General features: G+C 49.6%; 1 protein-coding gene and 1 long non-coding RNA gene across 2 annotated transcripts; both read left to right on the forward strand.

Annotated features, from left to right (window-relative positions):
• Positions 1 to 14,214: 14,214 nt before the first annotated feature.
• Positions 14,215 to 20,591, forward strand: LOC128332912 (uncharacterized). Its single transcript, XM_053267733.1, has 14 exons — positions 14,215 to 14,277; positions 14,688 to 14,779; positions 15,303 to 15,372; positions 15,673 to 15,842; positions 16,237 to 16,359; positions 16,479 to 16,599; positions 16,689 to 16,826; positions 17,168 to 17,341; positions 17,519 to 17,668; positions 17,893 to 18,012; positions 18,114 to 18,222; positions 18,546 to 18,608; positions 18,876 to 19,067; positions 19,362 to 20,591. The coding sequence occupies exons 1-13, from the start codon at positions 14,233 to 14,235 to the stop codon at positions 19,058 to 19,060; spliced, it is 1,560 nt and encodes a 519-aa protein (XP_053123708.1). The 5' UTR covers positions 14,215 to 14,232; the 3' UTR covers positions 19,061 to 19,067; positions 19,362 to 20,591.
• A 30,343-nt stretch (positions 20,592 to 50,934) lies between these two features.
• On the forward strand, positions 50,935 to 52,354 carry LOC128332626 (uncharacterized). The gene is made up of 4 exons (XR_008310711.1): positions 50,935 to 50,966; positions 51,104 to 51,187; positions 51,849 to 51,953; positions 52,316 to 52,354. It is a non-coding gene; the product is annotated as an uncharacterized LOC128332626 (long non-coding RNA).
• Positions 52,355 to 70,694: the final 18,340 nt, after the last annotated feature.

Consider the following 70,694-nt stretch of genomic DNA (forward strand, 5'->3'; position numbering starts at 1 on the left):
TGACTCCTGGTGACCACAGAGCCCTGTGGTTGTCTTGGGTAGAATACAGGAGGGGTTGACCAAGTATGAGATGATGCCTTTCAGCATCTTCCTCTATTGGGAAAACATACCTGCGGGGATTTGAACCGCCAACATCTGGCTTGATAATCAAGTCATTTCTCTGCTGCACAATTAAGTGGCTTCCTCATCACTGTATCTCCTCACAAACTAATTTTCTTTCTTTCTTTCTTTCTTTCTTTCTTTCTTTCTTTCTTTCTTTCTTTCTTTCTTTCTTTCTCATATTTCATATTTTGTAATTTTCATATGTTTAATATAAATATTACATACATATTTATTTATTTTAGCACATTTATATACTATACTGCTGCTGCTGCTACTACAACTACTACAAATATTTATATTCAGGGGGTCATACATGCTGCTGATCACAGAAGTGCTGGCCATCATGGGGATGGTGTTTCCTTGTGCAGACAATTGCCACTGTAACTGTGAGCAGCCAGATCACAGTTCTAAAGCTCTCCATGGCTTCCTTTTTGGCCATGACAGACTCTAGAGGACACTGAGGGGGGTGGGAGTTGATGATTTACACCACTTTCTTATATTACTTTCTTGTAGTGACTATGTGCTATCATTATGTTGAAAACCTTGCTATCTCCTGTGCTGTAAGGACATGGACCTCACATGCTTGCTCTCCGGTCATTTCCCAGAGCATTTACCTGCAAGTCTGCACCTATCCCCAAGTTACTGGTCCCTTTGTGCTCTAAGACATTAAGCTAGCCCAAGATTTACCTGCTAAGTTTGTAGACACTTGTATTTAAGCAAAGTGATTGTTCATGACTTGTCATTGCTATCGCTTTCCACAAACTGATAATCCATTAATCACCATAAGCACCTGGTTCCACAATGGAAGACTGTTATTGATACTTTATTTGGGATAAAAACAATGTTGCTTGCTATAAGTTATATGATCTTTATATGTAAACCTTGCTGCTATGTCTAAAACTTTTTATCTATATCAAATCAGAATTATACTAATTATGTTTGTAGCTCTAGGATATTATATGCTATGTATCTGGTTTTATTGCCATATGTACAGCCCATTCAGCACCTATATGTCCCAAATCCTTTAGCTACACAAAACACAGAACTATATTTCCAAGATTAGGAGTTTATGTGTTAGAAAGAGCTATTATTAATATTTCCAAACAGTTAGGACTTTCATTTAACTCATATGGAGAGCCTATTGAGTTATGGGCAAAGAAGATAATTCTAATTATAGTATGTATTTTCCTTTTATTGATAATCACATGTTGCTGCTTATAATGCATTCTAGCTTGAATCCAAATGTTTATGAGAACCTTTCAACCTTGCCATAATGTAAGACCCATACATACAGCTGTACCTTTACAAGCCCATATATCCTGAAGATTCAGGATGATCCAGTGTTTCAGGGGGGAATTGATGTCTTTTAGAAAACCAAAGTAACTCCATTTTACTTAGAAAACCTCAGTCTGACTAAAAGTAACCCCAGCCCAGCTCAGGCCCATCACGGCCTCTCATGATCAACGTCGTTATCTCTCTCCACTAAATTGTATCTAAGGAAACTTGGTTCTCACAGGATTCTCACTGTTCTTTGCTTACAATTAAGAAAACAGGATGTAACCAAATAAGGAGTAATCACCAGATGAAGAATGAATCATTCGCATGCGTACTAGATACTTAGCCCACCATTTTATTGCCACGTATACTATGTCTAGGGTTTCAGCATCATTCAGATTGTTTGTATAAATGTAAGATGCACCTATAACCAATTTGTATTCAGTGCAGAGCCAAAGCCCACTGGATACCTTGCTAATCTGCAGTAGCAATAAACACCTCAAAAGAGATTCCCACTGTGTCTGTTTGATTGGCTAAAAGGCGGACCCAGGGACGAACCAAATTCACATCACTGTTGTCCCCCTCCATGTGTGATCAGGGATGGACTTCAGTCTTTATCCTGCAGGGTTGCCAACCTTTTTGCTAGCCTGGCTCCTGTGCCTTGAAAAAGAGCTTGACAGTCCAAAATTAAGCAGATGAAGCTTTTGCTGCAATGGAAATGAAGAGATGGCGAAATCTTCATCGGTTTAATTTCTATATGCCAGGTTTCCTCTAAAAGCATAAGAGCAGGAGCAGGTAGAGAGTTGGCAACCCTGCTTGCTGGTGCCTCGTGGCCAGCATTGGGCATGGGAGTTCCGCCATCCTTGTGTACATTCAAACATGGCGGTTGCTGGGGGGGGGTCCAAGCCGGGAGTGTTTACCGGTCATGACGGATCCTGATGGGGCTGGAGGTTCCGCTGCTGCCTTCAGTCTCTCTGGACTCGACCATTGGCAGGAAGACTTTCTGGCCTCTCCTGCTGCTAACAGCAAATTTCCATCCAATTTGGATCGTGAAGGGAGCGCAGAACATGGCCTCAGGCAAGGAGTCCAGAGTGAGTGTCCACCGCCCTGCCCCAAATGGTTTCAATGTTTTTTGGGCGGGGGAGACCCCCAGGGGTTGGATTTGGGTCCAGGTGGAGACATTTAGGAAGCGACACTGTCCTGGCCCCTCTGGGCTGACCTTGTAGGGCAGGACGGGAGTGGCCCAGTTCACCTTCACGGTGTCCTCATGGAGCAGCAGCCCTCCATGGATGGCTCAGAGCTCCATCAGCCCCCTCCCTCCTCCAGGACCTCATCCAGCAAGGAACGTGCAGAGTGGAGCCACCTGCACAGTGGAAGGGAAGGGGTTCCTGGCCTCTCTGAGCTCTCTGCAGTTCCCCCCTTCAGAGGGGCAGGATGGCCATATTAGGGAGTGAAGAAAACAACACTGGTCTTTCTTGGCTAAAAGATATGAAATGTTGAGGTGGGCTGGGGTGGGGGGAAGATAGAAATGGCAGGATCTGCCAAGTGGCACTTATGTGGAGGATGAGAATTGCCCCCTCTTGATGTAGCCTGGCTCCTCTGCTTTGAGCAAAAGCTTGAGCAGATTGAGCAGGTGAAGCCATTCCTAGCCCAAAGAAATGGGAAACTGCTTCACCAGCTTAAGACCTGCATGTCAGGCGTCTGCTGAAGTCACAGGAGCAGGACCAGGTAAAGAGTTGGCAACCCAGCCTACTGGTGCCTTGTGCCAACCACTGGGCCTGGGAGTTCCACCATCCTTGTGTACATTCAAACATGGCGGTTGCTGGAGGGGGGAGTCCCTGGCTGGGTGTGTTTACCGGTTGCAACGGATCCTGATGGGGCTGGGGGTTCCACTGTTGCCATCAAACTCTCTGGACTCGACCGTTGAAAGGAAGACTTTCTGGCCTCTCCTGCTGCTCACGGCCAATTTCCGTCCCATTTTGGCCGTGAGGGAGTGCAGAAAATGGCCTCGGGCAAGGAGTCCAGAGTGAGTGTCCACTGTCCTGCCCCAAATAGGTTCAATGTTTGGTGGGGGTAGGTGAGACCCAGAGGGGTTGGATTTGGGTCCAGGTGGAGACATTTAGGAAGCAACACTGTCCTGGCCCCTTTGGGCTGAACAAGGTGGGCGTGAACGAACTGGCCCAGCGCACCTTCACAAGGTCTTCATGGAGCACCAGCCCCCCCATGGATGGCTCAGAGCTCCGCCAGCCCCCTCCCTCCTCCAGGACCTCTTCCAGCGAGAAAGCACAAAGTGGAGCCACCCGCACAGAACAGGGGAAAGAGTTCCTGGCCTCTCCGTGCTCCCTGCAGCTTCCCCCTTCAGAGGGGCAGGATGGCCATATGAGGGACTTGAAGAACATAACACTGGTCATTCTTGGTATTTGAGCATGACTGGAATGGATGGTGAAAAGAGCCCAAACTCGGGAGCACTTTCAGCATCCAGCAACACCCCTGCAGCGAGGCTCCCCCTCTCTCTTCCTCTTTGGATAGATGGTGATGACCTCCATTTTTGGAAGGCTTCTTCTTCTGTAGCTTTGCATGAGATTATATGAGTTCTATTGTTTGTTAGCCACTTCATTATTTTTAAATTAAAAGGAAGATATCAATTTAATGGAATGTGGGGGGGGGTCCTGAGTAAGGAGGATAGAAATGGCGAATTCTGCCAAGTGGGAGTTGCAGGTTCTGTGGAGGATGGGAATTGCCCCCTCTTGTTGAAGGGGGTGGGGGGAGACCCCCAGGGGTTGGATTTGGGTCAAGGTGGAGACATTTAGGAAGTGAGACTGTCCTGGCCCCTTTGGGCTGACCCTGGTGGGCAGGAAGGGACTGGCCCAGCCCATCTTCACAGGGTCTTTATGGAGCAGCAGCCCCCCTTCGATGGGTCAGAGCTTTGTCAGCCCCCTCCCTCCTCCAGGACCTCATCCAGCGAGGAAGTGCAGAGTGGAGCCACCTGCACAGAGGAAGGGAAGGAGCTCCTGGCCTCTCCGAGATCCCTGCAGCTTCCCCCTTCAGTGGGGCAGGATGGCCATATTAAAGGAGAGGAAAGATTGTGCTGTTGGTCAGTGTCGACTCCTGGTGCCCACAGAGCCCTGTGGTTATCTTTGCTAGAATACAGGAGGGGTTGACCATTGCCATCTCCTGTGCAGTCTGAGATGAGGCCTTTCAGCACCTTCCTTGATTGCTGCTGCCCGATATAGGAGTTTACCATTGTTTGGGAAACACACCAGAAGGGATTCGAACCAATAGCCTCTTGCTCTCTAGGCAAGTTGCTTCCCTGCTTCGCCATTAGGTGGCTTTAAAAAAATATTTGTCATTCTTGGGAGCTGGAGATGCCTGGATTGGATGCTCAAAAGCCTGTTTTAAAACAGTTACACTGGCTGCCAATTTTTTTCCGGGCAAAATACAAAGTTCTGGTTATTACCTTTAAAGCTCTGAACGGCTTGGGTCCAAGATCTTTTAGAGAGCGCCTTCTTTTATATGATCCCCACCGCACATTAAGGTCATCTGGGGAGGTCCATCTCCAGTTGTCACCGGTTCGTTTGGTGACGACTCAAAGGCGGGCCTTCTCTGTAGCTGCTCCTGGACTGTGGAATGCACTCCCAGCGGAAATTCGTAATCTTGATTCTTTACTGTCCTTCAAGAGAGCCTGGCCTTTCAGGGTTTTTAATCAGTTTTAATTGTTTTAACACCTGGTTTTCAGGGTTTTAATTGTTTTGATAGTTTAATTGTTTTTTAAGTTGTTTTAAATTGGTATTTATATTTGTATCTCTGTTTTAATTGTTTTTAATGTTTTCTGTTTTAATTGTAAACCGCCCTGAGCCATTTCGGAAGGGCGGTATATAAATGAAATAAATAAATAAATAAATAAATAAAAGGGGTCAGGCTCGGGAAAATTTTAAGTCTCCAGCAACACCCCTGCAGAGAGGCGCTCTCCCTCCCTCCCTCCCTCCCTCCCTCCCTCCCTCCCTCTTTGGATTGATGGTGATGATGACCTTGTTTTGAAAGGCTTCTTCCTCAGTAGCTTAGAATGAAATAATACGAGTTTTATTGCTTGTAAGCCTCTTTGATATTTTTAAACTAAAAGTAGGATATAAAAGAAATGAAATGTTGTGGAGGAGGATGGAGGGAAGATAGAAATGGCAAGATCTGCCAAGTGGCACTTATGTGGAGGATGGGAATTGCCCCCTCTCGATGAAGGGGGTGGGGATGGGGAGACCCCCAGGGGTTGGATTTGGGTCAAGGTGGAGACATTTAGGAAGTGAGACTGTCCTGGCCCCTCTGGGCTGACCTTGTAGGGCAGGAAGGGACTGGCCCAGACCATCTTCACGGGGTCTTCATGGAGTAGCAGTCCCCCATCGATGGGTCAGAGTCCCATCAGCCCCCTCCCTCCTCCAGGACCTCATCCAGCGAGGAACTGCAGAGTGGAGCCACCTGCACAGAGGAAGGGAAGAGGTTCCTGGTCTCTCCGAGATCCCTGCAGCTTCCCCCTTCAGAGGGGTAGGATGGCCATATGAGGGAGTGAAGAAAACAACACTGGTCATTCTTCAGTAAAAGAAATGAAATGTTGAGGAGGGGGATGGAAGGAGGACCGAAAGGGCCATTTCTGCCAAGGGGGAGTTGCAGGTTCTATGGAAGATGGGAATTGCCCCCTCTTGATGTGGCCTGGCTCCTCTGCTCTGAGCAAAAGCTTGACCAGCTTAGCCCAAAGAGATGGGAAATGCATCACCAGCTTGATATCTGCATGCCAGCCTTCTGCTGAAGTCACAGGAGCAGGATTAGTGAGAGAGTTGGCAACCCTGCCTGCTGGTGGTGCCCCATGCCAACCACGGGGCCCAGGGAGTTCAGCTAACTGAGCCAAGAGACCCCTTCAAAGTGGTCATACTCTGATATTTAGCAGGGGGAGAGCAACCTGTCTCCCCTGCGGCTCATGCCAAATTTGGTCCATTTGGGGCCATGTGGGAGCGCTGAACATGGCCTCCGGCAGGGGGTTTAGAGGGAGGGTTCACCACCCTGCCCCAAAGAGGTCCAATGTGGGGGAAAGACCACCCAAGTTCTCAAAGCGGTTTGATGAGAAATCTAGGGTGGGAGTCCCCACTGGCTGCTTAGGAATGACCCCAGTGGGTGTGAGCTGGCCCAGCCCATCCTCACTCCTGCTCTCCTCTCTCCTTGACAGGACATGGGAGAAGGATGCCCCTCACTCCGCGGCGTGGGCAGCCTTGATGAGGCAACTCCTGTGGCTCCTCTCAGGTACGTCCTCCTGTTCCTCCTGGGTTATCTGGGCCCATTCTTGATTTATGGCACCTTGGATTTCAGGACCACTTGGGATCCTCTCAAGAAACATGGCCCCTGCCAGGGTTTCATTGTTGGAGATCCAGCTCCAGATGCCATCGGCCTTTGGCACCAGTAACCCTGATGACCACGACAGGTCTCTCTCTGACGAACACGTAGCCAGAAGTCAGATAGAGGTCTTTTCCTCTCAGCATCTTCTTCTGAATAAAGCAGATTAGTTTAACCTTGTGTGAATCTCCCTGCTTATCATGGACAAGCTGTTGCCCCGGAGACCCTGTTGACTTCTGCTGTAATGGGAGTGAATTAGCTCCTGAATACTCTGCCATAGAAGTCATGACCCCCAACATTAATAAGCCCAACCCCGCAAGAGGTCCCAGTTTGCAAGGGGCACCCAGTCTAAGTTCTGACTATTGGAATGTGGGAAAGACAGAAAGGAATGAGAGCAGGGGCAGGCAAAGGGATTTCCAAAGGAGAAGAGCCGATCCGTCTGAGCTAGCTGGGTTCTGGGAGAGGATCCAGGGGTTCAGGCACAGGAGGCCAGGGAGGGTTCTCGTGCACATTTTGCTCCCTAGGGTTTCAAAGGAGGATGGGTGGGGTGGGGGGATCGGTCCCCTAGTCTGCTCTCTGAGGACTGAAGGGCTGTGGGGCTCCATGGGCTGGTGTGCCTGGCCCACTATTTCTCAGGCCCTGGATTCCAGGTGAGCCCTGCAGCACCCAGAGCGTGAGGCTGGAGCCAGGGTGTGGCTGGCTGCTCCTTCAGGGCTGGATCTGCTGGTGCCTCCTTGAGTGGTTGCAGGGCAAAGGGAGCAGTTGAGATGGGGAGTGATGGAAGCCCCTCTGGGGGGCAGAGGAGGGGGTCATGGCAGCCCCTCGGAACAGGTGATGCTGAGTCAGACCATTGCTCTACTCTGACCAGTAGCCGCTCTCCAAACCCCAACCAAGGGAGCTGAGCTGTTTTAGAGGTTTTTAAATTAGGCAGTATATAAATATATATAAATCCAATGAATGAATGAATCAGGAAAGAAAGAAAGAAAGAAAGAAAGAAAGAAAGAAAGAAAGAAAGAAAGAAAGAAAGAAAGAAAGAAAGCCCTTTATGTTGTGGAGAGCGGGGAGGGTATATAAATAAAAAAATAAAATAAAATAAAATAAAATAAAATAAAATAAAGTAAGTAACCCTTATGTTGCAGGGAGCTTGGAGGGTTCTTGCCTTCACCCCTGCCCACTGCTGGAAACTGGCTACTCTGGGTTCCTTTGACACACTCACTCACTCACTTGTGTCTTTTGTCCTTTTTCCCTCTCAGTGACTTCCAGCCACAGGAGATATATGAAGAGTGCTCCGTGGCCAAAACAAGCAAATGGTCACTGGTAAGGGATGAAAACCCAGTCTGTACATGGCAGCGCTGGGAGGGGGTGGGAGAGACCCCATTTCGAGCTAGAATAGAGGGCGTGTGGTAGAGATCCAGTCTTAGCAGGTTGAAGGGATGCTTTGAGAACTTGTCTGGAAAAGCCATATGCCTTGATATTAGCAGTGGTAGTAGCAGTGAATTGGGTGGGTGGGATGAGTGACAATCCGGGCTCAACTACAAGTGACTCAGGCAAAGGTTGGAGACCCTCGCTATGGAGGAAGCATCATGGGAACTTTTGGGATGGGAAGTGCTGAGAGGGAAGAGGGGTGTGTCTACCTATCTTCCAACCTCGCTTCTTCATTCCGCTCTCCTGCCCCAAATCACTCCCTCCCCCAGGGTTCTTGACTTTGATTTTGTTCTGGACTACCAAGCAGAAAACACATCCAGGAAGGGAGCAGTCTGGAGGGGAGCTAGAGTGGGAAAGTCTTCTTTAGGGTAGATGGTGCATTCTTCCCCCACTGCCACTTCTTGGCTCCTCATGGCCCACTTTCTGGTGTCATTGAAAAGGGCCTCAAAACACGGGTCTGCAGCATCAAGTGGCCAATAGCTCTGCCCAGCAAAGAGAAGAACTTAGCTAGGCTTTCCTTAATTAAAGGTACCATTAAAGAAACCATAGTGTCCCATGTAGCAGGAGGCCTGACTCTTCTTCGGGATCCTGACACTCCAAATGTTGTGTAATACCCATGATCTCACCCGACTGCCCAGGAATAAGCGGAAAGCTGGTTTCTGAGGTTCAGTAGATTCTTGGGTTTGGTTTCCTCTCTGAGCCCAGTTACACCTTGGTAGACATGGTTTTGAGGTGCTAAGGAGCCACCTCCTGCTTTAAGCTCCTCTGTTAAGAAGGACCTCTTGAAGGAGGGTTGATGTTTGGACCCCAGATGCCCTGCAAAGGTCAAGTGGGCACCAGAGCACCCATTCCTCTCTCCATTCTCATCCACAGAAGTCATTCTCGGATGGCTCCAGGATTCAGACCGTCAACACTGGGAACGAGATCCTGGAAGACGCACATGCCATCAGTTCCCCCAGGAGGTAGAGTTTCTTCTTGAACTTTTGTGTAGGGAAGGTTTTCTGTCCCCCTGCCAGCCTGGATCTGGGATGGATCCAGTGCTGCTGACTGGCAAGAGGTGCAGGGCAGACAAAAACGATGTCTTCATACATTGTGTAGAAGCAGGGGCGTAACTAGGTTGGAGTGGGCCCTGAGACAAGATTCTTAAATGGGCCCCCCCGCCCAGAAATTTTTAATAATAATAATAATAATAATTCGATTTCTATACCGCCCTTCCAAAAATGCCTCAGGGCGGTTTACAAAGAGAAAAAGGTGCCTCTTTGCCCCGTAAGCAGGGGGCTTTTATTCTCACATTTCTGTCCTCATTCAAAACATACAAAAAACAGATGTACAAAATTGAGCAAATGAGGAGAGAAGAATTATATGGGAGTAAAACCTTTTTTTAAAGGAGTCAGGAAGTGCATCTTTGGAGGCTCAAATGGATACCTTTCAGGCACAACTATTTCCAAGTCAAAAATTCCTTTTTCATGTGGTGTATTTGCAAAACCAAGGATTTGAGCTTGAAGTTCATCTAAGCGACTTCCAGTCTGCCAGCAAGTAATACCCGGTGGTGGCTCTGTGGACAGCAGATGCAGCTCCCTTTTCAATCATGAAGCTCTCTGCATTGTGCTCCGTTTTCGAAGTAGAGCTCTAAGAACGGAGCCAAATTCGCTCAGGGGCGTAGCAAGGTTGGAGTGGGCCCTGAGAAGAGATTTTAAAATGCCCCCCCCCCCAAAGTCCAGGGCTTCCACACACCCCAGGCTTCCAAGGATTTAAGTCTGATATTTCAAAATATGTATGCTGCCAAGAAATACATTTCACTGAATACACACACACTTCACAATATATAGTGATATACATTGAATACTATATATTTGTGCTACTTTTAATGCCTAGAACACACTAGAAACACTAATTATTAAAATGGGCCCCTTGCTGCAGATTAGCAAAGGAGACTTTCAACCATGCAGGGTGAGCCTATGTTTGCTTTCTCAGAATTCTGAACAAATTCAGTCCAGTTTGATTCCAGGAGGTTTTTCACAAGAGGCTTTGAAAGCCCTTTAACACACATCTCCTCTGGAATGGAGGTGCTGCATTCACATGTGGGCCAGATTGACCCTAAGGGGGAAAAATATAAAAGCACAACACATGCGTCACAGTTCTCACTCATGTCTCAGTTCTCACTCAGACCTGGGTTGCAAAACAACTTGAACAGAAGTGTATTGATGAATGAATGAATGAATGAATACATAAATAAATTTGTTCCAGAAGTTTTTGTAATTTCCTGCCATGAAACAAGCCACTTCTAGGACTTTTTAGAGGTTTTCTTTAAGCCAGCCAATTTTCCCATCAGTCTTCCATGAAATATTCAGAGACTTCTCAGTCTCCCCACCCCCCATCCAAGCCCTATGGCAAGCAGATCCCTACCTGGATATAGGGGGCGGGGGGCGGGGTGTGACCACCAAAAGGAATCCACCTTCTACCTGGCCACGGCTGAGCTGTCTGGCCTGGGAAGAAGAGGGTCTGCTGCAGAGAACTGGAGTGGCCACTCTGACTGCCAGCCTTCTTCCTGGGGCTGGCCAGCCTACTCGAATTCAGGCTTCACGGAGGCCTACACGGAGGCCTCCCTGGAAGCCCCGCCCAGCCGCCGATCAGCTGAGAGGCGCCCGGGAGAAAAGCAGCTTGCCTGCTGCTTGGATGGCCGACCAGGAGGACCAGCAGGAGGGAGGGCAAACAGGGCAAGTGGCTGAAGGGTCTTGGGGCTGGGCAGGGGGCAATGGGGAGTCATGGGAGGTGTCTCTGGGGGGCCCCTCAAGGCAGTGGGGCCCCGAGGCGACGGCCTCCCCCGGCCTCATGGTAGTTACGCCCCTGCGTAGAAGCATTCACTCTTCCAAGATGTGGTGGTGATGTCCGCTAGCTTGAAGGGCACAGAGGATAGCTTCCTGGAGGCCTGCCGGATGGCTGTCCCCTATTGGAAGCAGAGTGCTGGGACAGATGCATCTTTGGTCTGATCCAGCAAGGCTCTTCCGAGGTACTCAGGCCATTGTATTTCTTCCTGCAGTGTCTTCACGGTTGAGGAGGATGGATGGTTTCTCCAGACCGTGGACACCGAATGGTCTTGTGAGGTAAGGAAACGATTCCAGTCGCTTTTGTGGATGGGCTGGTGGAGGGGTGAGGGGAGATTGCATCTCCACCGTCAGGAGACAGAGCGGGGTCAGATCCTGAAAGGGGAGGAAATCCAGCTGCTGCATGTTGGCCAGAGGATTACAGTGGGAACGTCGTGCCTAGGGAAGGATTCTGCAACCCTCTGCCTCTCCTTCCAATGGCCACCTTTCTGGGTTTGTGTGCTTTGGATTGGAGGCATCAAACGGCTCCCAAGACCCTGAGACGGGTCAGGAGAGGAGAGGGTCTTCCTGGCAGAGATCCTCCAGGTCTCTTGACTGAAGAGGCATTTGTGTAGAGACAATCCTGGTCCCCTCAGGTAGAAACAGCCCACAGCAGGAGGGATGGCCCTCACTCCGGACTCAGGGGCCCACCTTGTCTCTCCCTTTGGAAAGGCTGAGCTAACCCTGTTTCTTGGGGAGAGGAGAGAAGAGGACATGAAGGGGTGGGATCAAGAAGACTCTCTGGGCCAAACTATTGATGCCAGTGGGTCCCGTTCCTCTTTGTTTCCATTCCCCATGAAAGAAATGCAGAAGAAATGACAAGAAATGACAACAAGAAGTTAGCATTCCATTCTGGAGCTCCCATGCAGTGATGTTTCTGTTAATGGCTGGTTTTGGGGAGGGAAAGAAAGAGATTTCACAGACCTACCTGTCATGCTGTCTTTGGACTAGAGCTGCAGAGTGCAGCCAACTGATTCTGATGGCCCTTTTGAAGGATGGTGGCCAGTTTGCTGACCACAGTAGATCATATCACAATGGAGGTTCATGGTTGGACATAGGATGAAACCAAATGGCCACAAGCATGTGGTGGCTGTGCCCTGGCACTCCCACCACAGTTAGAATTAGAACACATGGTTTCTTTTTAATAAGTTTTTTTTGTCTTAAAAAAAAAATCAAAATAATTTAAAGAAATAAAAATGAACTCAAAGAAAATGTCAGGGGGGAAACTCCCTACGAATCCTAGGCCCTAGGAAGATCAGAGTGAGTACACTCATTGGAAACCTTTGTCTCATATGCAGAGTCCTGACATCCAAGAGGCCAAGATCCCAGAAGACAACACTAGGGATCAGGAGCTGGACGTGGAGAGCTTTGTCAGTTCCCCGAGGTACTCTTTTCTCACCTGGAGGGGCAGCTCCATGGCTCATGGAAGTAGAGGACCTTCCTTAGGAGCCCATGCAATTTTTTGGGGGGTGGAGGTGGTTAGTTTAGCAAGAAGCCAAGGGTGGAGAGAAGCTCCGAGCAGCATAGAGGGTTGATTCCATGGAGGCAGGTGTCTCCATGCCCAGCCCGTGGGCTTCCTGCAGGCATCTGGCTGTCCACTACTGGAAACAGGGTTTTGGGCTGCATGCCTCATTCATCTCATCAAGCAGAGCTCTTTCTAAGCACTCGTGTTCTGATCTCATGTGTCTGCTTTCTTTCTTTTCTTAGCGTCCAGAGGCCAAGCACCGTGTTGAGGAGGCTGCAAAACACCGCCGCTGACCAAGAGCCATCCCTTGGAGAGGTCAGGAAGCCTCAACATCCAGTCCCTCCCTCGGAAGAACTTTGGGTTGGGCGTGTGGGTCCCCCGTGTTGCCCAGGAGTAGAGAGCATGTGGAATGGCCCCAGTTTTGATGCTGCTGGGTGGGCGGCCATCTTCTGACAGTTGTTTGCTTAAAGCTATGGTAAAGGGACAGCCATGCCCTTAACAACACTGCATCACAATGGTGGCACGGTGGGGGTGATAGGATTAAAGAATATGGCCGCAAGGAGATGGTGGCTATGGCCTTGACTTCTGGTCGAGATCTCACAGTTAAAGGTGGAGCATCCTGTTGCTTTAATGGCAACCATTGAAAAACAGTGACAAATAAATGAAGAATGAATAAAAATACAAAACAATAAGCAAACTCAACCAAACCAATGAGAAATGAACTAATTGGAAAGGGGAAAGAACTGGGAAAGAAAGAGGAAAGGAGACCCAGTTTTGGCATGTTTTTGCACGTGCCTTTAGTGTCCTCACTAAGGAGCCGACTGAAAGCATGAAGTGGACTGGAAGTGGTCTTTTCCAGTCACCAGAGCCATCGGGGCCCCAGTTGAGTGAGGGAGCGCAGCATGTCTTGGGGTGGGGGGAGTTGATGCCTTTCCCCTCTGCCATTTGCATGCGTGCGCGAAGGCCTGAAATCAGCCCGACCGACCTTATTGCGAGGAAGGAAGCTCTTTTGCCATCTCTCCTGCCAGCCTCCAGCCAGCATGCCTGGGCTCCAAATTGGTTTTTAAGAAAGCTGAAAATCAGGAAAGCGGGAAGAATTGTGTCCGGAACGGGACGATCCCCTTCCGGCCCACTTCCTGCATTCAGCTCACCCGGTGATGACCGCTGGCCTTTTCCCTGCTGAAGCCTAGGAAGCTCAATGCGAGGGCCATAGCAACCATTTCTTGCCCTTCTCTCCTTCACAGAGTTCTTCCTTCCCGGGGGCCGAGACTCCACATGCCAGCTTGGAGGAAGAGGGGTCGGAAGGGGACTATGCCACCAGTTCCCCCAGGTACCTTTCTCAGCTGAAGGGCCGCTCCAGGGATCATAGACGCGGATCACCTTCCCCGGGAGTCTTGGTTGATTAGAAATGTTCATGGAGGAGAAGCCAGTTGAAGACTATTACCCATGACAGCCAAGGAACCTCCGAATCTCGAGATTTCTCTCTCTCTCTCTCTCTCTCTCTCTCTCTCTCTCTCTCTCTCTCTGAATAAACACACTTTAATGCCACATGTAACCAGGTCTCAAGTGGTTCACAAACAACTAAATAGGCATCTGGCTGTCCACTGTTGGGTTCTGGGCTACACGTGTCTTTCACTTGATCCACAGGGCATGCATTGCTGTTCTTATGCCATGTCTCTCCTTTCTCCTCTCAGAGTCCAGAAGCCAAAGAAGTGGCTCATCAAGAAGATGATGAAGAACACCTACACGGTGGAAGACTCGTCCTCCGCGGAGGTGAGAAATGATCCATATCATCATCCATTTTTTCATGTGAACGGGCTCTAGGTTGTGTTTATGTGTGTGTGTGTGTGTGTGTGTGTGTGTGTGTGTGTGTGTGTGTGAGTGCCCTGTTCTCCAGCAGGAGTCAGAAAATGGAATGGTTCTAGTTCTAGATGCTGCAGGATGGGAGGGATTGTGATTGGTGGGATGGGAGGAAATGCATCTGAGGCATTGGAAAGGGGGCAAAAATGTGGTGAAAGGCTCTTCTGGGCTGAGATGCCAAATGCCTTTTCTACCAAGAGGCAGGTCTTATTTTAGAGCAGGATGTCTTCCCAACCGTCCCTTGGGCTTGGTTCCTCTCAGAAGCCTCGCAAGGTCAACGCAAGCCCCGGAACACTCCCGTTTCTCTTCTCTCTCCTCCCCAGTGCTCCTCGACGGACGAGGACGACACGATGCATGACATCAGCAGCATCGAGGATGAGGTGTGGGACTCTCCGCTGACCCCCAGTTCGGCCAGGTAGGTACCCTCGTCTCAGCTGAGGAGCCAGTAGGGAGCTGGGGGGATTTTAGCGTAGCCAGCAGAAGGCTGCAGGGGACAGGGGCAGCCCCCCCATGTCTGAGCCCCATAGAGGGATGTTTCCTCCTACCTGCTCCCTGAGAAATCTGGAGGGGGAGTTCACCCAAGAAGGCCTATTGGCAGCCGGTGCAAGAGAGACACCAGCAAGTCTATTGCTGGCTGTTAGCAGAGGGAGCTCTGAGACCCCCATGCTGTTGGCATGAGTGGGTGTTGGGGAGAAGGAGCAGGGGAGGGCTCCTGTCTCGATGCCCCCTTTGAACACTTCCCAGGGCTTCTCAGTGGGGAATGAAAGGCTGGACTTGGGAGATCTCTGGCCTGATGAAGTTCCCCTGCCAGCCACCTCCCAAAGGAGGCTAGATCTTTGCTTAGCATCTCTTTGGGTGCCCGTGTTCTTCTTCAGCTGGCTGCCATCTCCAACAGGACAGTTCTTTGAGAAGCTTTTCTCTCTCCTCTCCTCTCTTAGGAACATCGGCGAAGAGGAAAGAAGAGGACAGCTGGCCCCAGATTGGTTCTCCTCGGTCCATCTGGGAGAGGTAAGGGGCGCAAACCAAGGGTGACTTGACTCCACCCATCTGCCCCTCCTTTCCTGCACTACACAGGATGGCGGCTTGGATGGCAGTCACTGTTCACACGGGAGGTGGGGACTTGCCCTTTCCCCTTGTGGATGTCTTTCCCTTGCAGTTGACCTCATGCACCCTGAGCCAGAGGCAGCACCCTCCAGGCCCAGATGTGGGTGCAGACACCCATGGCCCTGGCCTGGCCCTGGGGATTCTCCTGACCCATAACCGTCCCTCGGACTGTGTGCTGAGGCCTGACCCTCCTCTTCTTCGCAGGGGAGAGCAACAAAGAAGATTGGGGACGTCATCCGGAGCGTGGAGTATGCCAGTGAGGTGGAGGAGAGGTTCCCCGAACTCCTGGTGGGCCTGGTCAACAAGATCCTCACCGGCCTGCAGAACACCACCGAGGGAGTCGGGAACCGAGACAGCCATTACCTGCCTCCTGAGTAAGTCATGGCGGTGGGGAAAGCGGGGCCAGCAAGTCTTCCTTCCAGCACTCTGGGAGGACAGGCTAGGGTCATTTCTCCCATGTCCCACTCTGATGGGTGAGCAGCATTTCTGGCCTGTTGGGGTGACTCTGGCACAGATGTCCCCTCCCTCAGCTACACAGAGGAGAGCCCAGAATTTGCAGCCCTCTTGGCTCTGCAGAGAGCCTTAAAATGCATCTGCAGTGTTAAAAAGCCAGCTGTGGATAAAGTCACTTCGCCTCTGTGGTCTCCCTCCCATGGTCCAACTCAGTCCCTCCACCCTTGATACTATGCCACCCCGCAAGGAGTCCCTCCCTTGTCCACTGCCTCCACCCTTGACATGGTGGTGACAGCAACCTTCTCTTCTCTGCAGGGAGACCACGCAGATTGTCCGAACCCTGCTGGAGAGGGTGGCACAGGTGACCCCAGAGAAGACCTGCTGGGAATCCCTGTGCTCTCCGCAGAGCTGCCTCCAGGGTGTGGCCCTCTTGGTGAGGTAAGTAGGAGTGAATAGGAGATTCCTCAGGAGGCCTGGGGGCTGGGGTGGTTTGGGTCAGGTCTGCTCTTTCTGGGCCTCCCACCCAGGACTCAGCAGGGGCCTTTGGTGTTTTGCAGGGCTCTCCTAAAGACACCATCCTCCACAGTGGCCAGGCTGAAAGCATACCTGGCTTCCCTCTTCAGCCTCGATAAAGATCCAGAAGAGCATTCCCTCGCAGAGGTGGCCTTCTTTGTGGAGGTGAGAAGCATTTTCCTCAGGTGGGCTTCCCTGAGAGGAGGGTTTGGCCCCAGGGGCTGATGGGTCTTCTGCTCCTTTCCCTCTTTTAGCTGCTCCTGAAAGACCAAGACTTTGCTGCCTTAGAGAAGACCTGGACGCTCCTGGTAGCGTGGCTAGTCCACCCCAGCCAGAACATCCGCTACCTAAGCGAAAGGGGTCTTCTCCACATTTATGGAAAGCTGAAGGTGGTGAGTGACATCCCTGGGCATGGAGCATCCCTAGACATGGAGACTCCTATCTTTGGGGAGCCCTTCCTGAGGCTGGTGCTCCTAGGCATCCCCAGGTGTGACAGGAAGATTTTTCCAGTTGGGAGGATTCAGCCTGTGGAACCCTTGCCACAGGATGAAGGAGAAATCCTTAAGGGAATGCATCTCTCAGTGGGAGCCCTGATTCCCCACGTGCTCCAATGCCGCCTTCTCACCCCTCTTGGATGGAAGCCAAGCGGCATCAAACATGGACAGCTATGTGGTCCATTTAGCAGGGGGTAGACTAGCATGTGTTCTCAAGGATCCACCTTTTCCCTCCCTAGGTGAAGAAACCCCAGGATTTTAGTGCCGGGATCCTGGGAGGGCTCAGGACCTCCAGTCTGGAAGCCACTTTGGGGGTCCTGGCCTTCATGGAGCGGCTGAGGCACTGTCCATCAGAACACCAGGCCACGGTGAATGCTGTCCTGGCTGCCCTGTGCCGCCTTCTATTCCACCACGTGAGTACTTAAATGCCAGCCCTCCGCCCCGGCTCTATGAGGGCCGGCCAACCTGCAGGTTCCGACTGGGTTGGAGAAGGGAAACCAGACACCCCCTAGAGACCCATGCAAGCTCTTCTGCATGGTGATGGAGGTGAGGAATTCCTCCCTAATAACAAGCCCTGTTCTTCTTTGTAGGAGGAGGCTAAGATCCGAAGGGCAGCCATGAGGACCCACCTGGATCTCCTGCAGCACCGCCACCACCATCATGAGGGTACAGAGGAGAACATCACGACCCTCATCGCGGTGCTGATGCATGTGGAGGATGAGGACCTGGAGGTAGCACAGGTGAGAGCCCACTTCTTTCTGCCACCCCTACGAAGGTGTTTAGGCTTCCCCAAGTCCAGCCGCCCAGTGGCAGACCCCAGAGTTAGCCTCACAGGATGGTGAATTCACGAGCTGTCCCGCTGTGGTTTGGCCTATCCAGGCCCTACTCCTTGAAGCCCCCTAAGAGGTTTCTTGGAATCCCTTGGGAGGATTTTTCACTCCCATTCCGGTCTTTCTTTTGGCAGGCTGCGAAGGACAATCTGAGCCTCCTGGCGGAAGCCCTCCTATGGCACCTGGAGGGCAAGCTGCTGGCGCGGGATTCTTACAGCCTGCAGGAGCTGCTCCACAAGATCGCCAAGCGTCTGGTAAGGGCAGCCCCTCCCTGTCCGTCCCTCGGCTCAAATGGCTCAAGGACCTTTGGGCGATGCTTTGCTCACTCGGGATTTGTCTTTGCTCTTGATCCCAGATTCGGCAGCTCGGCACAGAGGACGCCGTGGAGATGGAGGCCACCAAGATCCTGGGCTTCTTCCGCAGCGAGCAGCCTTCAGTGAGGAGAACGGCTGCCCTGCTGATCGGTAAGCGAAACAAGACTTTTGGGTCTCCCTTAGTGGGTCGTCTTGGTGGGCAAAGGTTCATTCTCTTGGAAGGCACTGCCAGAAGGGTGTGGAGGGGCAGGAGCTGTTCCCTCCCCAGGAGGACTGGCCCAGTGAACGTTAGCGAGGTCTCTTGGCTTAATTTCCTCCCAAGGTGACATAAGAGTCCCTGGAGGAATGGCTCAATCTGTCAGTCCCAGAGGGAGCAGAGAGGGGAGGACTTCCTCTCCTGAATGATGGGAAGTGGGCTGTCCATGCGCAGGGTCCTGAACTGTGGTCCCATTTCCTTCCACCCTTGTTTTTAGGTCACCTGGTCCACAAAAAGGGCAGCATCCTCTCTGAAGGGAACATAGAGACCTTCCATGCTGGTAAGTGCCGGTTTCTGGGTGGGAAGGGGAGGTTTCTGTGAGGGGAGAGGCCTAGATTTAGGGACCACAGAGCTGGAATGGGCCACCTGTCCCCTCAAATGGAAGGTCCCGCTTGCATCCTCAGGGATGCTCAGCAGTAGGCTTTCCCAGAGTGCAGGGGAGAAAGAGTCAGGACTTGCGCCCTCTTGGTGTGGAAATGGTGGGGCTTGGCCAAGGGTGGGGTGATCTCTTCATGCCATTTCTGAACCTTCTCCTTCATCCCTCCAGCGCTGGAGAGCTTGCTTGGCGACCATGACCCCGAGGTCGGGAGAGTTGCCTGCAAGACAGAGAAGATCGTGAAGAAGGCCTTTTCCCTCCACTCCCGGCACGGGCTGCGGGCTGCCGTTCGGCGCTTGTGGGCGGGCTGTAAGAAGAAGAGACACCCGCCAGAGTACGGTGATCTCTCCACCTGACCGACTGGTGAGTAGACCAAGGCAGGGCTTCACTTGAAGGGGCCCCGATGGTTAGGGAGGGGGCTGGGGCTGCAGGAAGGGTGGGCAGGAATCTGGGCAACCCTCCCTCGTGTTGGAATGCCAACTTCGGCCCTTGTGTCTGGTTGTACCAGTAGCCAAAGGGAAAGAGGAAAGATCTCTCTTCCCTCTGGGAAATGAGGACACAAATATTCTGCCAGGAGTCCCTGGTGCTTGGTGGTGTCATGGGGGAGAGTGTGAGAAGACCCCCCATCTCTGAACCAATGTCCTCCTCTCTTTCCAGGAACAACAGCCCCGTGCTCTCCCCTTGAAGATCAGCAGCTGAAGGGAGGTTCAGGAAAGACCGTGCAGCGCAGGGGCCTCCCAGAAGACCTCCTCCAACCGCGTGGACACAAGATCTGTCCACAAGAAGACATCCAGCAGGGAAGTGCAGTTCTGTCTGAGGAGTGAGGGGGAAGCAGGCTCCACTCCCCTGGCCCAAGGAAGCCCCGCCTCTGGGGTGCAGAAGCCCCTCCCCTTGCTTCTGCTGGCAGGCTGTGGGAGGAGGCTACAGGACCACCCTGTCCCCAAGTGGCCCTTTGGAACCAGTCTTGGGCTTCCCTTGGGTCCGGGGAGGCTGTGTGGCCCCAGCAGGAGGACAAGGTCACCGCCTCCCTCCATTCCCACCAGCTGGCCAGGGAGGACCCCCTCCTCCTTCCACCTTTCTCCCCTTCCCCAGCGGCCTGGCTTCCCCTGGCAGGGGAAGCACCATCCAGGCATCCGCCCCCTCCCCTGCCGAGGGTGTGCTCCTCCCCCCCTCCACTCCCGCAGCCACGCCTCACTCCCCCCTCTGCTCCCTCCTCCTTCCTCCCAAACCGGTGCAGCAGCAGAGGAGCCTGGGAGACTCTGGGGCCCCCCTGCAGCCCCAGTAGCGCCCCCTGGTGCTGCCCGGTGGCAGGCCAGAGAATCCTCCTCTCCCTCCTGCTCCATGCTGTGGCTGCACAGCCGGGAGCCCGAATTCTCTGGCTTGCCCCCCCATCAACCCCCACCCCACTGCCCGATCCCCGCTTGCTGGGCTGCCGGAGTGGAAAGGGAGGAGGAGCAGGGCAACCCCACTGACGCTGCTTTGTGCTTCTTGCAGGCTTGTGCTGCTGCTGGGCGGCTGAAGGAGTCGATCCGCCCCAGAAGAGGAGACCACGTGAACATGCCTGCAAGGAGCGGAGGGGTGGGTGGGGGCTGGCTGGGACTCCCCCCAATTTTGTTTGCCCTGCCATTCCCTTCTTCTGTGTGACCCTGGGCTTCCTCCCTTCCCTCTTTCCCTCCCTCCCCCCCCCCTCCCTCCCAGGGACAGAATGGGCTTTGCTGGTCGCCCTGTTGGGGGCCGAGTAGGAATTTTTGGCTTTCCAACAGATTGGCCAAGATGGAAAGTTTTTTTGCCTACTCCATTCTGTCCTGTTTTGTTTCCTTGAGTTAGAAAGTTAAGTGACGACTTGTAACCTATTTAAGTATATTAATAAAGTTGCCTCTTTTGTTAAAAACATACCGTCGTGTCTGAGTTCCTCTTTTCTTCTCATCTCCCTTGGAGCGTTTGTGCCCACAGACTCCCAAGCTCACCGCTTGGCTGAGGGAGACGCTGCTACTCTGCTACAGGTCCATGCCAATGCCTCTTGCTTTCAAGCACTCACTCAGACAATTGGCTTGGATCACTCCAGAGGAGCCCACTTGAGGTTTGCCGCCAATGAGGTTTGCTGAGCACAGGATCCTGGGAGCAAGCTGCACCTTCCAATCGAGTGCCCGGAAAGCACAGCCTTGGCAAGGCCTGGCAAGCTTACAAACCATCACTGACTGCCTCCAATACAGCCAAATATGACATGTGATTCCATTCCAGTGATTAAAAAGTCCTGCCAAGTATGAAATGCCATTTGTGCAGGAACAAGGCCTTGACCTCCTCTTGTGCTCTTCACATTTCTGTTTTGAATGCGTATTTGCTTCCTTCCTGTGCTCTGTAAGAAGAAGCTGGCAGGGATCAAGAGTTCACAGCTCCCGTTTGACAGTTTGGTCTGGTTGGGGAAAGAGTCCTGCTGTTTGGTTTTTGGAGGGAGGAGAGGGTTGGATTGGATTGGTTTGGTTTTGTTTTTTTAATGGGGGGAGCTTGCATTAATTTTGATTGGTTGGTTTGGTTTTTCCCCCAAATTCAATTTTTATTATTTTTAACAATATTAATATGTCATTGATTACGAATAGACAAAAGTGGACTTCCCGCACACATCTCTTCGTGAATCATCAGCTATAAAGTTCACCCTTGCTATAATAATAGTTCAAAACATAAATTTAAATCCTTACAAACACAGCTAATCCACCCAACCTGCAGGTTTTTTTACTGAATTTCGAACCCTGCTGTAAAGTCCATAGTAGGAAAATAGTTCTTTAGATACAACAAGAATGGTTTCCAACCTTCTTTGAAGCATTCCAAATTTTTGTCTCTTATTAGTGTTGTAAGTTTTGCCATCTCCGCATATTCCAAGAATTTTATCAGCCAATCTTCTTTTGAAGGCACTTCATTACTCTTCCATTTCTGTGCATATATAATTCTAGCCGCCGCCGAAGCGTACATAAAAAGCGTTGAATTACTTGTAGAAATTGCACCTTCTATTATTCCCAGCAGGAAGGATTCTGGCCTCATAGGAAAAGTCATTTTAAATATTTTCTTTAACTCATTATATATCATCTCCCAATATGCTTTAGCCTTCCCACAGGTCCACCACATAGGAAAAAAAGTGCCTTCAGACTGTCCACACTTCCAACATTTGTTTGATACATTTTTATACATTAATGCCAATTTTTGGGGTGTCAGATACCATCTATACATCATTTTGTAATAATTTTCTTTTAAAGCATAACATGCAGTCAATTTTAAATTGGTTAGTTTCGGAAAATTGGAGGGGGGGAAGAGAATAAAAGGAGGCTTGCCTGCAGCAGAAAGTTAGTGAAAGCTGGAGGAAGAGTTTAAAGTTGGCGCTAAAGCTGGAATTAGAGCTGACTAGGAGTAAGACCCTGAGGCTATTCACATGATAGTCCTGGGATGCGGAGGGCGGGCAGTGGGGTAGGCAGAGTCCAACTCATCTTCCCCCCAGATGATTCTTCTGCTTTTCTTCAGGTATACTACCATGCGCTCACATGATCCTCACTGCTCCCAGCAGTGTGGATCTTTGGAGGCTGGGATGACACATCCCAACCTTTGGATATCCCACAATGCATAGTGTGTCGAGCGTGGTGCATTGGGGGATAGGAACATATGAAGCTGCCAGTCAGACCATTGGTCCATCTAGCTCAGTATTGCCTACACAGACTGGCAGCAGCTTCTCCAAGGTTGTCATTGTTTCTTTCATTGTTGTTTCTTGTCATTTCTTCTGCATTCCTTTCATGGGGAATGGAAACCAAGAGGAACGGGACCCACTGGCATCAATAGTTTGGCCCAGAGAGTCTTCTTGATCCCACCCCTTCATGTCCTCTTCTCTCCTCTCCCCAAGAAACAGGGTTAGCTCAGCCTTTCCAAAGGGAGAGACAAGGTGGGCCCCTGAGTCCGGAGTGAGGGCCATCCCTCCTGCTGTGGGCTGTTTTTACCTGAGGGGACCAGGATTGTCTCTACAGAAATGCCTCTTCAGTCAAGAGACCTGGAGGATCTCTGCCAGGAAGACCCTCTCCTCTCCTGACCCGTCTCAGGGTCTTGGGAGCCGTTTGATGCCTCCAATCCAAAGCACACAAACCCAGAAAGGTGGCCATTGGAAGGAGAGGCAGAGGGTGGCAGAATCCTTCCCTAGCCACGACGTTCCCACTGTAATCCTCTGGCCAACATGCAGCAGCTGGATTTCCTCCCCTTTCTGGATCTGACCCCGCTCTGTCTCCTGACGGTGGAGATGCAATCTCCCCTCACCCCTCCACCAGCCCATCCACAAAAGCGACTGGAATCGTTTCCTGACCTCACAAGACCATTCGGTGTCCACGGTCTGGAGAAACCATCCATCCTCCTCAACCGTGAAGACACTGCAGGAAGAAATACAATGGCCTGAGTACCTCGGAAGAGCCTTGCTGGATCCGACCAAAGATGCATCTGGCCCAGCACTCTGCTTCCAATAGGGGACAGCCATCCGGCAGGCCTCCAGGAAGCTATCCTCTGTGCCCTTCAAGCTAGCGGACATCACCACCACATCTTGGAAGAGTGAATGCTTCTACGCAGGGGCGTAACTACCATGAGGCCGGGGGAGGCCGTCGCCTCGGGGCCCCACTGCCTTGAGGGGCCCCCCAGAGACACCTCCCATGACTCCCCATTGCCCCCTGCCCAGCCCCAAGACCCTTCAGCCACTTGCCCTGTTTGCCCTCCCTCCTGCTGGTCCTCCTGGTCGGCCATCCAAGCAGCAGGCAAGCTGCTTTTCTCCCGGGCGCCTCTCAGCTGATCGGCGGCTGGGCGGGGCTTCCAGGGAGGCCTCCGTGTAGGCCTCCGTGAAGCCTGAATTCGAGTAGGCTGGCCAGCCCCAGGAAGAAGGCTGGCAGTCAGAGTGGCCACTCCAGTTCTCTGCAGCAGACCCTCTTCTTCCCAGGCCAGACAGCTCAGCCGTGGCCAGGTAGAATGTGGATTCCTTTTGGTGGTCACACCCCGCCCCCCGCCCCCTATATCCAGGTAGGGATCTGCTTGCCATAGGGCTTGGATGGGGGGTGGGGAGACTGAGAAGTCTCTGAATATTTCATGGAAGACTGATGGGAAAATTGGCTGGCTTAAAAAAAACCTCTAAAAAGTCCTATAAGTGGCTTGTTTCATGGCAGGAAATTACAAAAACTTCTGGAACAAATTTATTTATGTCTTCATTCATTCATTCATAAATACACTTCTGTTCAAGTTGTTTTGCAACCCAGGTCTGAGTGAGAACTGAGACATGAGTGAGAACTGTGACGCATGTGTTGTGCTTTTATATTTTTCCCCCTTAGGGTCAATCTGGCCCACATGTGAATGCAGCACCTCCATTCCAGAGGAGATGTGTGTTAAAGGGCTTTCAAAGCCTCTTGTGAAAAACCTCCTGGAATCAAACTGGACTGAATTTGTTCAGAATTCTGAGAAAGCAAACATAGGCTCACCCTGCATGGTTGAAAGTCTCCTTTGCTAATCTGCAGCAAGGGGCCCATTTTAATAATGAGTGTTTCTAGTGTGTTCTAGGCATTAAAAGTAGCACAAATATATAGTATTCAATGTATATCACTATATATTGTGAAGTGTGTGTGTATTCAGTGAAATGTATTTCTTGGCAGCATACATATTTTGAAATATCAGACTTAAATCCTTGGAAGCCTGGGGTGTGTGGAAGCCCTGGACTTGGTGGGGGGGGGGGGGCATTTTAAAATCTCTTCTCAGGGCCCACTCCAACCTTGCTACGCCCCTGAGCGCATTTGGCTCCGTTCTTAGAGCTCTACTTCGAAAACGGAGCACAATGCAGAGAGCTTCATGATTGAAAAGGGAGCTGCATCTGCTGTCCACAGAGCCACCACCGGGTATTACTTGCTGGCAGACTGGAAGTCGCTTAGATGAACTTCAAGCTCAAATCCTTGGTTTTGCAAATACACCACATGAAAAAGGAATTTTTGACTTGGAAATAGTTGTGCCTGAAAGGTATCCATTTGAGCCTCCAAAGATGCACTTCCTGACTCCATTTAAAAAAGGTTTTACTCCCATATAATTCTTCTCTTCTCATTTGCTCAATTTTGTACATCTGTTTTTTGTATGTTTTGAATGAGGACAGAAATGTGAGAATAAAAGCCCCCTGCTTACGGGGCAAAGAGGCACCTTTTTCTCTTTGTAAAACGCCCCGAGGCATTTTTGGAAGGGCGGAATAGAAATCGTATTATTATTATTATTATTATTATTATTATTATTATTATTATTATTATTATTAAAAAATTTCTCGGCGGGGGGGCCCATTTAAGAATCTTGTCTCAGGGCCCACTCCAACCTAGTTACGCCCCTGCTTCTACACAATGTATGAAGACGTCGTTTTTGACTATCTGCCCTGCAACTCTTGCCAGTCAGCGGCACTGGATCCATCCCAGATCCAGGCTGGCAGGGGGACAGAAAACCTTCCCTACACAAAAGTTCAAGAAGAAACTCTACCTCCTCGGGGAACTGATGGCATGTGCGTCTTCCAGGATCTCGTTCCCAGTGTTGACCGTCTGAATCCTGGAGCTGTCCGAGAATGACTTCTGTGGATGAGAATGGAGAGAGGAATGGGTGCTCTGGGGCCCACTTGACCTTTCCAGGGCATCTGGGGTCCAAACGTCAACCCTCCTTCAAGAGGTCCTTCTTAACAGAGGAGCTTAAAGCAGGAGGTGGCTCCTTAGCACCTCAAAACCGTGTCTACCAACGTGTAACTGGGCTCAGAGAGGAACCAAACCCAAGAATCTACTGAACCTCAGAAACCAGCTTTCTGCCCATTCCTGGGCAGTCGGGAGAGATCATGGGTATTACAAAACATTTGGAGTGGCAGGATCCCGAAGAAGAGTCAGGCCTCCTGCTACATGGGACACTGTGGTTTCTTGAATGGTGCCTTTAATTAAGGAAAGCCTAGCTAAGTTCTTCTCTTTGCTGGGCAGAGCTATTGGCCACTTGATGCTGCAGACCCGTGTTTTGAGGCCCTTTTCAATGACACCAGAAAGGGGGCCATGTGGAGCCAAGAAGTGGCAGTGGGGAAAGAGTGCACCATCTACCCCAAAGAAGACTTTCCCACTCTAGCTCCCCTCCAGACTGCTCCCTTCCTGGATGTGTTTTCTGCTTGGTAGTCCAGAACAAAATCAAAGTCTAGAACCCTGGGGGAGGGCGTGATTTGGGGCAGGAGAGCGGAATGAAGGAGCCAGGTTGGAAGATAGGTAGACACACCCCTCTTCCCTCTCAGCACTTCCCATCCCAAAAGTTCCCATGATGCTTCCTCCATAGCGAGGGTCTCCAACCTTTGCCTGAGTCACTTGTAGTTGAGCCCGGATTGTCACTCATCCCACCCACCCAATTCACTGCTACTACCACTGCAAATATCAAGGCATATGGCTTTTCCAGACAAGTTCTCAAAGCATCCCTCCAACTTGCTAAGACAGGATCTCTACCACACGCCCTCTATTCTAGCTCGAAATGGGGTCTCTCCCACCACCTCCCAGCCCTGCCATGTACAGACTGGGTTTTCATCCCTTACCAGTGACCATTTGCTCATTTTGGCTATGGAGCACTCTTCATATATCTCCTGTGGCTGGAAGTCACTGAGATGGGAAAAGGACAAAAGACACAAGTGAGTGAGTGTTTCAAAGGAACCCAGAGTAGTCAGTTTCCAGTAGTGGGCAGGGGTGAAGGCAAGAACCCTCCAAGCTCCTTGCAACATAAAGGTTACTTTCTTTATTTTATTTTATTTTATTTTATTTTATTTTATTTTATTTTATTTTTTTATTTATATACCCTCCCTGCTCTCCACAACATAAAGAGCTTTCTTTCTTTCTTTCTTTCTTTCTTTCTTTCTTTCTTTCTTTCTTTCTTTCTTTCTTTCTTTCTTTCTTTCTTTCCTGATTCATTCATTCATTGGATTTATATATATTTTTATACTGCCTAATTTAAAAACCTCTAAAACAGCTCAGCTCCCTTGGTTGGGGTTTGGAGAGCGGCTACTGGTCAGAGTAGAGCAATGGTCTGACTCAGCATCACCTGTTCCGAGGGGCTGCCACGACCCCCTCCTCTGCCCCCCAGAGGGGCTTCCACTGCTCCCCATCCCAGTTGCTCCCTTTGCCCTGCAACCACTCAAGGAGGCACCAGCAGATCCAGCCCTGAAGGAGCAGCCAGCCACACCCTGGCTCCAGTCTCCCTCTCCCGCTCTGGGTGGCTGCAGGGCTCACCTGGAATCCAGGGCCTGAGAAATAGTGGGCCAGGCACACCAGCCCATGGAGCCCCACAGCCCTTCAGTCCTCAGAGAGCAGACTAGGGGACCGATCCCCCCACCCCACCCATCCTCATTTAAAACCCTAGGGAGCAAAATGTGCACGAGAACCCTCCCTGGCCTCCTGTGCCTGAACCCCTGGATCCTCTCCCAGAACCCAGCTAGCTCAGACGGATCGGCTCTTCTCCTTTGGAACTCCCTTTACCTGCCCCTGCTCTCATTCCTTTCTGTCTTCCCCACATTCCAATAGTAAGAACTTAGACTGGGTGCCCCTTGCAAACTGGGACCTCTTGGGGGTTGGGCTTATTAATGTTGGGGGTCATGACTTCTATGGCAGAGTATTCAGGAGCTAATTCACTCCCATAACAGCAGAAGTCAACAGGGTCTCCGGGGCAACAGCTTGTCCATGATAAGCAGGGAGATTCACACAAGGTTAAACTAATCTGCTTTATTCAGAAGTAGATGCTGAGAGGAAAAGACCTCTATCTGACTTCTGGCTATGTGTTGGTCAGAGAGAGACCTGTCGTGGTCATCAGGGTTACTGGTGCCAAAGGCCGATGGCATCTGGAGCTGGATCTCCAACAATGAAACCCTGGCAGGGGCCATGTTTCTTGAGAGGATCCCAAGTGGTCCTGAAATCCAAGGTGCCATAAATCAAGAATGGGCCCAGATAACCCAGGAGGAGCAGGAGGACGTACCTGAGAGGAGCCACAGGAGTTGCCTCATCAAGGCTGCCCACGCCGCGGAGTGAGGGGCATCCTTCTCCCATGTCCTGTCAAGGAGAGAGGAGAGCAGGAGTGAGGATGGGCTGGGCCAGCTCACACCCACCGGGGTCATTCCTAAGCAGCCAGTGGGGACTCCCACCCTAGATTTCTCATCAAACCGCTTTGAGAACTTGGGTGGTCTTTCCCCCACATTGGACCTCTTTGGGGCAGGATGGTGAACCCTTCCTCTAAACCCCCTGCCGGAGGCCATGTTCAGCGCTCCCACATGGCCCCAAATGGACAAAATTTGGCGTGAGCCGCAGGGGAGACAGGTTGCTCACCCCCTGCTAAATATCAGAGTATGACCACTTTGAAGGGGTCTCTTGGCTCAGTTAGCTGAACTCCCTGGGCCCCGTGGTTGGCATGGGGCACCACCAGCCAGCAGGGTTGCCAACTCTCTCACTAATCCTGCTCCTGTGACTTCAGCAGAAGGCTGGCATGCAGATATCAAGCTGGTGATGCATTTCCCATCTCTTTGGGCTAAGCTGGTCAAGCTTTTGCTCAGAGCAGAGGAGCCAGGCCACATCAAGAGGGGGCAATTCCCATCTTCCATAGAACCTGTGACTCCCCCTTGGCAGAAATGGCCCTTTCGGTCCTCCCTCCATCCCCCTCCTCAACATTTCATTTCTTTTACCGAAGAATGACCAGTGTTGTTTTCTTCACTCCCTCATATGGCCATCCTGCCCCTCTGAAGGGGGAAGCTGCAAGGATCTCGGAGAGACCAGGAACCCCTTCCCTTCCTCTGTGCAGGTGGCTCCACTCTGCAGTTCCTCTCTGGATGAGATCCTGGAGGAGGGAGGGGGCTGACGGGGCTCTGACCCATCGATTGGGGGCTGCTACTCCATGAAGACCCCGTGAAGATGGTCTGGGCCAGTCCCTTCCTGCACTACAAGGTCAGCCCAGAGGGGCCAGGACAGTCTCACTTCCTAAATGTCTCCACCTTGACCCAAATCCAACCCCTGGGGGTCTCCCCATCCCCACCCCCTTCATCAAGAGGGGGCAATTCCCATCCTCCACATAAGTGCCACTTGGCAGATCTTGCCATTTCTATCTTCCCTCCATCCTCCTCCACAACATTTCATTTCTTTTATATCCTACTTTTAGTTTAAAAATATCAAAGAGGCTTACAAGCAATAAAACTCGTATTATTTCATTCTAAGCTACTGAGGAAGAAGCCTTTCAAAACAAGGTCATCATCACCATCAATCCAAAGAGGGAGGGAGGGAGGGAGGGATCTAGGGAGGGAGAGTGCCTCTCCGCAGGGGTGTTGCTGGAGACTTAAAATGTTCCCGAGCCTGATCCCTTTTATTTATTTATTTATTTATTTATTTCATTTATATACCGCCCTTCCGAAATGGCTCAGGGCGGTGTACAATTAAAACAGGAAACATTAAAAACAATTAAAACAGAGATGCAAATATAAATACCAATTTAAAACTACTTAAAAAACAATTAAACTATCAAAACAATTAAAACCCTGAAAACCAGGTGTTAAAACAATTAAAACTGATTAAAAACCCTGAAAGGCCAGGCTCTCTTGAAGGACAGTAAAGAATCAAGATTACGAATTTCCGCTGGGAGTGCATTCCACAGTCCAGGAGCAGCTACAGAGAAGGCCCGCCTTTGAGTCGTCAGCAAACGAACCGGTGGTAACCGGAGATGGACTTCCGCAGATGACCTTAACGTGCGGTGGGGATCATGTAAAAGAAGGCGCTCTCTAAGATATCTTGAACCCAAGCCGTTCAGAGCTTTAAAGGTAATAACCAGAACTTTGTATTTTGCCCGGAAAAAAATTGGCAGCCAGTGTAACTGTTTTAAAACAGGCTTTTGAGCATCCAATCCAGGCATTTCCAGCTCCCAAGAATGACGAATATTTTTTTAAAGCCACCTAATGGTGAAGCAGGGAAGCAACTTGCCTAGAGAGCAAGAGGCTATTGGTTCGAATCCCTTCTGGTGTGTTTCCCAAACAATGGGAAACTCCTATATCGGGCAGCAGCAATCAAGGAAGGTGCTGAAAGGCCTCATCTCAGACTGCACAGGAGATGGCAATGGTCAACCCCTCCTGTATTCTAGCAAAGATAACCACAGGGCTCTGTGGGCACCAGGAGTCGACACTGACCAACAGCACAATCTTTCCTCTCCTTTAATATGGCCATCCTGCCCCACTGAAGTGGGAAGCTGCAGGGATCTTGGAGAGGCCAGGAGGTCCTTCCCTTCCTCTGTGCAGGTGGCTCCACTCTGCACTTCCTCTCTGGATGAGGTCCTGGAGGAGGGAGGGGGCTGACAAAGCTCTGACCCATCGAATGGGGGCTGCTGCTCCATAAAGACCCTGTGAAGATGGGCTGGGCCAGTCCCTTCCTGCCCACCAGGGTCAGCCCAAAGGGGCCAGGACAGTCTCACTTCCTAAATGTCTCCACCTTGACCCAAATCCAACCCCTGGGGGTCTCCCCCCACCCCCTTCAACAAGAGGGGGCAATTCCCATCCTCTACAGAACCGGCAACTCCCACTTGGCAGAATTCCCCATTTCTATCCTCCTCCATCCCCCCCCCACATTCCATTAAATTGATATCTTCCTTTTAATTTAAAAATAATGAAGTGGCTAACAAACAATAGAACTCATATAATCCCATGCAAAGCTACAGAGGAAGAAGCCTTCCAAAAAATGGAGGTCATCACCATCTATCCAAAGAGGAAGAGAGAGGGGGAGCCTCGCTGCAGGGGTGTTGCTGGATGCTGAAAGTGCTCCCGAGTTTGGGCTCTTTTCACCATCCATTCCAGTCATGCTCAAATACCAAGAATGACCAGTGTTATTTTCTTCAAGTCCCTCATATGGCCATCCTGCCCATCTGAAGGGGGAAGCTGCAGGGAGCACGGAGAGGCCAGGAACTCTTTCTCCTGTTCTGTGCGGGTGGCTCCACTTTGTGCTTTCTCGCTGGAAGAGGTCCTGGAGGAGGGAGGGGGCTGGCGGAGCTCTGAGCCATCCATGGGGGGGCTGGTGCTCCATGAAGACCTTGTGAAGGTGTGCTGGGCCAGTTCATTCATGCCCACATGGGTCAGCTCAAAGGGGCCAGGACAGTGTTGCTTCCTAAATGTCTCCACCTGGACCCAAATCAAACCCCTCTGGGTCTCCCCCCCCCATAAACTGAACCAATTTGGGGCAGGGCAGTGGACACTCATTCTGGACTCCTTGCCCGAGGCCATTTTCTGCACTCCCTCACGGCCAAAATTGGACGGAAATTGTTTGTGAGCAGCAGGAGATGCCAGAAAGTCTTCCTTTCAACGGTCGAGTCCAGAGAGTTTGAAGGCAACAGTGGAACCTCCAGCCCCATCAGGATCCGTTGCGACCGGTAAACACACCCAGCTGGGGACTCCCCCCTCCAGCAACCGCCATGTTTGAATGTACACAAGGATGGTGGAACTCCCAGGCCCAGTGGTGGGCACAAGGCACCAGTAGGCTGGGTTGCCAACTATTTACCTGGTCCTGCTCCTGTGACTTCAGCAGACGCCTGACATGCAGATCTTAAGCTGGTGAAGCAGTTTCCCATTTCTTTAGGCTAGGAATGCCTTCACCTGCTCAATCTGCTCAAGCTTTTGCTCAAAGCAGAGGAGCCAGGCTACATCAAGAGGGGGCAATTCTCATCCTCCACATAAATGCCACTTGGCAGATCCTGCCATTTCTATCTTCCCTCCACCACCCCCCACCTCAACATTTCATTTCTTTTAGCCAAGAAAGACCAGTGTTGTTTTCTTCCCTCCCTAATATGGCCATCCTGCCCCTCTGAAGGGGGGAACTGCAGAGAGCTCAGAGAGGCCAGGAACCCCTTCCCTTCCACTGTGCAGGTGGCTCCACTCTGCACGTTCCTCGCTGGATGAGGTCCTGGAGGAGGGAGGGGGCTGATGGAGCTCTGAGCCATCCATGGAGGGCTGCTGCTCCATGAGGACCCCGTGAAGCTGCACTGGGCCACTCCCTTCCTGCCCTACAAGGTCAGCCCAGAGGGGCCAGGACAGTGTCGCTTCCTAAATGTCTCCACCTGGACCCAAATCCAACCCCTGGGGGTCTCGCCCGCCCAAAAAACATTGAAACTATTTGGGGCAGGGCGGTGGACACTCACTCTGGACTCCTTGCCTGAGGCCATGTTCTGCGCTCCCTTCACGATCCAAATTGGACAGAAATTTGCTATTAGCAGCAGGAGAGGCCAGAAAGTCTTCCTGCCAACGGTCGAGTCCAGAGAGACTGAAGGCAGCAGCGGAACCTCCAGCACCATCAGGATCCATCGCGACCGGTAAACACTCCCGGCTTGGACCCCCCCCCCCAGCAACCGCCATGTTTGAATGTACACAAGGATGGCGGAACTCCCATGCCCAATGCTGGCCACGAGGCACCAGCAGGCAGGCTTGCCAATTCTCTCCCTGCTCCTGCTCTTATGCTTTTAGAGGAAACCTGGCATATTCAAATTAAACCGATGAAGATTTCCCCATCTCTTCATTTCCATTGCAGCAAAAGCTTCATCTGCTTAATTTTGGACTGTCAAGCTCTTTTTCAAGGCACAGGAGCCAGGCTAGCAAAAAGGTTGGCAACCCTGCAGGATAAAGACGGAAGTCCATCCCTGATCACACATGGAAGGGGACAACAGTGATGTGAATTCGGTTCGTCCCTGGGTCCGCCTTTTAGCCAATCAAACAGACACAGTGGGAATCTCTTTTGAGGCGTTTATTGCAGATTAGCAGTGGGCTTTGGCTCTGCACTGAATACAAATTGGTTATAGGTGCATCTTACATTTATACAAACAATCTGAATGATGCTGACACCCTAGACATAGTATACGTGGCAATAAAATGGTGGGCTAAGTATCTAGTACGCATGCGAATGATTCATTCTTCATCTGGTGATTACTCCTTATTTGGTTACATCCTGTTTTCTTAATTGTCGGCAAAGAACAGTGAGAATCCTGTGAGAACCAAGTTTCCTCAGATACAATTTAGTGGAGAGAGATAACGACGTTGATCATGAGAGGCCGTGATGACCCTGAGCTGGGCTGGGGTTACTTTAAGTCAGACTGAGGTTTTCTAAGTAAAATGGAGTTACTTTGGTTTTCTAAAAGACATCAATTCCCCCCTGAAACACTGGATCATCCTGAACCTTCAGGATATATGGGCTTGTAAAGGTACAGCTGTATGTATGGGTCTTACATTATGGCAAGGTTGAAAGGTTCTCATAAACATTTGGATTCAAGCTAGAATGCATTATAAGCAGCAACATGTGATTATCAATAAAAGGAAAATACATACTATAATTAGAATTATCTTCTTTGACCATAAATCAATAGGCTCTCCATATTAGTTAAATGAAAGTCCTAACTGTTTGGAAATATTAATAATAGCTCTTTCTAACACATAAACTTTTAATCTTGGAAATATAGTTCTGTGTTTTGTGTAGCTAAAGGATTTGGGACATATAGGTGCTGAATGGGCTGTACATATGGCAATAAAACTAGATACATTGCATATAATATCCTAGAGCTACAAACATAATTAGTATAATTCTGATTTGATATAGATAAAAAGTTTTACACATAGCAGCAAGGTGTACATATAAAGATCATACAACTTATAGCAAGCAACATTGTTTTAACCCATCTTTATCCCAAATAAGGTATCAATAACAGTCTTGCATTGTGGAACCAGGTGCTTCTAGTGATTAATGGATTATCAGCTTGTGGAAAGCGATAGCAATGACAAGTCACGTACAATCACATTGCTTAAATACAAGTGTCTATAAAATTAGCAGGTCAAGCTTGGGCTAGCTTAATGTATTAGAGCACAAACTTGGGGATAGGTGCAGACTTGCAGGTAAATGCTCTGGGAAATGACTGGAGAGCAAGCATGTGAGGTCCATGTCCTTACAGCACAGGAGATAGCATGGTTTTCAACATAATGATAGCACATAGTCACTACAAGAAAGTAATATAAGAAAGTGGTGTAAATCATCAACTCCCACCACTCTTAGTGTCCTCTAGAGTCTGTCATGGCCAAAAAGGAAGCCATGGAGAGCTTTAGAATTAAAATTAAAAAAACCCTAAGAGTCCTTGGTAAAAAAAATATTTTAGTCCTTCAGTTGAGAACCAAATGCTCTTGTACAATGTTGCAGGATTTTGGCTATCCTGGATGTTCTCTGATCCGTGTTGTTTTGGCTTGTTTGGATAGTGTCCATAGACAAGCTCGAATGTTCATGTGTTTGGGAGCCTTGATTCCCCCCCCCCCCCCCGTGGGCAATCTGAAATAGTCTCTTTGGCAGAATTTGAAATAGTGTCTTTGGCAAGGTATCTTACCCAGGTAGGATGGTTCCAGGGCTTTACAGCTTGGGGAGATGCTGTTGCATGTATGACTCCAGAGAAAAGTGACAGTCTCCAGGCATTTGTTGTCTATCCCTCTCCTATAGCACTTAGGAGCAGGAAGATGAACTTTGCATTAGGCCTTCTTCTTCGAACACAGGACAGGGTAGCAGATGGACGTTCTGTCACCATTGGGTTGGATTGGAAATGCAGATAGGGACTGCCCCCGGGTAGCTGCTGCTGCTGATGGTTAGCTTTCCTGGTTCAGTGTTGATGTCCTCTGGAGACTCCCTTGGGATCACGTTCTGGCGATGGATCCAGGTATTCCTTCATTCTGGAGAGGACCAATCCTTCTTGGAAAGACAATTCAAGGCACTGCTGGTTGCAAACCTGTTTACTTGAGAGAAAGACAGGCAAGTGAGTTGCCAATTCCCTCCCCCCTCATGTAGGGACAGCGTCCTGAGACGCTGTCTGGGTGCCAACCATCAGCCAACCATCTGGGTGCCATCCATCAGCACAAAAGGAAAAGTTAAGTTTTCAAGGCAAATAATACAAAGGATGGATAAAACCTGAGGCTATTTTCAATTTGGTCTTTTGGCATTTTTTCTTTTGTTCCTATGTTCATGGAGCCGCTCTGGGAAGAGCATCTGAAGGTTCCAAGTTCCCTCCTTGGCTTCCCCAAGATAGGGCTGAGAGAGATTCCTGTCTGCAGCCCTGGAGAAGCCGCTGCCAGCCTGTAAAGACAATACTGAGCTAGATAGATCAGTGGTCTGACTCAGTATATGGCAGCTTCCTAGGTTCCTAGGTTCAAATGATCTGGCTGCTCACAGTTACAGTGGCAATTTTCTGCACAAGGAAACACCGTCCCCATGATGGCCAGCACTTCTGTGATCAGCAGCATGTATGACCCCCTGAATATAAATATTTGTAGTAGTTGTAGTAGCAGCAGCAGCAGTATAGTATATAAATGTGCTTAAATAAATAAATAAATATGTATGTAATATTTCTATTAAACATATGAAAATAACAAAATATGAAATATGAGATAGATAGATAGATAGATAGATAGATAGATAGATAGATAGATAGATAGATAGATAGAATCAGTTTGTGAGGAGATACAGTGATGAGGAAGCCACTTAATTGTGCAGCAGAGAAATGACTTGATTATCAAGCCAGAGGTTGGCGGTTCAAATCCCCGCAGGTATGTTTTCCCAATATAGGAAGATGCTGAAAGGCATCATCTCATGCTTCAGAGGAGGCAATGGTCAACCCTTCCTGTATTCTACCCAAGACAACCACAGGGCTCTGTGGTCACCGGGAGTGAAAACCGACTTCATGGCACACTTTGCCTTTACAGTGATGAGGACAAGTTTCCAGAGGATAGACAGCAGGGGTGTGAGAACTAGCTGGGTTCAAGCCGGTTTGGCTTGACAGGTCCAGGGTCAAACTTGGCTGGTCTTGTGTGTTCAAATGGGCACAAAATGGCCAGGATGGTTCCACTCAAATCCAGTTCAAATTTGAACCAAGCCTGCATAACTCCTTTTGTGTACATCCCTAGTAGAAAGTTTGAAAACAACTGAGCTAAACCAAAATAATCTCAAAAACATGTCATGATGTGCAGCGGCCCTCTCCACCCCCAACACAGGACCTCCAGTGACTGTTGCTGGTGTCTATCTTAGGTTTCTTTTTAGATTGTGAGCCCTCTAGGGACAGGGATCCATCTTATTTATTTGTTATTTCTCTGTGTAAAGCTGGACTTGGAAGAAGCAAGATAGAAAAAGTATTGACACTGCTGGAGAAGACTTTGCTGCTGGAGAAGACTTTTGAAGATACCATGGACAGCCAGGAAAACAAACAAATGGATTATAGAACAAATCAATCCAAAATTTTCACTCAAGGCAGAAATGACCAGGCTTAAACTATCATACTTGGGACCCAGCTCCCTTGAGAAGTCTATAATGCTGGGAAAAGTTGAAGGACAGAGAAAACGAGGAGGACCAGCAGCGAAGTGGATGGACTCAATTACGGCTGCAATGAACGCACCACTGAATGACATTAAAGGCCAGGTTGAAGACAGATCATCTTAGAGAGAATCCATCTATGTGGTCGCTAAGAGTTGACACCAACTTGACGGTACTTAGTCAATCAATCAAGAGAAAAATGACATTGAGGACAGATTATGGGGAGGTAAGGCATAGACAGGAGATGATTCAGCACTTTAATCAGATTCCCTCCTCCTAGTTCTTACGTGACTGTGTGAGAGTGAGAGCTGCATGTAGAGAGACTGCTCTGCCACTGCCATGTCTAGCTTGGCTCCAGTCAGACCATTGGTCCAGCTAGCCCAGAACTCCCTGCTCTGACAGGCAGCAGCTCTCCAAGATCCCAGGGGATGGGGCCATAGCTCAGTGCTAGAGTATATGCAGAAGGTCCCAAGTTCTGGCCCTGGCAGCATCTCCAGAGAGAGCTGAGAAAGACTCCTGCCTGCAACCTTGAAATGTTTTAGCTGGATTTCACTGAGCAGAATGATTAACTGCACTTCACTGAGCAGGTGTGAATGGGTAGAAGGCCAAAGTCTGTCATTCTCCTGGGACAATTAATTTCCTGGGATTATCAGCAGGTAGCCATGCCCATGACATTTCTGGCTGATTCCGGCAGTTAAAGGCATGGGGAAAGGGAAGAACAAAGACTCATAAAGTCCCCATTCCTCCTGCTCACCTTGACCCTCTAGATTCTTTTTAACAAATACATGTCTGTGGATTTCAGCCTTTCGCCTTCCACCAAAGTCTAGGAAATGTTTTTTAAAAGAACACATTACATCATGAACACATTACAACCAAATCCAGTCCAGCTACATCCATGCAGTTTCCAGGCCTCCCGACTTTGTGATGTTTACCTCCTGGCAACTTGGAGCCGTGTTACTTCCTTAATTCGTTCTCTTGTGGCCGTTTCGAGGAACTGTGGGCGTCACTGGCCATCTAATTGCACTAACATTTCTCCCGGGGGAGGAACAGCGGAACAGGTGCTGGAGGCGAATGGTTTGGTCGAAACCAGACTCAGCTGGAAATCTTGGCATTTCCCTGGGCCTCTTTTGGCCTTGGGGGACTATTGATGGCTCTGCTTATATGCAAACGTCCGTCTACAGTTCCAGAAGTGAAACACGGCAGGGGGAGAGAGGAAAGTAGATCTGGTGGAGAACATGAAGAGATGTGCGTACTCCCGTCAGTGACGGAGACCCTGTTGCTGGCTGTACCGGTGACTGAGTACTCCCATTGAAATGAAGAGAACAAGTCAACTTGTCCCATTCATTTCCATAAGACTGCTTAGAGTCAGCCGCAGAGGGAGGCCAGCGGTGACCCAGGTGCTGCCCCCACCGTGGCCCCCTCCAGCCAAACCCCCTGCGTCTGATGTCAGATGCAGGCGTGTAGTTTTGCTCCCCAACAGGCCCACGTGGCCCTGTTTAGGAGCTCAGTTGGCCAGCGCTGCGTTCACCTTCAAAAGTCAGGGGGAGCTGCTCTGGCCGCACTGCAAAGGTAGTGCTGGCCGATTTCGCTCCCAAACGGGGCCACAGGGCCCCATTTGGGAGCAAAATCACACACACCCCTGTATCAGACAACTTAATCTGGATTTAAGCCAGTCAGTGACTGGAGTAGCCCATCTCATAGCTGCTGCACTTAATTGTGTGTGTGTGTATACACATATATACACAAAAACACAAATTTAAGTGGTACAGAGACGATTGCAGTCACTGGTTCACATCCACACTAAGTTACTCATAAGCAGCCTGATTGAAATTCATGGGACAAGTGCAATTTTCTGAAGCCTGTCGCTTAGGCTGAGGAGGAGGGATACGCTGAGCTTCAGCACATAGCCAGCCAATCAGCAGCGGAGGGGGAGGGTCTTCACGCTGCTCCCTCCCCTTCTGCAGCAGACACAGCACTGAGGACACATCAGCTTCAAGCCGGCAATCCTGAGAAGGGGAACAAAGAGCACAGCTGCAGTGTGGGGGCAGGAGGGTTCTGAGCCCCCCCTCGATATTATTTATTTATTTATTTATTTATTTATTTATTTATTTACATAGACAGGTGTTATTGACTGGTTTGTTTTATCCAGACATCGAGTCCTTCCCAAGGACCTGGGATGGCTGAATTTTATTGTCAATGTTGTTGCTGTTGTTATAGATATCGGCGCAGAATATAGGCTGTTCCCAGTAAAGTTGCTTTTTGTAATTGGCTGATGGTGATTTCTGTGGCCCCTATGGTGTTGAGGTGCTCTTCAAAGTCTTTTAGAACTGCAACCAGGGCGCCAATGACTACTGGGATTATTTGGGTCTTTTTCTGCCACGGCCTTTCAATTTCAGTTTGTAGATCTTTGTATTTTATTATTTTTTCTATTTCTTTTTCTTCTATTCTGCTATCCCCTGGTATGGCTATGTCGATTATTTTGACTTGTTTTTCTTTCTTCTCGACTACAGTTATATCTGTTGTATTGTGTGGCAGATGTTTGTCTATTTGTAGTCAGAAGTCCCATAATATTTTTGCATCTTCAATTTCTTCAACTTTTTCAATTTTATGGTCCCACCAATGTTTGGCTACAGGTAGCTTGTATTTTTTGCAGATGTTCCAGTGTATCATCCCTGCTACCTTGTCATGCCTTTGTTTGTAGTCAGTCTGTGCAATCTTTTTACAACAACAACAACAACAACAACAACTTTTATTATTATTATTATTATTATTATTATTATTATTTGCATTTAGATCCCGCTCTTCCTCCAAGGAGCCCAAAGCAGTGTACTACATACACAAGTTTCTCTTCACAACATCCCTGTGAAGTAGGTTAGGCTGAGAGAGAAGCGACTGGCCCAGAGTCACCCAGCTAGTATCATGGCTGAATGGGGATTTGAACTTGAATCTCCCTGGTCCTAGTCCAGCACTCTAACCACTACACCACGCTGGCTCTTCTGATAGCCTGATAGTACTTGTAACCCCTGTTGGGAACCCCAATCTATCTCAATATTGTCTATTCTGTCTGGCAGTGGCACTCCAGAGTTTCAGGCAAGAGTTTCCCCCAGCTCTCCCTGTAGATGCCAGGGACTGAACCTGGGACCTTCAGCATCTTTAAGCAGATACTCTACCACTGAAATACAGCCCCATCCTTAACACAGTCCAAGGGACAATAAAATGCTCCTTTAGGGAATCATGTTTGAAAACTGCATGCAGAAGGTTCCACATTTCCAAGACAGGACAAGATTATTATTATTATTATTTTAGGACAAGATTTTAGGGCTGAGAGAAACCCTTGCCTGAAACCTTGGAAAAGCTGCTGCCAGTCTGTGTAGACAATAGTGAGCTAGATGGACCAAGGGCCTGACTCAATATAGAGCAGCTTCCGATGTTCCTAAGTTCCTATATTCACAGTGAAGTCCTAAGTGTTTTGAAACGGAGGGGGAAAATGTTTAAAACTGAACACCTGGACATTTTTTATGAAACTGTGAGTCTGAATTTGCTTAAAATGGCAAGAGGGTGGTGGACAGTAGGAAGGCAGGAAGGCAGTCTAAATAAATATCATATGATTTGTCTTACACATAGTCTTACACAATGCTTGCTTGTGGTAAAACTTGTTTTTGTTTTTAAAAAAGCATGTGGTTTCTGCATAGAACAATCATGTCTGAGCTTTTCTCCCCCCCCCCCAGAACGAGAACATTGAGGCGCTCCAGAGGATGATCAGGGCTTTGCTGGAGGAGGCCCCCTCTGTCTGGAACTTAATCAGCATCTTGAAGGTAAGAGCAATGAAAGCCCCATTCAGACAGTTGGTAGTACATGTGTGCAGGTGTCTGAACATTGGTACGTGATTCTGTGTGCATGACTGTAGTTGCTTCGTTTTAAAAGTGAACCTGGGCACGGGCCCCTCACAGGCCTGGTCCAGCTAGGAAGTGTCATGCAGTGCCTGAAAACAGGACTGCCTAATGGTTACATGGTTTCCATTCACCCCTGAGCTCGTTCATGGTTCTTCTCTGCAACTTTGCCAGCTCTAACATAATCTGGCTGAGCTGGGCTGACCAGAACTGCACCCCATATGTCAAAGGTCTCTGCCCCAAAGCGTTGGGGCAGCTGTCTCGACCCAATTCCTCAGCCAGAAGGAGGACGGTGCACCACCTGGAAGCCTATTGGGCTACCTGTATTGCTGCCCTCCTTCTGTTCTGCACTCCTTCACTGCCCCATTGGCCCCCTCTCCTGCCAATGTCTGCTTAAGGGTCGCTTTCTCACTTTCTCCCTGCTCTCTTCTAGGCTGCGAAGAGTCTGCCGTTGCTGCAGGCGGCTGTTTAAGACCTCCCCCACCAGTGACTCCGCCAAGGGCAAGCCCCCCAGAGGGAGGTTCTTTAAACGGAAACACCGCGTTGAGCCTACTCCAGCACCACCTCCAACTCCCACAGGGGGCTCCCCGGCAGTATCCAGAGTCACCATCGATGAGGAGGTGCCCCAGGTTGGGACTGGGGCTGACTCTTTGGGGAAGGTGAGAGAGCTAGTGCTTGGGAACCTGGCAGACTTGTGGGTCCGAATGAAAAGGCCTTTGGTGAGCAGTCGCTTCCCTTTGGGAGATGCTAATCTCTCATTATTCATATAGGCTGGCTGACTTGGGCTGTAACCTAGAACTGGTAGCCCGCCTTAATTCCAAGAAAAGGAATCCCCGTTTTTAAATTCCAAATGGGAATCAAACTCCTTAAACCCACCCACCCCCGACTCTTCTTCCCTTCCAGATCTGACAACTGGAGTGGAGAAAATGGAAAGAGCTGAGGTAGGGATCCATTCAGAAAAGGGCCTTCCTCCCTAGAGCCCAGGACATTTCTCTGAGAGGCATTTGCCCCATACGGGATCTGGAAGCACCCACTCTCTGCTCTGATCCCTTTCCCACTTCTGCATTCTCCCTGAGAGGCAGAAGCCGAATATTCCATGGAGGGGGTGGGGTCCCCAGAAAGGACCTGAGAGCAGCCCACCAAGTAAGGGTGCCCGCTAAATTTCCAGGAAGGCACGGAGAGTCCTTCATCTCTAACAGCTCAATGCTTCTAATATTCAGGTCATCTTCTGCTGGGCTGAATTCTTGACGTCCGTTATTGACGGTATTAAGGATGCCAAGTCCTGTGAAAGTGAGATGCTGTCGTATGAAAAAGACAAGGCTGTGGACGCCGTACTGGAGAGTGAGATGTGGCAGAGAATGGAAGAGGATGACCAAGCGCAGGCTCAGTCAAAACCTGACTGCCAAAAGTGTGTGTTTGAGGCTGGTGCTATTCCAATGAAGTCCATGGGTACTGACCAACTCTCTTCTGCTCTTTGATCTCTGCCAGGAAATTATGGAGGACTGTCTGTGGCAGGACTCCCAAGTGGGCACGTCTCAAACTCTCAACCCCTCTCACAGGGGTAAAAATGGTTCTTGCAGGCAAAGACCTTGCAGCAAAACTGTGAGATCTGGAAGCCATGCTTGCCTTCTGCTTGGGGAACCCCAAGGCAAAATGTAACACATTAGACCCTCCTCCATTTGTTCAATATGTAGAAGTCCCTCCTTACCTAAATCAATTAACATCAGAATATTACGTCTCTTCTCTTCTCTTCTCTTCTCTTCTCTTCTCTTCTCTTCTCTTCTCTTCTCTTCTCTTCTCTTCTCTCCTCTCCTCTCCTCTCTTCTCTTCTCTTCAGATGGCCTTGTCTTCGAGGACTTCCATGAAAAGGAGGAGTTTGTCTGATCGCCCATTTGCTTCCTTTTCTTTTTAATGCTCCTAAAGCTAGGAGAATAGCTGCCTGGAAGTATTATATGTTTTTAAGAATACATATCATACCATATCATATCATATTACATGATTGATCTTAACAATGACTTTGAAATGGTTCTGTATTGTATTTTGTATTTCCTTCACCCCTCCCCCCTTTTCAATCTGTTATGATTTAATTTTTTCTTTGTTTTATCTTAATAAGTACAGTTTATTGTTCTTATTCTTATTTGCATTCTTATTCTTACTATTAGTGAAACTGCTATATATCTTGAATTTCTGCCCAGACATTTATGAAGTGACATAACAGCTGGGGGAAGCACCGTACCTTGCAGAGGTGCACCAGGCAGAAATTCATCTGGGGCATCTCTAGGAAGTGGATTGGGGAAGCTGCAATTCTGGAATGTCTGCCTAGACACATCCCTCCCCAGCCCAATGTCCAGCTGAGAGATCAAGGCAAAGTGTGGCTGCATGGAGCCTCTTTTGGAAAGCCACCATACGCTCCCAGACTGTACAAAGTCTTGACAGCTTCTATGGTGCGGAATTTAACATGGCCACCTTCGCTTGGAATTTCCGTGCTTTTTAGAGTAGAACTGGAAATGGAAAGCATCTCAACTCTCATCTGAAAGAAGAGGTTTTTGGATGACTGGAGAACATTGAAGCCATATTGAGTTGCTGTATCTAAACCTTTTCTGATCAGATCAGCTTAAAGTTAAAAGACGAGGCCACCTGAAAAGATGACACTACTTCCAAATGACAGTCAGGAGAGTGCTGAGGACTAATGTAGAGAACGAAGAAGGACCTAGTTTGGGGCCTTCTTATGTGGACCAGCTCAGTCTTTCTCCTATTCCAGCTGGACGACCACAAACATGATTAATCTCCCCAAAGGGAAGAACTTTCACAGCTCTTCCTTTTTAATGAAACTCTTACCTTCAGCATCATTGATCTCAACTAGAAATTAAAATGTCTTACTCCCTGAAGCGTATCACACCATCCATAGATGGCAGAAGTAAGATTAAGGTAGCAATCCTAAACATAGCTGCTTGGAAGTAAATCCCTTTGAAATCAATAGGGCTTACGTTGAGTAAGCATACTTCAGTTCAGGGCTGTAAGATCCGAAACATTCCAATTCACAGACTAGCCCAGTGGAGCAGAACTTCTCAATGATTCTATTGACAGGCTTTTGATCTTGCTTGATTTTGGGCTGTGTTGCGTGGAATCCGATCGAATCATTTGGAAGTCTTGTATATTATTGCATAAGTCTATATACACTGACGTAATGAGGAGGTTTGGAGAGAAGAGGTTGCAGAGGAGCTCTGTACTGACAGCAGTGCTGGATGATAGTCTTGACATAGCATCTTTTATTGTACACACCATTTTCTTTGTGGGATTAATCTGCACATAACTGGGTGAGTCATGATAGCTGCTGTTTCACCAGTGGGCAGGCAGGATCACAGTGTGACTTGCTCAAGACCACCTATGAGTTTGTGGCTGAGCACAGATGTCAGCCGGGGTCCAGATCAAGACTGCTGTCCCACCCCACCCCACCCCCATTACATTTATACCCCACTCTTCCTCCTTGAGGGTAGAGTTCTCCATGTTATCCTTGCAACAGCCTTCTGAGGTAGGCTAGGTGGAGAATAGTGACTGGCCCACGGCCACCCAGTGTGTTTCATGGCTGAAAGAGAATCTGAACCCAGGAGAGGTGGCTCAGTCATGCATTATGAGAGGCTGTCTCCACAGGAGCACCAATGGCCATAGGGATGGATTTGGGGCTTGATCCTGCTCTCAGTTTACAATCCTGCTGGAGGCTCAGCACTTGATTAGACAAGAGGACATCTGGAATTTGGTGATGCGAGCACCAAGCCCTCTTTCTTTCATGCCGAGACATTGAACAGCTGGCACCAGACCTTTATGACCAATTCAGGTTTTCTGTTAAGCGACTCCAGAACAGCATTCCTTCCGTGACTGGCACTAGCTTCTCCCTTGTGCTTCTTTTTAGATTGCGAGCTCTTTGGTTGACAGGGGGCCACTTTCTTCTCCTTTTTGTATGTAAACCACTTTGAGAACAGTTGCGTTGAAACATGAGATATAAATAAGATAAGTAGTTGTTTGCTTCGGTATTCCATTTCTCAACATCCTTCCTTCACAGAGGGGGAAAGTGCCAGTTGGACTTCCAAGGAGACCCTGACCTGGATGAAGCTGGCTCACTTTTGAACAATATCGTGGCTTGAGTTGCCCTCCGAACAACTTGAGTTGCCCCCCGTAACGTCACGGGCTTGCGACGATCTCTAAACTGCACAGGCGTGCAGTTCATTTGCTTCAAGCCACCATCCCTCCCCCCTCGCTGCCACCCCTCAGCCACCATTAGAGTCTTTGGTTTGGTTTTTTAATGGAACTTTGGTGGGGTGGGCCCCCCAAAGGAAGTTTTGGGGAGCCTCGCATGGGGGTGGGGACTCGTGGCTGGGCGGTCCGGATGCCCAAATTACCTTGGTGTATCCCTAGAAGGATCTGCTCTGCTGCTAACACCAGACATGGATCTCCTGACCAATGACCCGTTTAACTACTGCCACCAAGTAGACTTGTGTGTTCTAGACTGAATCTACCACAATGGCCTTCCAACCTTCCGTTGCAAAAGCAAACTTCTTTCAAGGTAGTAAAGCCTATAGGCGTGGGGTGGAGTCCACAGAAGCTAGAATTTTCCTTTTGCTATTACAAGAAATCTGACTTTGTGATTAGTTCACTTCAAGGTTGTTTCACACGTTCAGTACAAAACAACAACAACAACAGTAACTAACAGAGCAAAAGGAACAGACAAAATGTGATCAAAAACGCATCCAAGATAGATACGTAGATCTCTGTCTTAACATGTGGTTATGAAATGTCTTGGTTTGATGTCCGGTCACAACATAGCTATGCATCTTATTGATCTTATTAGCAAAGCGCCAAAAGGAAGCTACCCACACCAGTTACGGAGTAGAGTGCAGAGTTGAATTGTTGCCATTATGTGAAGAACACACATGGAGATTGTTGTACAATCTAAACGAAAAAGATGTATTGGTGAAGTACATTTAGAGAGGAAAAACCTAGTCCTATCTATCAGCTACATAATGAATAGGAAGGGAGGGAGAGATGTTTCCATCTACTCTCTCAGAGGAAAGGAAGAGGACTGACTCTTGACTGGGAATAGCTGAGGAGTCGAGGCAGGGGCCATAGAGGAGAGGCAAGCAGGGACAGGTAAGGAGACCCTCACTAACTACCTCTACGCCCAATACCCCAAGTGGTCATTAGGAGAGCTGGTGCAAAAGGTCGATGCACTGGAACTCCATCTCCAACTCTAAGAGTAGTAGCTTCTTTACAGTAAGTGCAATTTCTGACCTAATTCCAAAGGAGCATGGAAGTCTCTTGTGCAGAGTTCTCTCTCTCTCTCTCTCTCTCTCTCTCTCTCTCTCTCTCTCTCTCTCCCCCTCCATCATAGTTTACCCTGTAGCAGAGGCCTGTACAGAGCAAGCCAGGCTGCACATGGGATATCTCAAGCTGTTTGATGTGGCTTGTCATGCACAGAAATCACGCTTGATGTGGAAGAGGGGAGTGGACTTCAATGTTCTAATCAAAGAGCTGCATCTGAGCTGGCACAATACAAGTGCCTGTTGCTATTCTCTTAGAATGAGCCAGCCCTATTGGTATCCCAGGTATATTTTGGTGTACTTAAGCTTTGCCCATATATGGCAAAGCTTTTCTGCAAGCAAATCAGAGTGTGAAAAGTCAGACCAGATATTGGTGGTCACCAGGGAGCTGCTGCTGAAAACGGCCTCCAAGGATCTGATCTCCATCTTGTTGCTAACACTTAGAAGCATTGTGTACATGTGACAATTGAACTGGGATTCTCCATGTCTCCTTCGAATGGGCTTGTGGAGATTGACAGTGTGGTTGCTGCATTGTAATTTCACCGAGTACACATGCGCAAACCCAGTGAAGGTCATTCACTTCAAGGAGGCTGTTGTTGGGCTTTGTGATTATTTAGCAAAGCACCAAGGAAGCTACCAGGCATTGGAGAAGATCCTTTATCTTCTGCTTCTGGTGGAGAAGGAATGCCCCTTCTGGTTGTGGTACAGATTCTTCGGGTTCACGGTCTGGCTCTTGCATCGTGAGACATCTTGCCTCTTTCACCTGGATCTCTGGCACAAGTTCTGGCACATCATCCCTAGTTGGCCCTTGTCTCTCATCAAAAGACACCACATTGCAGATCCTGACCTCTCCATTTGTAGGATCAAGGGTTCTCTATCCCTTTTGGCCATGCGGATATCTAACCAAGACTCCCAGTTCACAGTTGCGATTGAGTTGGGTTCTCCTGGCCTTTGGGACGTATGCATAAGCTCTCTATCCAAACATTTTGACATGCTTTAGAGAGGGTTTGTGCCCAAGCCATCGTTCAGATGGTGTCTTGTCTATTGCTTTGGCTGGCAATCTGAGTGGCAAGGACTTAGGAACACATGGGAAGCTGCCATCTCCTGAGTCAGACCATAGGTCCATCTAGCTCAGTATTGTCTGCACAGACTGGCAGCGGCCTCTCCAAGGTTGGGAGAAGGTTGGGGTCCACCCTGGTTGCATATGAATGGGAGGCTAGCACTGTAAGAGATTCCCCTTAGGGGATGGAACCGCTCTGGGAAGAGCAGAAGGTTCCAAGTCCCCTCCCTGGCTTCTCCAAGATAGGACTGAGAGAGATTCCTGCCTGCAACCTTGGAGAAGTCGCTGCCAGTCTGTGTAGACAATACTGAGCTAGATGGACCAATGGTCTGACTCAGGAGATGGCAGCTTCCTATGGTTCTATGACATCAGAATGTATTAGCTCCAAAGGACACTGTGACTCTGTCTGTGCAGAAAAGCTGGCTCTCACCCCTTGATTAAGTAAGCAACACTGACCCCTTGTGGCAGCTTCTCTGCATGACTCCACTTTAAAGTCCTTCCGAATGCCATTTCCCCCAAGCTCATTTATCACATGGATTTGCCTATGTGCTAGTCTTTTCGGCCATATGGTCGAACAGTTCTTGTCTTTGCATGAGGCTGCAAGCCTGGCCTGTTCAGTTACACAGTCCAGTTGAAAAAGCACATCTTTATGCATATAGGCTAGATATATTATGCATCAGGAAATCATCCTTCTTAGCTGATGTAGCAAACGTTGTCCTGCAAAGTCACTTTGCAACTTTGATTGACTCCATCTCCCACAGAGGTCAAGTTACTCTCCATATCAGGGACTAAGAGGGCATCTTGGATCAAAATCTTTTCCATTTCCCCATCCAATTGCTTACTAGACAGTTCAGCAGTTCCTCTCCTGGATGAATAACTATTTTTCCCATCAGCAAACCAAACAGCAACTTTCTCATTTTTGTCTAAATCTATCAACAGTTGAGGGGAATTCAGGATGTTTGGGGTAGCGCCTGACTCAATAACAAAACGATTCCTTTCATTCCTGGTTTCTACAATGAAAGACTTCTCTCTCTCTCTCTCTCTCTCTCTCTCTCTCTCTCTCTCTCTCTCTCTCTCTCTCTCTCTCTCTCTCTCTCTGTTTCCCGTTCTTTCAATCCAACCTGCTGTTTGCTTCTCTGTCTGTGAGAAACGGGTATCCTCCTTTCTATTGTGTAGACAGACTGTCAGTCATCTCTGGAGCTATGCTGACCAGAAACAGACTTCCCCAAGTCTTCAAAGGTCATCAGGCAATGGCTGTGCTGTTAACCATAATATCAGTTGTCAGCTCTACAGCCCTATGAAAGCAATGTAGCTGCAGCTTATAGCAGCGAGCAATGTTGGTATCCAAGCAGTTGTGGAAAGCTAAACAACACTTGAGATTGACCCTCATGGTTGCCCACTAGCCCTTTTTAGGACAGGGAACTCCCTCTACTTGTCAACCTGATGAGCTGGTGAGGACTCAGCCGTTAAGAGTTCAGAAAACTTTTGCTCTCCACCTGAAAGTGACATCCCACTTCTCAGAGAAGTTGAAGGTCACCCCTTCAAACCTGCACATACACTTCACTCAAGCCATTTCCAGACTTCTCTTCCTTGGGTGTGCACCCAAACGGACCAACTCCAGCATCCATGAACTCATTCTTCTACCTGAATATTGGACCCTCCAGGTATGAGTGATGCATTGCCTCCAAGCAGGTTTTGAAGTATGACTCCAGAGGCAGCATGGAGAAGACAAGCGGCTGCCTCTCTGTGGTTGACTGCTGCACTATTACGTCGGTAGCCTCCTCCCTCCTTCACTTCCACTGGGTCTCCTCCTCTCCAAGCATGGGAAGGAGAGCCCTGCTGTTCCCCAAACAAGAGGGTCCAGAGGGAAGCCAGGCAGCTGTTCAGAGCTTCCTTCCACTTGGGGCATCAGCTCTTGGCTTTGAGACTCAGAGGGAGGGAGGGAGAGAGAATCCTGCTGCTGCCTCTTCCGCCACCCTCCGCGGAATAATGCCAAAGTCAGCGATGAAGAGGCAGAGTGGAGAAGGCTAAGCAGCCACCGACCTGCTCCACGCTGCCTCCTGGCAGGCAAGTGACAGCATCGCCACACTCTGGAAAGAGCAGAGAGCAGTGGCCAGAGGGCAGAGGCAGCAAAGTGATGTATGTCCCCTCAGGTGAGAATCAGTGTCAGGATTGCGCTGAAGGAATGAGTCCCCGTGTCGTGCTGAAACAAGAGCACATCCCAGCAACCAAGGTGGCTCTCGGGATGAATGGCAGTGGGCGGAGGTGGAGGGGTCTGCTCTGAGGGGCCTGTGGTGGTTTTGCTTTCAACATGGTGGGGAAGAGAGTCCTCTGATTTCTCAGATCAACAGACATATGAACAGGAAGGGTGAGGTTTGGAAGAACTTCTACTACTAGTACTACTACTACTACTACTACTACTATTGATATACCGCTTTTCGACACAAGTTTCCAAAGCAGTTTAAGTGGAGTAAGAATCAAGGCATAAAGATGGCTCCCTGCCCCCAAAGGCTCACAATCTACCGAGCAACCTAAGTTTGACACCAGCAACCGCCACTGGAGGGTTACTGGGCAGGGGGTGGGTAGGGCCAACTGCTCCCCCGTGCGGCCTCTGTTCAATAAAGAGAATCAGCCCTTTGAAAAGGTGCCTCTTTGCCCGCTTGGCAGGGGATGCCTCCAAGTCCTGAAGCAACCACTAGAGGCAAGAGGACCAATGGCCATTGCTGAGGCTCATGACACATCCTCTTTTATGACACCTCCGGGGCTCAGCTGCTCTTTGTGGGTGAGTTAGGCGAGGAGGGAGGAGGCGAGGTGGAGAGGAGTTGGAGAGATAGCGAGGAAAGAGTGTATTAGAGAGTCCGTTTCTGTTTCTGTTGATCCATCTATTTATTCATCTATTTGTTTATTTATCCATTTATTTGTTGATCTATTTATCCATTTATTTATCCATTCAGGGTTACAGTTAGTGATAGTGTTTGTTATTTTGTTGCTTGTTGTTTGTTGTTTGTTTGGGGTGGTTTGGGGAGGGATCTAGGGGGGGAGGGAGGGACAGTCAGCTTTTAGTAAGAAGAGGGATAGTTATTCAGGGGGGAATAGTTAGACAGGGAGGGAAATGGGGGAGAAGATGAGGAAAGGCTTCTTTGCACGGTTAGTAGGATTGCATAACAGCTTTGCCTTGCTCCCTCTGTTCCCGGACAGGTCTGACTAGAGACCCATTCTCACCTTCTCTCTGCTGTCTTCTAGGTTGCGAAGAGTCTGCAGATGCTGCAGAAAGTTCTTTAAGACCTCCCCCAGCAGTGACTCCGAAAAGGGCAAGCCCCCCAGAGGGAGGTTCTGGCCACGAAGCAAGCGGGTTGAGCCGACTCCAGCGCCACCTCCAACTCCCTCAGGGGGCACCCCGGCAGTCTCGGGAGTCACCATCGGTGAGGAGGTGCCCCAGGCTCCTGGCGAATGGTTGGGACTGGGGCTGACTCTTTGGGGAGTGTGGGACAGCTGGTGCTTGGGAGCCCGGGAGCCAGCCTGAATGCCAAAAAAGGGAATTCACCTTGCTTAATTCCTCGTGGGAATTCAAGTCCTGAATCCCCCCTCCCTTCCCATTCTTCTTCCCTTCCAGGTTTGACAACTATCCAGGAGGAAGTGGACAGAGCTGAGGTAGGGAACCATTGAGGAGAGCACCTTCCTCCACAGAGCTCAGGACATTCCTGTGAGAGGCATTTCTTCCATCCGGGATCTGGGAGCACCCACTCTCTGCTCGGATCCTTTTCCCAGTTCTGCACTCTCCCTGAGAAGCAACAGCTGCAGAATATTCCATGGAGCGGGTGGTGTCCCCAGAAAGGACTTGAGAGCAGCCCACCAAGTAAGGGTGCCCGCTCCATTTCCAGGAAGGCACGGAGAGTCCTTCCATCACTATCAGTTCAGTGCTTCTAATTTTCAGGTGACCTATGATAAGGATGAGGCTGTGGAAGCCGTACTGGTGAGTGAGATGTGGCATAGAATGGAAGGGAATGCCCAAGCGAGGGCTCAGTCCAAAGTGTGTGTTTGGGGATGGAGCTATAGCAAGGAAGTCCGTGGGTAGTGACCACCTCTCTTCTGCTCTTTGATCTCTGCCAGGAAATTATGGAGGATGTCAAAAAGCATCCGGACCCTGGGTTCCTGCTGCGGTTAAGCCTGGACGCCGTCACGGAACTCACGTATGCTTATAGCCCACGGGGATTAAATAGGAGGGGGTTGTGTCAGGAAAGGGCAGTGGCAAACCAGGCCAGATCTGTAACTGGATCTCCCCTTTCCCAAAAGATGGCCATTAATGTGAAGGTTTTTCTTTTAGAAAGAAATCTTCTTAAGTACTACGGCCTTTTGCGAACCAGGGCCTCCCCAGACGGGGACTGGTCATTTTTAGAAAAAAGAAGGGAAACCATCACAGACCTATCGTCGTTTTTGACGCTTGCTGGGTTGCCATGTTCCTCTTCTCTAGAGGAGCTTCCATTGGCTGGATCACCAGCCCTCCTCACACTACGAAATCTCATCTTTCTCCCTCCAGCAAAATGAAGCCGCCTATGCCCTTCAATCTCAAGGCAGCAGTCCTCAATGTGGCGGTGTCCGGGCTGAACCAAGTGGACCCAGGGACCCAGGTAAATTCTTCTTGGGCTTTTTTCTCTTGCGAAGAAAACGTGATAGCACTGTCAGTACCAGTGATTTTTCAATGTTGTATTCTCAAGACCGGTTGTGTCTCCTACTCATGACTGATCTTCTCTTTCCCCCCTCGAAGGAGAACATGGCATCCTTTAAGAAGATGCTCAGGGGGCTGCTGGAGGAGGCCTCCTCTGTCTACAGCACCATTGGCATCTTGAAGGTAAGCGCAATGAAAGCCCTATTGGGACGTTAGGTAGTAGATGCGTGCAGGTGTCTGAACGCTGGTACGTGCGTGACTGTAGTTGCATTTCTTTTCAAAGTGAACCTGGGCACGGGCCCCTCACAGGCCTGGTACAGAGAGGGAGTGTCAAGCAGTGCCTCTATTCAACAGCATGTATGAATTGCTGTCCCTGTGTCCAGATCTGCCCCTGTGCACTCTCCACTCGTGGTCCGAGTGTGCAACATAAGGTGTGAATGGGGCTTCTGTCTTCATCCTCTCCCACATCCGAACGTGGTCTGACAGAAAGAGGCAGCAGACCCCATCCACTTGGTGTATTCAAGATACATCTAGGTCACTTCCTTATTAGAAGACAACTGGTTGAGAAGACAGAGAAAACCATCACTCTCATAAGCAACTTTCAGAAATATTGATCAACTTTAGAATTGACTTCTAGAATTCTGAATGACAATTCAGAAATATGTCAACTTTATTGCGGGGGGGGATGTTTATATGGAATTTGATCCTCCTTAGACTCCTTTGGGACACAACCAAGGGATGTTGCTGTAGTGGAACAAATTCCTTCCGGGCTTAGCTCTCAGTAGCATGGCAAGGGATGATTTAGGCCAGTGCGATGACTCTGAGCTGCTGTTTCAACCCACAGGAGCTCCACAGGTATATTGAATCAGAGGAGCCCCGGCTGCAGGCTCTGGGCCGAGAAGCCTACGCCTACGTCCTGCAGCATGTGGCCAGACTGCCCAATGTGGAAGTAAGTACCCTGCTGTGGACATGGCTTGGCTCTGCTTCAGCATCCTCTGGGACCCCTTGTCAGCTTCCAGGTTCAGAAGAAGACCTCCCATTGGTCCCTGGTCACACGGGGGCAGCCTGGCAGCACACTTGCTGGAGAGGGGCTGTTTCCACTGCGGCTCACCGAGGAAGAGGAGGAACAGGACAGAGCTGTCACCCGCCCCCACCCCATGTCTCTTCTGGCTGCCCAGTGCCCAGAAGAGCCACACTCCATCTTTGTGAATCCTCAACTTTGTTCCCAACGGGATCATCTTCAATTCTTCACTGCTTTGGATATGGTGTCACACTGACATGAAAAAACCATGTCTGTCTTTATTTCTACAGCTGACCACACACAAGGCTCTCTTGCGCATTGAAGATGACTTGACTCATCATTTGATTCAAAGCACCATCAAAGGTAATGCCAATTTCCAGGGAAGTGGGAGGGCAGAACTGTCTCCTTGGAATCCCAGAATGGGCCTGGGCGACAAAGGTCATCATTCGTCCAAGGAGCCCCAGTTTTGCTCTGACCTCTCTGTGGCAGGCCTCCCGAGTGGGCATGTTTCAAACTCCCAACCCCTCTCACATGGGCAAACACGGTTCTTCTTGGGAAAGTCCTTGCAGCTAAAGTGCGAGGTCTGGAAGCCATGCTTGTCTTCCGCTTTGGCAATCCCAGTGCAAAAAGTGACCCATTAGAACCTCCTCATTTATTCAACATGGACCTGTCCCTCCTTCACTCTTCTCTTAGCCAATTGAAAGAAGAAAACCCCATCTTTTCTCTTCTCTTCCCTTCAGATGATCTTGTCCTGGAGGACTTCAATGAGGAGGAGGAGTCTGCTAATTGTATGAGTATCAGAATGGAGCGGGTGGGAGTGGTTGAATAACCATTTGAGCCGGAGACTCAATCTTTTGTCTTTTTGTTTGGTTTTCTAGGCTGAGAGAGAACAACTACTCCAACAATAATAGAACTTGGTTACCCAGTGGCAGTAGATTCAGGACAGACTGCTTTGCACAATGCATCTTTATGTTGCGGGATTCCCTTCGAGATGTTGGGAGTGCCACCGGCTTCGCTTAAGAATTATGCCAATTAATAGAAGATAGGTCTGTCGATAGACAGGTGAGCTCTGGGGAGCCCGGTGAAGGATTGCAGGTATCCCTCTGAGGGAATGGATGCTGAGGAAAAACAGAAGAAAGAACAGGGAAAGGCGGAGAGGACTTGCCCCAGCTTGTGGCCCATTTTATCCTCCGATGCCAATCTCTGGAAAAAAGATACTTTCCCCCTGCTTAGTTGCCTATGTGCCGTGAGCGTCTGGAGTTGCTTCTTGTGAATGGGTTGGTTGGTGGGTTGGGTATTTTTCGATCTCCCCTTTATGATACTAGTTGGAAAGAAAGTCACTTCTGCTGTATTAGATTGACTGGCCTGGATCATGTGACGTTCTTTCTTTCTTTCTTTCATGACAGGCTAGAACTACTGATGGATGGGCTAACAGTCCAAATTCCAAAACAGCCATCCCAGTTCCTAGAGGAAAGGTCTCTCTCTCTCTCTCTCTCTCTCTCTCTCTCTCTCTCTCTCTCTCTCATTTTATTGAATGTAAGTACAAATAGCTGGCTCTTTCTTTCAGGTTTGAGGTCATTCAGTAATAAGTCTTCCCCAATGCAAACTCTTTTGAGGGTTACAATTTTATGTTTTGTTTCCCCCCAGTGTTATAGTAGTGTTGCTTGTCAAAGTGAAAGTGGCTCTCATATGGAAACCCTGACACCTTCCGTGCACACGTAAGAACAGGATCACTGGTTCGTGTTCCCATATGGAAGTGTACACAAACATTGAATGCAGCTCTAAACCAGCCAGGATCCACCAAGCCAAGTGTCGTCATATACGTTGGCCCACCTGGCCTCAATGAACCTCCTGTCTTGGCTGCTGTCTTTGACTCAGCAGATCCCCATTTCTGTCATCCTGATTCCATCCCTTCGGTCTTGTGTTCCAGACAGCAATCGTGTGTAGGATGTGTAAAGCTTTTGCTCAAATTCCAAGCACGTGGAATTTGAGTGGAATAATCTCACCTTACAGACACCCTTCAGGTTACTCCTGAAATGGGAAACATGTTCTTTGGCTCTAATTTCGTTTTCTGACATTAGAAACCAGATAGATCCAATTTGGAAGTATTTATTTTTTATAATTTATTCTATTTCTATACCGCCCTTCCAAAAATGGCTCAGGGAGGTTTAAACAGAGAAATAATAAATCAATAAGATGGATCCCTGTCCCCAAAGGGCTCGCAATCTAAGAAGAAACATAAGACAGACACCAGCAACTGTCACTGGAGATACTGTGCTGGGGGTGGATAGGGCCAGTTACTCTCCCCCGCTAAATAAAGAGAATCACCAAGTTAAAGGTACCTCTTTGCCAAGTTAGCAGGAGAAGCTATATTACTTCTAATGTGAAAAAGGTACATGATACAGAAACCCAATATTGATGCAAAGCAAAGAATTCCTGGGATGGCAAAATCGTTTTTATTATGAACATTTTGCCTTTCCATTATCAAAATGATGTGGTCGCTAAGAGTTGACACCGACTTGACAGCACTCCGTCCATCAATCACATGCGTGCCACAAAGAAGCAGTTCTTTTCTGCCCGCATTACTTCTGCAAGCTCACGTTCAGCAGAGTTGTCTCGGGTTGTGAAAGGGTTAGTACATGACCCTCCTCCCTTGAATGAGTATTTGGATCCATCAGTTACCCACTTTGACATTTTAAAGAGATGTTTGCAGATAAAAACTCTCTTCATCCAATGGAACTAGACTCTACAGGTAGTGCAGAGCCTACTGTGGAGGTGTCCGGCAGCTCCTCTTGCACAGTGAAATTGGATCATTTTCCATTTGTGAGCACGGAGGATGTGGACAAGCTGCTTGGGAGACTTCACTTGACAACCTGTTTTCATGATCCTTGCCCAACATGGCTTATACCATCTAGCAAGGAGGTGATGGGATTAGGTCTTGGAAGCATCATTAATGCTTCTCTGAGGAAGGGCAGGATGCCTCCTTGCCTCAGGAAGGCCATGATTAGACCACTGTTGAAGAAACCTGCATTGGATCCCATTCTAGGCCTGTCTCCAACTTCCCATGGTAGGGCAAGGGGATTGAGAGGGTAGTGCCATCTCAGCTCCAGGAGTCTTGGAAGAAGGAGATGATCTGGGCCCATTTCAAAATGGCTTCCGGGTGGGCTATGGGGTTGAGAAGGACTTGGTTGGCCTGTTGGGTGATCTCCAATTGGGAATTGACAGGGGGAGTGTGAGCCTGTGGATTCTTGTGGATGTCTCAGCCGATCCTTTTGATATCAGTGGATCATGGCACCTCCTGGAGCGCCTGAAGGGGTAGAGAGAGGGGTAGGGAGTGAGAGGCACCACTTTGCAGTGACTCCACTCCTACTTCTCATATAGGTCCCAGATGCTGTTGCTTGGAGATTGTTGCTCTTCCAAAGGAGAGCTATTGTATGGGGTTGCACAGGGCTCCATTCTATCTCCAATGCTTTTTAATATCTACATGGAACGGTGCGGGGAAATCGTCCGGGATTTGGAGCAGGGTGTTATCCATATACTGACACACAAACCTCTTTCTCCATCTCAACTTCATTAGGAATGGCCTAACTTCCTGAAAGACTTACTTGGAGTACGTGATGAGCCGGATGAGGGAGAACAAACTGAGGCTCAATCCAAGGAAGACAAAGGTACGCATGTTGGGAAGTTGGGACATAGGAAGTGGCTTAGATCTGCCTGTTTTGGATGGAGTTACACTCTCCCAGAAAGAGCCCGTATGTAGTCTGGGAGTACTTCTGGACCCAAGCCTCTTCCTGGTCTCTCAGGTTGAGGCAGTGGCCAGGAGGGCTTTCTATCAGCTTAGGCTGATACGCCAGCTACGTCCATTCCTGGAGATAGACCAGCTGGAAACAGTGGCGCATATGCTAGTGACATTCTGCACTAGTGCCATGCACTGTACTTTGGGCAGTTTTTGTCTGTAGTATGCTGAATGTATGTAGAATACAGCAGCCAGGCTGGTCTCTGGGGCTTGGGCCCAAGATATTAAAGGAAATGCTACCTTCTTCATGAACCCTGCTGCTGCCTATTCAGATCATCTGGGGAGGTTTGGTTGCAGTTGCCACTGGTTCAGCTGGTGCTGACCCAAAACCGAGCCTTTTCTAGGGTTCCCCAGGACTTTGGAATGTGCATCCTAACTAAATCAAGTGTTTCTATATTTCTTTCTATTCTCAGCATTTTTCACCAACTACGAATGAAAAGATTCCTCAGCCAATGCACACACTACACTGTGCTGCCAATAGAGTGTGGCCCGTGAAGCTCGTCACTCCCACCCTGATATCTCTACTGCCTAAAGTCCACAAAAAAGTCTCGGTCATCAGCTCTGATTCCAAAAAAGCTGACTTGGGTATCTACAAACCTTAAGTCTGCACAGTGACTTCCAGGCCAAGACAGGGATCATTACCATCCCAACATAGACTCGAGAGACCGCTCCACTCCCAACAAGGGAGACCCCAGAGAAGTCACACCAAGATCACCCTCCAATCCTGAAGGTGACATCGACAAAGCACATATGGAGCATGATACCATCAACACTAGCTGATCTTCTCAAGACCGGCCACCTCCGGACTGAAAAGAGTCTCCTGCACGATACCAATGATCTAGAAGAGACCCTACGTGATACCAACGCTCTCCGGGCCACAGGGAATCCCCTCACCATCTGTACTCTCCAAAACACTATCCCATAGGATTTGGCATATTGCTACTGAGAACCTCGACACTGAGACTACTCTCCATCTGATCATGCCTGATCGTTCCACTAACTTCTTCGACGACAGATCTGGCATTGGTGATAGAGGGCGCTATCTTCACCCTTGCTCTTGGGCTCCACATCGAAACCAATATCCGGGGAGATTGGACCATCCAGACGCTCGGTCCCGATCACATTCTCCTCAGCACTTCCGGTCTTGGTCTCAGTCAAGAGATCAAAGAACTCAACCACCTAAGCAGCCGGACCTTGACCCTCTACCACCAAATTCCTGAACTGAAGAATCCGCCTCAGAGGAAGATGCTGAAACAGCTCTGGACATCGCATGGGGTTCCACACCTTCAGATCCAATTGGAGATCCCAGGCCTCTGTCTCCCTCGGAGTACCTGAAGCTCTTTCAGCACCTGGAGCCAAGAAAGGGAGGGCTAAACTGAATAGCATGCCCTACCATTTTTGAAAAATGCTGGAACCCAACTTGCCCTCATACATACAAAAAAGGATATTCCCAAAGAGGTGTTAATTCTCTTGGAAGGGTCAATCATGTGGAGCTTTGACTGCAAGAGGATGGATGGCAGAAGAATCTTGTTCAGAGCTGTGTAGTTATTGGGACCATTTTCAGCATTTTTTAAGTGCCAAAATGTCTTCAGAATCCGCTTACAGAATTCAGCTTCTTGAGTCTCAGCTTTCTGTCCCTCTTTGAAACAAAAAGCCAATGTCTAGGCACTGTGATTTTAGAAAGGTACGCAAATGGTTCTTAAGAGGATGTTGATACTGTTGAAGGACCCCTGGACCTTGAATGCTGAAGGACCCTGCTAACGGGGCAAAGAGGCACCTTTTTAACATGGTGATTCTCTTCATTTAGCAGGGGGAGAGTAACTGGCCCTATCCACCCCCAGCACAGCACCTCCAGTGACTCTGAGGTTTCTTTTTAGATTGTCAGCCCTTTGGGGACAGGGATCCATCTCATTTATATATGATTTCTCGATGTAAACCTCTTTGGAAACATTTGTTGAAAGTGGTATAGAAATATTTGTTGTTGTTGTTGTTGTTGTTGATTTCCAGTGTCCAGAGGCCACAACTTCATGGCTGTGTACCCTTCCCTTTCCATTCCTATAGTCAACAGAAGCACAATAGTTTTGTTCAAAGTGAGAGAAATAATGGGAAGTGGTTTAATTTGCACCAGTTATCCCATCGCAGAACTCAACCTTGCCTGTGGCAGAATTTAGGCTGTCGGTGCACACACAGAATTGAGGCTGACAGCACACACAGTGCTGTCTGCATGCAGTTCTTCCAAATAACAGCATCATAAGAAGTTGTGCTCCAGTTCATGGCAAGGCTTTTTTAAAAACTGCATTGCGTTAACCCTCCTCCCCTTTATGTTACATAGGTCCCTGTTTTCCAAATCCACACTCTGTTGGACCGAGTTGATACAACTCAGGGTACGTGTACCGTGTGAAGCCCTCCAGTACATCGAAGTCAACCATGGAAGATACCTGTGAAGGCATGAGACTGCAAGACCTCACTACCCAATGTACAGCCCAATGGGATCTGGCCCATAGATGAAAGGGAAGACGTCATTCAACTCTACTGACCTGTCTATAAGACACAACAACCTCGAACAGGGATGTCCAACTCAGGGTCCGTGGGCTGGATCTATCCTGTGGCGCTCCACTGTCCAGCAGCCGAGCAGGTCCAGCTGATTCCTGCCGTGAGTGCCGCCACATTCCCTGTCTTCCCTCTCGCCAGCACCGCTGCAGCGACCGCTGAGCAGGGGCCAGGAAGTCCATCACCAGCATGGCCAAGAAGCGCCCCTTATCCAGCCCTTCTTTCCCCCATCAGGAAGTCATGGCCAGAAGAGGTTTTCCCTTTTGAGATGCTTTCTTCATTTTGCCCAACAGAGCCAAGAAAGGATGTATTAATTGCGGGATTTTGTTTTCAGTATCATACAAAAATTGGTGTCTTTCACATTTTGACACCAAGCAAGGACAATAAACCATTTTCATGTTTTATTTTTCTTTCATGTGTACTGTTTATTGTAAACCTCCCAGAGACATACGTTTCGGGTGGTACATAAATACGTTCCATAAAATCAATCAATCGATACTGGAACTCTGATCCTGGAATCTTATTTTCTCTCTCTCGGAGTAGTTCTTCAAACTGGCCATCATGCAAGCACATCGCTTGGAGCTTGTGCAGGCAAGGCATCAGCCCGGGCACTGCTGCCTCCGCTCCTTCCATAAAGAGCAACTTTCAACACATTGAACGGGTGGGGAGCGGGCTGTGCCCTTCCTTCCAGCCGCCCTGATTGATTGGGAAAGGAAGGATTGAGACTCATCAGCACAGGAAGTGCAGAAGAGTCAGATCAGGGGTCATAGAGTAGAGGCAGGTAGAATAGTGGAGGGAGACCCCCACTCACGGCCTCTACTCCCAATGCCCCTAGCGGTCCGCAGATACAGGATCCATGGATAACTGGGTTTGAATTCAACCTGAGGACAACTTCAGCCATGCCCTTTTAATTCCACAATGCTCCCATGATATCTGTAAAGAAGATCCAAAGCAGGCCCAGGGAATGAATGAAGGGGTTTCCTTTCATATCACCATCTCTGGGAGGGCTATAAAGGGTTGTGTTTTACAGGCAAGCCCTGTTCTCCATGGATCCTCCTCCTTCATGGCCAGGAGGCATGTTGTTGCTGGCCCTAAGAGACTCAAAAATCTCCTGAGCATCCTGGAAAGGGTGCCAGACAAGGAGATATCAGGGAGGGTCTTAACTCTCTGTAAAACAGACCAGGGGGCAATACATGTTGGATGGTTTCAATCTCCCTCTAACCACAAGGGCAGATTCTATCTTCCCTAGGTATACTCTTTATTCTCTAAGCCTGCACAGCCGACGGGAGCAGGTCATACCTTGCTCTAAAGGAAGCTCTCAGATAGCACGGGTTCTCTAGACCGAATGGAGAATTGCACAGAAAAAGCAAGAGTGTGTTGCTGTGTTGAAGAATTTGTGGCTTTGGAGATTACAAACTTGGTCCGGGGGTGACCAGCTCCTGCCACATTCATCCTGAACTCTATCTTCAGCGAGGTGCGGTGAAGCATTGGCTGCTAGGTGCCATCCACCAGAGTGAGAAGCACAGAGACTTGCATAGACCAGCATGCCTACCAGGGGGAGGAGAAAGGTGTGTGGGTCTGCTGGCCCTCCCCTCCGCTCTGCTCTTTGGCAGCACAGGCTTGCACATGGGCTTCTTGCATGTAACTGCGGATGGCACTTGCACAAAACCATTCATGGTCTTCTCTTTCATCTCCCTGACGCACCTCAAGGCTGTCAGACAGATCAAGGAGAGGGACAGTACACACTTCTTTGCTTGCAACAACAGTTTCTAACTGAAGTTGAGGATTCCAGTATAAAAGGATCTCTTCCTTGGGATTCTCGCTACTGAGTTCTGCATGGTGTCAAGACATGCTGCTCTCTGCTGGATTGACACCTCTTCCTGATCCGTCTGTTGTTTCTCATGTGGTAACAAATGTGGTCACATCTTCAAGAGAAGTGTAGTTTTGTTTTCCACAGCAGAGCTGATAATAGCAACTTCCTTACAGTACGTTCAATTTCAAAAGGAGCACGGAAGTCTCCTGAGCAGAGACAAATGAAGAGCTTTATCTCTCCCTCCCTCCCTCCCTCCCTCCCTCCCTCCCTCCCTCCCTCTCGTAATGTCAAATACATCTCATGGACAGCATCAAAACTTCCATATGGCCTAGAAAGCTGGGCTTTGGAATATGTTGAAGACAATCTAACTAGCAGAAAAAACCCACAGTAGGATGTTGGTGCACTTGTTCCCAGGGTCGGTGCCAGACTCTTTTGCGCCCTAGGCAAACACATTGACACTCGACACTCCGCAACCCCCTGAGGTCTGGGGTCTGCACTCTGCTGCCTAGTTGGCCTAACGGTAGCACCAGCCCTGCTTGTTCCTCACAAGGGGGACACAGAACTGTAAGGCACTTGCATCTTGACCTGGAACATGCTGAAGGTGCCTCCGATTAGAACACTCTTTGAAAGTGAAGATCCTTTTGACATGTAATCCTGAACCTGAGACAAGGAAACCCTCCAACAGAGGCCAGGCTGCTTGCTTCTCGCCAGTGATGATGAGAACTTGCTGCATCTCTCTGTGTGAACAAGCCAAAGGTATGAGCAGGGACTGACTGATGTTGAATACATGTTGTGGAGGAGGTGCCGACTGCTTTGGCTGCTAGCCCAACCAGAGTGGTCGCGCTTGGAGATCGGTCTCACCATGCCCCCAATCCCCCTTAGCAATGCGAGTCTCCAGTTGTGATGGTTTGGTTCCCGAAGGAACCAGCAGCCTCACCACCCACAGACCGGTGAGCATGGTGGCAGCCTGGTGTGGGATCACTTCAAGTTGTGCCTTAGTGACCATAGACATGCTGTCTGCACCTACTGGGTAGCAGGTACTGGGTAGTACTGGGTAGTAGGTACTGTCTGCACCTACATGGGTCAGCAGGGGAAAGGACCCCAAGCGTCTTGGGACGATGGTGGTGGTGCTGCACCTGCGACCCCTTTCACCTGGGGGTCCATTCTCCTGCTGGCAGCAATGGGTCTGGCGTGCCCTCGGCTAGCAGCAGCAGCTGCTGCTGCTCCCAAGCCTCCAGGATTCGAAGGGCACTTGCAATAGGGGGCTCCCACCACACAGGCCCTGCTAGGGCCCATAGCTAGCCTCAATGTACAGCCTGGGACACACCCTGGCTACGGGACCCTGCTGCTCCCATGGCGCTCTTGTGGAGAATCGCCACAAGATAGCCGGCCATTTCCACCGGGGTGAAAAGGCTCAGTGCATGCTGAAGGAGAGGCAGCTTGAGCTGGACCTACCTGAACACCTGATCCCTCAGGAGATTCCTACCCAGTGGAACTCTGACCTTCTTCTGCGGGATGGTTTGGTTGGGGGGTTTTCTGCTCCATGCTGTGCCTCAGGAGAGGCACGGAGGTTTGATTCTGTAATGTCCTTTTCTCTGCACTGAGTGTAATGCTTTTCTCTTGTCAGTATAACAACCTGGTTTTGCTGGATCTCAGATTGACAAAAGCAGTACTCGGCTTCCTTCCTTCCTTCCTGCCTTCCTGCCTGCCTGCCTGCCTGCCTGCCTGCCTACCTTCCTAGAGCTCTGGTTTGGTAGACTGTGTGTGAGATGGTGTTGTGGAGAGAAAGGGACAGTGGCAGCTCAGCTCTATGTGTCTAATATTTCTTGGTGATTGCCGTGATGAGCTCTCTATCTAGGGTTCCCTTTGAGGACGATCAGGAAGCTACAGCGGGTCCAGAATGAAGCAGCTCGCCTTCCCATGGGTGCCAGAAAATATGATGGGTAACACCTCTCCTGCAGTCATTGCACTGGTTGCCTATTGGCTTCCGAGTTCAATTTAAGGTCCTGGTTCTGACCTTGAAAGCCTTGCAGGGCTTGGCGCCTGTCTACCTACAGACCCGCCTCTCCCTTTCCAGTTACATCCCTTCCGGTTAGATCGTCTCAGATGGCCCTTTCGTCGGTCCCTGTTTTCTGAGTGGTTCGGGGCTCTAGGACCTCGGAAAGGGCCTTTTCGGTTGCTGCCCCACTTCTTTGGAACACTCTTCCCCTTCAGATCCGTCTAGCCTCTTCCTTACTGATCTTCAAATCTCTATTGAAGACTTTTCTTTTTCACCAGACTTTTGCCCTGTACTTTAAATACTTGTTTTTTGTTAGTTACTTGAGTTTTTAATTTAGAACGTGATTTTTAATGTTGCCTTGTTTGCATGTTTTTGTGCACTGCCCGGAGTCTTCAGAGTGGGCGGTAGATTAAATGTTTCAAAAAAATAAAAAAATAACTGGCTTCTGGGGGCACCAGAGCGGGTTGAGCATGATGGGTACTACCCACCAGCCAACCCACAGAGCAATTGGGAAATCAGGTGGTTTTTAATGATTTATTTTTAATTGTGTCAGGGTCATTTCAGTCCATTGCCCTACTGAGCCAGATAAAATTACATCTGGTGAGAGCTAGTCTCTCAGTTGGTTTTCTGGGAGGACTAGTCTTCCCATTGGTCAGCCTTTTCCTTCCCAATGTCAGCAAGGTGCCAGCTCTGCCAATTAATCTAATAGCAGCAGTCCTGCACGTGGCCGTGTCCAGAGTCAACCAGCTGGACCCAGGGACGCAGGGATATACTTATTGAGCTTTTTTCCTCCTGTGCCACAAACTCCTGCTGCTTCCACTCCTGGGCTACTTGTCTCATTTGAGACCACTTCAGAATCTTTTCTATGTAAGGATGCCCCAGTTTTGCTTTGTCATAATATGTTCTATGACGAAGGGAGAATTCAGTGTCAACTGAAAATCTCCTGGTTGGCCCCAACTGGAACCCGAAGCAAAGCCCTGTAGTGGTAACCAGTTCAGAAGATGGCGTTCCATAATTCCATCATTGGTTTCATTCAGAAAGACTGGCATGATGCTTTCTTCTCAAGTCAAGTCCCATGGTTGTCTTTTTCTAGAGTTACATGGCAAACTAAAGAGTTTGGATATTAACCTGTAGGAAATGTAACTAAACTGGTTCAAGGTGTTTGAACTGCTTACCAAAACACTTTGGAAAGTGAATCTTTGAGCCCACACTGAACGGGAGAGTTCCAAAAGAATGACCAAGTTTGAAATGGTGTGACTCCCTGCACAGGTGGTTTCTTACTTTTCTGAGATTTAATGTATAAGCTCTTCTTCCAGGTTAATTGTGAGCACCCTTTCCCACTTCCATATGTCCTGGTGGTTTCTTGGCCCAACTGGAATCAAACACAATACCATGATAAGCATGAGAGCTTTTTCAATGTTGCATTCTCAAGACCGGTTGTCACTCATACACTCATGTCTGATCTTTTCTCCCCCCCCCTAGAACGAGAACATTGAGGCGCTCCAGAGGATGATCAGGGCTTTGCTGGTGGAGGCCCCCTCTGTCTGGAACTTAATCAGCATCTTGAAGGTAAGAGCAATGAAAGCCCCATTCAGACAGTTGGTAGTACATGTGTGCAGGTGTCTGAACATTGGTACGTGATTCTGTGTGCATGACTGTAGTTGCTTCGTTTTAAAAGTGAACCTGGGCACGGGCTCCTCACAGGCCTGGTCCAGCTAGGAAGTGTCATGTAGTGCCTGAAAACAGGACTGCCTAATGGTTACATGGTTTCCATTCACCCCTGAGCTCGTTCATGGTCCTTCTCTGCAACTTTGCCAGCTCTAACATAATCTGGCTGAGCTGGGCTGACCAGAACTGCACCCCATATGTCAAAGGTCTCTGCCCCAAAGCGTTGGGGCAGCTGTCTCCACCCAATTCCTCAGCCAGAAGGAGGACGGTGCACCACCTGGAAGCCTATTGGGCTACCTGTATTGCTGCCCCTCCTTCTGTTCTGCACTCCTTCCTTGCCCCATTGGCCCCCTCTCCTGCCAATGTTTGCTTAAGGGTCGCATTCTCACCTTCTCCCTGCTAGGTTGTGAAGCGTCTGCCTTTGCTGTAGGCAGATCTTTAAATCCTCCACCACCAGTGACTCTAGCAAGGGTAAGCCACCCAGAGGGAGGTTCTGGTGACTAACCAATCGTATTGAGCCCACTCCAGCGCCACCTCCAACTCCCTCAGGGGGCACCCCAGCCGTCTCCGGAGTCACCATCGGTGATGAGGTGCCCCAGGCTCCTGGGGAATGGTTGGGACTGGGGCTGACTCTTTGGGGAAGGTGAGCCAGCTGGTGCTTGGGAGCCCGGAAGCCAGCCTGAATTCCAACAAAGGGAATTCCCGTTGGTTAATTCCTCATGGGAAATCAAGTCCTGAATCCTCCCTCCCTTCCCATTCTTCTTTCCTTCCAGGTCTGACAACTGTCCTGGAGGAAGTGGACAGAGCTGAGGTAGGGAAACATTGAGTAGAGGGCCTTCCTCCACAGAGCTCAAGACATCTGTGTGAGAGGCATTTCTTCCATCCGGGATCTGGGAGCACCCACTCTCTGCTCGGATCCTTTTCCCAGTTCTGCAGTCTCCCAGAGAAGCAGTAGTTGCAGAATATTCCATGGAGCGGGTGGTGTCCCCAGAAAGGACTTGAATGCAGCCCACCAAGTAAGGGTGCCCGCTCCATTTCCAGGAAGGCACAAAGAGTCCTTCCATCACTAACAGTTCAGTGCTTCTAATTTTCAGGTCATCTTCAGCTGGATCCAGTTTTTGTCCGCCATAATTGAGGATGTTAAAGACATCAGGTCGCTGGGTGGTCAACTCCTGTCCTATGATGAGGCCGAGGCCGTGGAAGCCGTACTGGTGAGTGAGATGCAGCAGAGAATGAAAGGGAATGCCCTAGTGTGGGCTCAGTCCAAAGTGTGTGTTTGGGGGTGGAGCTATCCCAAGGATGTTGGGGCAGCTGTCTTGACCCAATTCCTCAGCCAGAAAGAGGACGGTGCACCACCTGGAAGCCTATTCGGCAACCTGTATTGCTGCCCTCCTTCTGTTCTGCACTCCTTCACTGCCCCATTGGCCCCCTCTCCTGCCAAAGTCTGCTTAAGGGTCGCTTTCTCACTTTCTCCCTGCTCTCTTCTAGGCTGCAAAGAGTCTGCCGTTGCTGCAGGCGGCTGTTTAAGACCTCCCCCACCAGTGACTCCGCCAAGGGCAAGCCCCCCAGAGGGAGGTTCTTTAAACGGAAACACCGCGTTGAGCCTACTCCAGCACCAACTCCAACTCCCACAAGGGGGCTCCCCGGCAGTATCCAGAGTCACCATCGATGAGGAGGTGCCCCAGGTTGGGACTGGGGCTGACTCTTTGGGGAAGGTGAGAGAGCTAGTGCTTGGGAACCTGGCAGACTTGTGGGTCCGAATGAAAAGGCCTTTGGTGAGCAGTCGCATCCCTTTGGGAGATGCTAATCTCTGATTATTCATATAGGCTGGCTGACTTGGGCTGTAACCTAGAACTGGTAGCCCACCTTAATTCCAAGAAAGGGAATCCCCATTTTTAAATTCCAAATGGGAATCAAACTCCTTAAACCCACCTACCCCTGACTCTTAATTTTTTGTTTGTTTTATCTTAATAAGTACAGTTTATTGTTCTTATTCTTATTTGCATTCTTATTCTTACTATTAGTGAGACTGCTATATATCTTGAATTTCTGCCCAGACATTTACGAAGCGACATAACAGCTGGGGGAAGCACTGTGCCTTGTAGAGGTGCACCAGGCAGAAATTCATCTGGGGCATCTCTAGGAAGTTGATTGGGGAAGCTGCAATTCTGGAATGTCTGCCTTAGGAGCCCATGCAAGTTTTTTTGGGGGGAGGTGGTTAGTTTAGCAAGAAGCCAAGGGTGGAGAGAAGCTCCGAGCAGCATGGAGGGTTGTTTCCATGGAGAAAACCATACCATCATTTCTGAGTTCCTCTTTTCTTCTCGTCTCCCTTGGAGCGTTTGTGCCCACAGACTCCCAAGCTCACCTCTTGGCTGAGGGAGACGCTGCTACACTGCTACAGGTCCATGCAAATGCCTCTTGCTTGGAAGCACTCACTCAGACAATTGGCTTGGATCACTCCAGAGGAGCCCACTTGAGGTTTGCCGCCACTGAGGTTTGCTGAGCACAGGATCCTGGGAGCAAGCTGCACCTTCCAATCGAGTGCCCGGAAAGCACAGCCTTGGCAAGGCCTGGCAAGCTTACAAACCAAGGCCAAAATTCAATTCAAATGAAACCAAGGCAGACCCTGCTTAGCTAAGGGGACAAGTCACGCTTGCTACCACAAGACCAGCTCTCCTCTCCTCTGAGACGGGCGCTCTAGGCACCCGTCTCTGTGTGCACGCAGGCAACAAGCAGCCCAAGCACCCATCTGATCCCAGTGCCGGGGTAAAGGGCACGCTCGCACCCTCAACTTTGTCGAAAGGCTGGGCTTCAAAGTGGGGTTAGGCAGGCCAGCAGTGCCAGGGATGCCTGCGCTGCAGACGAGCAGCCTGGGTTAAACTGCTTCTGGGAACCGTCTTCCTGAGAAACATAGCTAGGACAGTGAAGAGGGGAGCAGACCGCAGGAGAGAAGCGACCCCCACCCCGGTCAGTCAAGAGCAGAGAGCAGGAAATCACGGAGCTGGAATTGCTCCAGCAGCGGAGAGGCAGAAACCACTCGGTGGTCGCAGTGAAGGAGCTCGGCCTGTTACAGGGGAAAGGAGGAAGTTTTGGGGGAAACATATCGGCAGCCAGTGTAGCTCCTTCCATACAGGAGTGATGTGGTCTCTCCGAGATGACCCAGAGACCAACCTGGCTGCCCCATTCGGCAGAGTAATGATCCCAAATCCCATGATCCCGTGTCATTCAACTCCTACAAGAAATCCCATCGTTCTGGCAAAAAATGATACAACTGAGCATGCTCAGAGGCCTCATTCCTGGCTCTGGGGTTGGTCAGGGGGCAGGCAGGTCCACTGGTCCCTTCCCCATTCACAAAGGCAGGGGGTTCTCCAAGGCACCATTGCTGTGGAGACGGATGGGGCTCTCCTGTGCCGCAGTGGTGAGTTCCAGAGGTTCCTGGTAGAGTGGCGAGCTGCAAAAGATGGATCCCCTGGACGAGAACATGGCAGCACCGTGTGTGTGTGTGTGTGTGTGTGTGTGTGTGTGTGTGTGTGTGTGTGATTGCCCTGAAAAGTGCCTGACCCAGTTTTGGCTTCTCTCCTCCCAGGGGCCGGAAGGTGATCATGGCGCCAAGCCAGTGGGCTTGTGAAGATCCTAGCAGGACGTGAGACCTGCCGGCCATCTGCTGCGCTTGGCTTAGTGGCCACAATGACTGGGAATGAAGCCCTGCTCTGACCTGAAGGAAGGAAGTTCCTTGCCTGGACCCCAATTGACACACACACACCTCCTCTGCCAAGCCTTCTGCTCCTCAGCAGCTCTATTACCCACATTTAGTGGGCGCCTCCCTCATGCCCTGTAACACCTGTGTGGAGAAGTCTCCCTTTGAAGACCCGGGGGGCCAAATGTTCAGAATATTCCTCCTGCCCCTTGGAGGAAAGGCACGGTCCTTTTTGTCCCCTTCCATGTGTGCTCAGGGATGGACTTCACACTGGATCCTGCAGGGTTGCCAACCTTTTTGCTAGCCTGGCTCCTGTGCCTTGAAAAAGAGCTTGACAGTCCAAAATTAAGCAGATGAAGCTTTTGCTGCAATGGAAATGAAGAGATGGGGAAATCTTCATCAGTTTAATTTCGATATGCCAGGTTTCCTGTAAAAGCATAAGAGCAGGAGCAGGTAGAGAGTTGGCAACCCTGCCTGCTGGTGCCTCGTGCCCACCACTGGGCCTGGGAGTTCCGCCATCCTTGTTTAGATCCAAATATGGCAGTTGCTGGAGGGGGGGTCCCCGTCCGGGAGTGTTTACCGGTCGCCATGGCGCTGGGGTTCCGACGGATCCTGATGGGGCTGGAGGTTCCGCTGCTGCCTTCAAACTCTCTGGACTCGACTGTTGGCAGGAGGATTTTCTGGCCTCTCCTGCTGCTCACGGCATATTTCCGTCCAATTTTGGCCGTGAGGGAGCGCAGAACATGGCCTCAGGCAAGGAGTCCAGAGTGAGTGTCCACCGCCCTGCCCGAAATAGGTTCAGTGTAGCTTGGGTGGGGGGGGGAGACCCAGAGGGGTTGGATTTGGGTCCAGGTGGAGACATTTAGGAAGTGAGACTGTCCTGGACCCTTACAGCTGACCAAGGTGGGCATGAATGAACTGGCCCAGCGCACGTTCACAAGGTCTTCATGGAGCACCAGCCCCCCATGGATGGCTCAGAGCTCCATCAGCCCCGTCACTCCTCCAGGACCTCATCCAGCAAGAAAGCAGAGAGTGGAGCCACCTGCACAGAACGGGGAAGGGGCTCCCGGCCTCTCCGAGATCCCCGCAGTTTTCCCCTTCAGAGGGGCAGGGTGGCCATATGAGGGTCGAAGAAAACAACACTGGTCCTTCTTGGGAGTTGAGCATGACTGGAATGGATGGTGAGAAGGGCCCAGGCTCAGGAGCATTTCAGCATCCAGCAACACCCCTGCAGCGAAGCTCCCCCTCTCTCTTTCTCTTTGGATAGATGGTGATGAGCTCCATTTTTGGGAAGGCTTTTTCCTCTGTAGCTTTGCATGGGGTTATATGAGTTCTATTGTTTGTTAGCCATTATTTTTAAATTAAAAGGAAGATATCAATTTAATGGAATGCGGCGGGGGGAGGAAGGTGGATAGAAATGGCAAATTCTGTAAAGTGGGAGTTGCAGGTTCTGTGGAGGATGGGAATTGCCCCCTCTTGATGAAGGGGGTGGGGGGGACCCCCAGGGGTTGGATTTGGGTCAAGGTGGAGACATTTAGGAAGTTACACAGTCCTGGCCCCTCTGGGCTGACCTTGTAGGGCAGGAAGGGACTGGCCCAGCCCATCTTCACGGGGTCTTCATGGAACAGCAGCCCCCCATCGATGGGTCAGAGCCCCATCAGTCCCCTCCGTCCTTCAGGACCTTATCCAGCGAGGAAGTGCAGAGTGGAGCCACCTGCACAGAGGAAGGGAAGGGGTTTCTGGTCTCTCCGAGATACCTGCAGCTTCCCCCTTCAGAGGGGCAGGATGGCCATATTAGGGACTTGAAGAAAACAACACTGGTCATTCTTCGGTAAAAGAAATGAAATGTTGAGGAGGGGGGATGGAGGAAGGATAGAAAGGGCCAGTTCTGCCAAGGGGGAGTCGCAGGTTCTGTGTAGGATGGGAATTGCCTCTCTTGATGTGGCCTGGCTCCTCTGCTCTGAGCAAAAGCGTGAGCTGTTTGAGCTGGTGAAGCCATTTCTAGGCTAAGGAGATGGGAAACTGCTTCACTAGCTTAAGATCTGCATGTCAGGCATCTGCTGAAGTCACAGGAGCCGGACCAGTTAACGAGTGGGCAACCCTGCCTCTTGATGCCTTGTGCCCACCACTGAGGCTGGGAGTTCCGCCATCCTTGTTTAGATTCAAATATGGCAGTTGCTGGAGTGGGGATCCCCAGCCGGGAGTGTTTACCGGTCGCCATGGCACTGAGGTTCTGATGGATCCTGATGGGGCTGGAGGTTTCGTTGCTGCCTTCAAACTCTCTGGACTAGACCGTTGGCAGGAGGACTTTCTGGCCTCTCCTGCTGCTCACGGCCAATTTCCGTCCCATTTTGGCCATGAGAGAGTGCAGAACATGGCCTCAGGCAAGGAGTCCAGAGTGAGTGTCCATGGACATGCCCCAAATATGTCAATGAGATGGGGGGGAGACCCCCAGGGGTTGTATTTGGGTCCAGGTAGAAACATTTAGGAAGTGAGATGTCCTGGCCCCTTTGGGCTGATCCTGTTGGGCAGGAAGGGACTGGCCCAGCCCTTCTTCACGGGGTCTTCATCAGGGGGGTATCAAGCATGGGGCAGGCTGGGCATGTGCCCCGGAAGCCACATGAAGGGGGGGGCACCATTTTTAAAAATTAAAAAACAATAAATAATGGCCACCAAAAACAAAATGGCCACTGCACATGCTCAAATGGCTTCTCTGTGGCCCTAGGTCATGCCAAGCCTCACAGAGGCCATTTGAGCATGCGCTGTGGCCATTTTGTTTTCAGCGGCCATTTTTTAAAAACAAAATTTATTTTAATAAATGGCCACTGCACATGCTCAAATGTTCCCTGTGAGGCCCTAGAGGATAGAGGATAGAGGGGAACATTTGCTTACGCCAAACGGCCTTTACCAAGCCCCCCGAAGGGGCGACAGGTAATTTTTGTAAAAAATATATAAAAATATAAGTCACTGTACACATATTTAGTTTGGCACTATGTATGGAGAATCGGGGCTTGTGAATGCTGAGCTGAAGCTTATGAGCTAGGATTGTATTCATTTGCTCTTACTTTGCTTCTTGTGATAAGTGAGTTAAATGTAATGTCTTAATAATATGGCTATTAATGGTGAGTTTGTCTTTGAATCAGTGT

Source organism: Hemicordylus capensis, chromosome 7 (assembly GCF_027244095.1).
Source record: "Hemicordylus capensis ecotype Gifberg chromosome 7, rHemCap1.1.pri, whole genome shotgun sequence".
In the NCBI taxonomy this organism is placed as follows: Eukaryota; Metazoa; Chordata; class Lepidosauria; order Squamata; family Cordylidae; genus Hemicordylus; species Hemicordylus capensis.

Coding starts and splice junctions, on each gene's coding strand:
- LOC128332912 (XM_053267733.1), top strand. CDS start 14,233: ATGATGAAGAACACCTACACGGTGGAAGACTCGTCCTCCGCGGAG. Junction 15,373..15,672: donor CCTCGGTCCATCTGGGAGAG/GTAAGGGGCGCA, acceptor TCTTCTTCGCAG/GGGAGAGCAACAAAGAAGAT. Junction 18,013..18,113: donor ACAAGATCGCCAAGCGTCTG/GTAAGGGCAGCC, acceptor TCTTGATCCCAG/ATTCGGCAGCTCGGCACAGA.